Here is a 72089-nt window from a genome sequence, read left to right on the forward strand (position 1 = left end):
AGTACTTCCTAAAGACGTTATGTTATGCTATGTAATGTCCGATGCAGTGTCTTGTCCAGTGTATTTGGATACATGACCTTGCCACTTTTCTTTTTGGTGTACCTCCAAATTCATTTTTAATTCCTGTTCATGACATGCGACCTTGCTGCATCAAGGGTTATGTAAGCCTGTTTTAGGAACTGCACATTTACAAGTTGTAAATGCTAAAACCACAGTACCAAACCACGGTCCTTGCAACCAGGCACGTAAGACGTGTTTGTCATTCTAACATTTGGCTTTACAGCCCCCAGTTAACACTAGTCTTGAGCTACCAAATATTAACTTAGGTAAGGTAGTCCAAAATCAGTGCTAATGTCTGTGACACCTTGGCAGGGTGAAAACCCTACCGGTGCACGTGTGTGTGTGTTTGTGTGGGGAATGGCAGGGAGGGGGGTAAATTTCTCCCTGTCAAAACATGTGGGAATGTGACTGGAGCTGACAAGTGAATAAATGATTAAATGATGAATTAGGCTCCAGCCATGGGTGTATAAAATAGGTGTTCACAGGTGATAATTTAGAATGACTAGAGCTGATGTTGGTGAGAGGTGAAGGTTAGTGTTTGTAATTTTAAATACGGTATTGTTGGGGTTTAGTGGACTTCTGGGCCATGTTTACATGGAAGTGACGGCTTGGCCTGAAACCACACGGTGTTGTAGATAAAGTGTTTGTCTTGTTTTGTTTAAACCTATTGTTTGGCTACCGTGCCTATTTGTCTGTTCCTGTCTTTTGTTTGTTGTTTTGTTATTTGTGTTATTATTAAAAGTGCACATGTGTGCTGAATTGCAGCTTCCTTGTGTTCTGAGTCTCTCTGTCACACAGCCATATAGTTTATTTACAGAAAGGTATAGTCGTGCTTGTGTTTCAGCTTGTAAAGAATGGGCCCATAAATAAGCATGCTATTAAAAAGTGCAGGTACACAGCTAGTTTCAAGGTTTGTGTATAAGATAATGTAAAGTTTTAGCACCACTCCACTGACTGGGGTCATCATTTAAAAAAAAAACAAAAAAAACAAACATTATACACACTAAATTCTTATATTACTGTTGTTGACTATGCTGCACATCTGCTATATTTGTTGCATAAACAAATAACAAAGGGGTAGAAGCTAGAAGACTTGCAATGAACTATGCAATTTTTATATATAGTCATATTCTGTTTGCAGATGTCGTTTGAAAAAAACTACAGCAACCAGAACCAGCTCCAGGTACTCCAGAGCTGGTTGTGCCTGTGACGGGTGGAGTTCCAGCTGTCACAGTTTGTCCAGGAGCCTGTAGATGGGAGGCTGGGTCATCCTGTTTTGGTCACCCAGTCCATGGCAGCCACCTTGGTGCTGATTGTTGGAGTGAGGGATGAGCTGGGTGGTGATAAGGACGGCTGCCTTGAGTGCTGCAGTCCTACATGGGCAGACAAGAGGGACAATGGTGCCCCCGGTTTTGGCCCATAAAGGACTATCTGTTCTGATTGCAAAGGGACTGGGAGTCATGTGTTCCCTTAATTATACAGCCCTGATCCAATCAGCTCAAACACAGATCTACATCAGCTACATCAATATTATCTTTATTTTCACATTTAAATGCATGTACTTTTAATGTAAATGTTTAAAAGTGTTTCAGTTAAATGTGTGTTCTAACCCCAGGAAATAGTTTGTGCCTTGTTTAAAATACTTTATTTCTATACTTTATTTGAGACATGTGGACCTTGATTGGTGGGCCAATGAATCCATTATTCAATTCAGTTTTACTGTGGCCGGTGGGTATTAAAGGCTGTACTTGGCCTGTATGTTTAGTGCTGTGGAGACTGTGGGTGAGGATGAGGGTGAGTGTGCGTGCGAGTGCGAATGGGGTGTGAGTGTGAGTGGGGTGTGAGTGCGGTTCGAGTGTAAGTGGAGTCACAAAAGTATCTAAAAGTGGGACTGTGTATTGATATAATTTGTTTAGAAATAATTTGTTTTGTTTTATTTTGTTACAAATACACACTAGGTACTTACACATTCCTTAGGGACAGACCCACACAGAGAATATGTGCAATTGTATTAAGCTGCAAAGAAAATCAACCAGCCAGATTATCTGAACTTGTAGGGTGGGTGAGGATCCCTCATGTCCTTCGTGTTCATCAGCTGCAACATTAAGGCACATTTTGACAGGATGTAAGGTGGGTCTTAGCCAAGGACGGTTAACTTGGTGCCATGACCAGGTGCTGCGATGTTTGGCCTTCACATTGGAAGACAAGTTTAACCTGACCAATAAGGAAGTTGCTGGCAGATCTTGGTCAATGGCTTATTTTTCCACCTAAGATTGCCACCACTAACCTTCGACCAGACATTGTCTTGTGGTCTGGATCAGCACGCCTTGTTCATCTGGTAGAATTAACAGTGCTATGGGAAGATGCTGTGGATGAGGCTTATGAGAGGAAGAAACTTCTGTATGCTCAACTACCTGCTGAAGCGCGACAGCAAGGATGGAGAGTCCGTGTTTACCCAGTGGAGGTGGGTTGTCGAGGATTTGTGGCATACTCTACAACTTGATTCTCAGAGATGTCAGGTTCAGTGGCCGAGAGTTGCGTCGCACAGTGAAGAACTTATCTGAAGCAGCAGAAAGGAGCAGCAACTGGCTGTAGTTGAAACAGAAAGATTCTGGATGTGGATCTCAAGCACAATAGAAAGAAAGCAACGCTGATGTACGGGTAGGTAAGCTGGGCTGAGCTGAGGGGGGACGGAGGGGGGGGTAATGCTGGGACGCCAGAGTCACTGTTGAGCCCTCTTGAGGTGTTGTGGGCTAGTCGATGAAACACCAAGGACAGAAGGTCCCCACTTGAAGACCCCAGAAATGTACCCTACTTAGCTCAATCCAGACGGTTGTCGTACTGATGCGCTGGGGAGACCACACTGTGGTTGATCCCCGGAGCCAGCATCGCAGCCGTTGTGTGTGCTGATGAGCTGGGGAGGCAAAATAAGCTGATCCCTGGAGCCAGCATTACACTTCAGCCATCAACACCACTCAACAGATGGAAAGAAACACAAATGGATGGAGATGCAGATGGATCACATTAGTTTACTGTAAAGCTAAGTCTTACTTTGTGCTTATCTTGGCGAAAGCCGGATAAGCACCTTAGACCCAGACGGACTTTCAGACCTGGAAGAGCTGGTCCTTCTCCCTCCCTCATAATTACTCTTCTGCGGCTTGAAGACGGTCCCGGGCCAACTGGTGGGCACTGTCCAGTCTGTCCCGCAGGTGGCGGACTTACTCCATTCCTGGCGGCAGTACTTCTGCATCAGTAGGGTGTCTGAACAGTAGTTCGGCCGGGGTTTGAAGCTTCCTCCTTCATCAACAGGGCTGGCGTGCAGCCAGAAACAGCTGAAGGTGGCTATAAGCAATGGCCAGTTGGGCGGAAAGCTCCACCAACCCGCCGCTTTGTGGGTGAAAGGGGGTGGTGCCTGATCCCCAGGCAGAGTGCAGCCCCCTGGGGTGGCCCAAAGCGGGAGTTGAACCCTTCAGTCAGGGCATCTGCGACTGTGCCCACCTCCTGGTTTGCCAGAGCTTACCACTTAGAAAAGTACTCCATCACTACAAGCATGAACCTGTTACTGCTGTCCGACACAGAGAAGAGGATAAGGATATCAGAGCTCTGGATGGTGAGTTGGAGTGTTCGAGGGACCACCAGCAGCCACTGCCCTTCTCTGGATGTCGGCTTCACCCTGCGTCGATGCAGCACCTCCTCCCGGAGTGCCAGTCTGTCCCGTTGTGCCCATAGTCCTTTGGTTTTAGGGGAGCAGTCTGTAATGGTATCACACGGGGCTGTGTACTTTCTGCCAGCCACCAAAAGATAGGCTTTCCACCAACTAAGTGGAAAAGACAAAACATATCCCCCAGTAACAGAACAAAAGCATTCTCACACAGACGCACTGATATACACCAATGATTTACTCAATACACATTTTAATATATATATATATAATATATATTAAAATGCGATGTATATATATATATATATATATATTATATATATATAATATATATATATATATATATATAATAAATACTATGAAGTACTTGTTTGACTACAAGTAAATAATTTATTTTGTGAAAAATTGGTTTCAAACAAATGAAAGTGCTCTTGCTAAAAAACACGCATACTTACTGTTATGACAATAACCTTACCCATATAGATATATATATATATATATATATATATATATATATATATATATATTTCTGTATATATATAAGGACACGATAAAAGGGTCCAACACACCCAAATGTGTACATGAAATAGCCTAACCACACCGGTTATTTGTCAACAAATCCCGTCATTAATGCCCACTATAGCATAGGGTGAAAGCTGATTTGCTGATGATTCTGAATCGTTTTCTTATCTTAAGAATTCAACTTCTCCGACTTTAAACTCTGTTTATGGCCTCTTATACCTTCAACACACATCTTTCTATTTCACAACTTGTGACTAGTACCTAGGTATTTATCCGGAAACAACCCGCTTCCCACACCCCCTTTAAGTATTCTAGTGTTCATCCGCAGTCTTAGTTTCAATTGCCTGTGGACCAGGAACTGTGGCCAGAAGCAAAAAGGAACAGAAAACGACAAGTAAGTGGTTTATTTATTTATTTCAAACATACAATCACGTTTTGGATAAATATCGGTCGTAAAATCTGTGCTATTACCAGCAGAGAAATGCAGATCACTATAGGTAAAAGTGGCTTGCTTGCATTTTGTTTAGGAATCCACAGTAGCAGTTTTTTTTTTTTAAGCTTGTATAGACACTTTCAATTGTAGATTAAGGACTCGTTAATGATAAGTAAAAAAAAAATAAAAATAACGGTTTACAACCAACCAGTATTATTTAGTTTAGTTAGCGTACCCGTCTCATACCTAGCGAGAACTACAGGAAGATGCAACAGAATGTAGGATATTATTGAGTCTCAATATAGAGGTACGTACGTACGTACGTACGCACGCACGCAGATAACACACATGTACACAGTTAAGTAACACTTTCTATACATCTGTATTTTTGTTGCATGGCTGTTTTTTTGTTTTTTTTCAGAGCTTTATATTTGATTAGGAACACAGTAAAACATGGAAGGGTTCATGAAAGACAGTCTACTCTGACACAGGTTTATAGAAAATATCATAATTTAGGAGTGCAGACAGTAAACTGTTGGACTTTACAATAAAGGGATGTAGGTTATTTATAAAAAGACTCTCCATTTACAGCGGTTTATTGCATGTGAGCTGTATTTTTTGTTTATTTATTTATGTGTTTGTTTACAGCATAGAGCAAGGTGAATAGAACCATTGTAATTGTCTATTTTGTAATTTCAGAAATGTCGCATGTAGAAAGTCTCAGTGTTGCCAATACCCAGTTTACCCTGGACCTCTTCAGAAAGATCAATGAAACCAATCCCAGTGGCAACACCTTCTTTTCTCCTTTGAGCATCACAGCAGCTCTAGCAATGGTGTATCTTGGGGCCAAAGGAAACACTGCTGCTCAGATGGCCAAGGTAAGGTAGTGTTGTACTTGGGAATGCTTCATGCTTAATTGATGACCTATATCTTGCTGTCTGTATCTACTTATATGCTGGCAAATATCGCAACATGCTACTGGGATTTTTTGGTAGAAGTTTAAATTGTGACCCAGTCTTATATATTGTTATTGAGAGTTGTTTTGGGATCCCACATAATGCTCACTCTGTGACTTCACTTATCCTAACTACCTTGACTAGGGGGCTTGCTAGCGACTTGCTGCTTAGAGGTATAGGGAGAGAATGAATCACTAAACAAGCAAGACCATCTGAATTGTATCTGAAAACAGCAAGTAAGTCAGAGCAGGGTTTGGCCCTTTACCTGCCACTGTTCACGTAGGTGTCTCCCAGGTACAGATTTAACTAGAGAAGCTGTTGCCGTTCCCCTGGAACACCCAATAAAGACAGGAATATGTTAAAGTAAACATTACATTTTATTGCAGCATTAGTTACTGTTTAACTTCAGATTACCTTTGTGTGCACAGCCTGTGAGAAGGACCAAGTGTGCTTCTATTCCAGTTGTCAGTTGATTTTGTATTAAATAATATTCTGGCACAAAGTACAGGTGCAGTAAATGAGAAGATGTTGGGTAAAGGAAGATTAATTTGTTTGTTTTAGAAAATCTTTAATGGCTCTGTCTTTTGACCACTTGCCCAGTCCCTTTGCTGAAGTCTTTTTTTTTTTTTTTTTTTCTGTGACAGAGCATGACAAGAGGCAGATATCCCTATTTCAACTTTGACCTGTTTTGTGCTTCACAAAAGCTACATACAATTGAAATTCCAGATACTTTGACTGTCAATGCAGTCCAAAGTGGGAATTTAGTTTCTTGCGGCTTTATACATAATTTACTGAGTTTACAGTATGAAAGTTATGACAGGCTAATTAAGTGGTCTGGTCTGAATTGCATGGTCCTTTGGATTTGAGTATTGTAACACTAGAAGCTAAAAAAATTGGGGGAGAGCATTATTTACTTTTTTTTTTTTTTTACAAGATGTGTGCAATATGTCACAGTGGACTCAATACACCATCAATACAATATAAATGCTGTTTCTGTTGCTGTTTCTGTGACTTTACAATAGCGGTGTTTCCTAAAGAAATTTGTAGAAACGTGTTTCATTGTGTATGATGGGCGTTTAGATGTTTTTAGCGGATTTTACTTCTTTTTAAAAGAGAGTATAAACATTTCCCATACTTCCTAGCCATACCTCACACATTTGCTTAGCACACCTTAACGCTTTATCTCCCTGTGTGTTTTACCAACTGTTTATTATTAAGCCTGATTTAGATCTGCTTTGATTCAAATGTTCTTGACAGGCACTCCATTTTGAAAAGACCACGGACGTGCACTCTGGTTTTCAGACACTGAGTGCTGACATCAACAAACCTGGTGCTTCCTATTTGCTGAAACTTGCTAACCGTCTGTACGGAGAGAAGACGTTCAGCTTTCTTAAGGTCAGTTGGATAGATTACACCTGCCACCATATGTCTGTTAATTATAGTTTGAGTAGAGGGGGTATTCATTTTTAATTCCAGTATCTATAACAGGTCATATTTTGTAATTCAGAAGATTGAGAAGATGGGTGGTGCTCTGCAAAACCTTTCCACTCCAGCTTTAACAAATGCAACGAAAGAATAAATTACTTTACGACCCTCTACAGTTAAACATTTTAGAACATGGCTCTAATGTGGTTGGAACAAAGACCTTTGCCCATCCCTACAACAAATTGTGTTATTGTCTGTAGAATTCAGCCATTTTGTTTCAGAAATACTGTCTGCATTCAAAATGTAGGAATTCTTGGAGTCCACTTTGAAATTCTACAGTGCAGACCTAGCAGCTGTGGATTTCATTGGTGCCACAGAGGAAGCGAGGCAGCAGGTCAACCAGTGGGTAGAAAGCCAGACAGAAGGTAGGTCATTATAAAGGAGCTTTTTATACTCAGTAGAATATGTAAAGTGAAAGTCCTCTGCAGTCTGGCATTGTTACCACTTGCGTCTCATTTCCTGATTTCATGTTTGCTTTTACAATGTTCAAAACAAATATACAGGATACCAACATTACTTGCTGGGGTACTTTGTATGTCAGAAGACTTGTTTCAATACAGGTCTTTTCGGTCTGTCAAAATGTTTCCTCTGGCAATCAACTATTGGTCTAACACAGTCGAATCAGGCTTTGTCATTGACTCAGTCACTTGCTGTTCAGACAGACCAGAGAAAAAAGTAAACAGGCATTCCACCATTGTATTTAGTTTTCTAACATCACTATTAAACAAGTATTGAGTGAATCCGAGAAAAAAAATATTCAGGTACCTAAGAAGGATTGTCACTTCAAATGAGCTCATACAAAGATAGCCACTGAAACCAAGACGGATGAATGGGTTGATTGGATTCCTCTTCTGAAAAGGTTGTCCTTGTTTTTGAAGATGTACCCAGAGAAAAGTTTCAAAGGGTGAAACTCTACAAATTTGTAAATAGAGGTGTGGACCGTTATTAAAGTTTACCGGTGGAATAAAACAGCATAGGTACACATTGTAAAGAATAGTGAGATATGGTAAAGCATGTTAATAAACCTGCCAAACCAGGGTAAACTATGGTAAATGCATAGAATAACCACAGGAAAAGCCCGGTGAAATTTGATCAAGAAACAAGTCAAAATTATGTCCCTCTCCAAAGGTAAAATTAAGGACTTACTGAAAGAGGGATCAATCAACAGCCTCACAAGACTGGTACTGGTGAATGCAATCTATTTCAAAGGAAACTGGCTGAACAAATTTGATGAAAAGAATACTAAAGAAATGCCCTTCAAACTGAATAAGGCAAGTAGAGCTTGAAGAATTCTTGACTGAAAGCAACAAACACATCTACTGTTTATCTCTGTATGTATCTATACAATTTCCAGTATCTGTGTTTTAACTTTGAATATTCCCATGATTTATTGACAAGTAATAATAACACTAACCCATGACTTTCCTAAATTTTAATCATTTGTTCCTTCACCATTTCAAATAAGACAGATGTGCATTTACAAATGGTTCTTAACTTCCCATATGCATGGTCCTTATTTTTTTGTTTTGTTTTTTTACTACAGATTTTAATTTTAGGTCTTTGGCAGCAATAGTAATAACTTAATTCTTTATTTTGACATTGAATTTAACATTCAAACAAGCCTTTGTGTGTGTACAGTACCTGACACAATATGGGGCCAATTTAAATACAATTTAGCTGCAGTAAAATACTAATTTGTAAAATAACAGAGCAAATGTATCATTGATGATGTACTAATTGAATAATTGCTCTGTTTATTGCCTAAATTAATATTTTCCTACAAATGCTCTTTCCAAGTATATTGATTGGGTCAACACTACACACATCAGTAATGTTAGATTGTTTTCCAATGGTAATGTTCTTTTTAGAATGAAAGTAAACCAGTCACAATGATGTATCAGAAGGAGAAGTTTCCCTTCAATTATGTTCCTGAACTGAAACTCCAAGTCCTGGAGCTACCATATGCTGAGAAAGAGCTCAGTATGATCGTTCTACTGCCGAGTGAGATGGCAGATAACTCCACTGGATTGCAACAGGTACGAGTGCACTTTTACAGAAGTTGTGTGTGTATGTTGACATACTTCCCTGGAAGTATGTTTTTAGGGTGAGGTTTGCAAGCTTCCCACAGCTCAACTTTGCAGAACTACAAGTTGATCAAATAAAATTTGCTTAACTTCGCTGAACTTCCCATTAACAAGTGAAAGTGGAAGTTGATAGCAGGAAGTTGAAAAATTAAAAGGCCAATAAAACAACATGTGAAAAAGTAACACTGAGGCAAATGTATATCCTAAAACAGCCATATGTACTGAAAACTATTTTAACGATTCATAGTTTTCACTATTTTAATAATCAGTAGCTAATTGCAGTAGCAAAGTATTTCCAGTAATTGATGAGTAGTAACGCTGCAATATTTTATTACATGACTTATGACATTTTAGAAGTATCGCGGTTGCATATTTTCTGTAATATGGTAGCCTACCTGTATGTAGCAGTGTGAGTGGCTAACCTACTTTAACTACAGCACATTTATCTGTGACAGTTACTGATAGCCTATTGTAGGAGTTAGGTCATGGGGAGTACTGTACCAGGGAATCAGGAGTGTGTATTGGTTGTTAAGGGGCGGGACAATGCTGGTGTGGCAGTTAAATCCAAGAGTGTGAGGTAGTTGTTTTTCTGCACCAAAAATTACCTCGGAATATAAATTTGATTTCTGTAAAAACTACAATATATCCTATTCGGATGTTTTTATTCTCACTGTAACTTGATTGTTTGTAATCTCTGTGCAAGAGAAACCGAAACTAAATCTTCTCATAGATAGTAAGCACATTGTTTTAGTTTGTAGGAGATTGAGTACAGGAATTACAATTGAACTAAAAACAAAGCCACCTATAAGAACTTCAGAAGGACTGCTGTTCTCTATGTAGTTTATCTTGAATTTTCTTTCAGAACTGTACTACCATGAAATAAAATGTGCTTAATATGTGTGTGTACATTAGTTTGTAATATACGTGCTAGATTGAGGCTCCCAGCTCTTCGAGGAGTACATGTAGATAGTCAGTGTCGCATGTTTATTTGTTTATTTGTTTTCTGTTTTTTATTTTTTTTTTAGTTGGCGGAGAAATAAATACCTTACTGTTTCTTTATTGATAGCTGCGTTTAATCGAGGGCGGCCTCGATTATAACGCAGATATATGACTGGGTGTGGCGTCAATACAAGGGCGTCGCCAAATTGAAGTAATGCAGTATATATACGGTCACGCAGACATAGTAAGGTTTGAGCAAAGGTCCTGTTTAAAGACAATTTTACAACTAGCTCAAAGGAGGGGTAAAACCCCACCACTTTGGATGAACATTTTTGTGTGGTTGGATTGGCAAGCTCAACAAACCCCGTAGCAATTGTTTGAATATTTTTTTAAATAGAGTGGCATAAAAAACAGCTGTTTTTCTTTTTTTTTTTCTCTTAGAGACGCTTTTTTTATACAACTGTATCTCAAAAAGTATAGAAAATGAAGGAAACATTCCTTGTATGAAAATGAAAGGCCGTATGTGAAACTTAGTATAGCGTAGATGATTCTTGTATTAAAAAATTCGGGGGGGGGGGGGGGGGGGGGGGGGGGGGGGGGGGGGGGGGGGTGGGCAGGGGGTCCAATTTTACAGAAATTGAAACCCAAAGATAACGGTCTGACGTCATTAGTAGGCCGAGTGGCTTATGACCGTTCCATTGCACTGAATAGGGAGACATGGAATATATAGTTCAGTACACATGGGTCACATCTGTGTTTCTGTCTGGATTAAAAGTGGTAATCAGTGGTGATGTTTTTTGTGTTTGTGCTTTCAACACCGGGGAATCTAATAATATTTATTTATTTATTTATTTTTTTAAATTTAATTAATACATTTTCCCACTTTTGTTTTTATGGTACGGTCAGGAGTTTAATGATACCGTTCCATTCCACAAACAAGTCTATGTTGCTGTCGGTATTAAAAAGGTTAACTTCTCTGATTTTAAATAATAAAACGTAAAAAATGAGTGACCCTGTGTATAGTGTTACTTATACCATTAAGATTAAATTAAACTGGTGGGGACACAAGCTCTAGCATGTAGCTAGTACATCATTGCAAGCAGTGACACGGTTACAGTACAGATTTCTTTCTTTTAGAGGTAGGTACTGAGGTCTACATTTAGCAGAGTGAATAACAAAATGTTGGTTGACAACAAGACAAATGATAACATGCTCCTGTTTACAGTTTTTAAAAGAATATTGGAAAATGAAAATTACTTTTAAAGACATGAATGCATTTTATACATTTATTCCTACCAAAAATTACTTATTTGGAATCTCACTTGTGCTGAGTTAAAAAATAAACATACCGCTCCATATCACCAGATTAATATAGCGCCATTTTAAAATTCAAACATGTTATTCATTATCCCCCATATTGTTTGTTACTTTATTAAAATGATATGATATTGCACTTCAGTACATCGTGTGCATGTGTTATTTATGTATATTATTTATTATTTGTATATTATCTATTATGTGTGTTGTAGTATAGCATATTGTACATATCACCAGATTTATATAGCAACATTTTAAAATTCAAACACAGACTTACTTATCCCCCATATTGTTTATTAAAATTATATGATATTGCAATTAGTACAGCACTTGCTAATTTCAAGAATGACAGACTGTGTTTTTGAGTTTATAGGAAAACATTTTAAACTCTGGCAGTTGTGTTTTACAAAGGGAAAACCATCAGCCATGGTCACTATGTTGCCTGGGTGCGAAAAGATGAAAAAATGATATGCAATGCACACACTGCATCAGACTGCCTGAAGACCTGCATGATTCTTACATGAACTTTCTAAAGACAGTGGACACAGCTCTACAGAGAGTTTAGTTTGATTGACTTGCCCCCTAAGTTTTGTACATGCAGCAGAGTGGAGCAGAGTGGTCATGAAATTGTTGACAAAAGAAAGTAAAATAGCAGCAGATGTTTTTTGGAGAAAGTCATTTATAGGTAGAGCATCAAAAACCAGTGAAAAAATCAGGGCAAAAATCTAAAACAGTAACTGTACAGTAAATGTTTTATTTTTAGTTATGCAAACCATAAATCAAATGAATGCCTTGATCAGAGTTGTACAAATGGCTTAACAGAGTTATTTAAATGTTTTTAACTATTGAAATTCAGAGCATGCACAGTAAGTCCAAGATGGACTTCTGGTTAAATACCACTAATGAGCTAATTTTTGCACATTTAAAAGGCTTTTTTTTTTTGACCACCCTGCTGATAGTAGTGTGTTTTTCAGTTTGTCCGACAGTACTCCTCTCTGTACTATCTTTTAGAGTGTGGGCAGACTTCCTCCACGGTGCTCATATTATTTTCCAGGAAGGTTTGACTTCCTCATTCTTTAATTAACATGTTATTAAAAGCTTGAAATTGACTTTAAATGACATTTTGTTACAAATAATTGGTACTCTACAGAGAGTTTAGTTTGATTGACTTGCCCCCTAAGTTTTGTACATGCAGCAGAGTGGAGCAGAGTGGTCATGAAATTGTTGACAAAAGAAAGTAAAATAGCAGCAGATGTTTTTTGGAGAAAGTCATTTATAGGTAGAGCATCAAAAACCAGTGAAAAAATCAGGGCAAAAATCTAAAACAGTAACTGTACAGTAAATGTTTTATTTTTAGTTATGCAAACCATAAATCAAATGAATGCCTTGATCAGAGTTGTACAAATGGCTTATGAAACCATTAAACATGTTTTGTGTGTTTCTAAGCTGGAGAAAGAGCTGACCTGGGAAAAGATCCAGGAGTGGACTAAGAGGGACAACATGGACACTCACACTGATATATATGTCCACCTTCCCAAGTTCAAGCTGGAAGATAGTTATGACCTGAAGACACACCTGGTTGGCTTAGGCATGGCAGATGTTTTCTGCTCCAAAGCTGACCTGTCAGGAATGAATGGAGGACCTGGCCTCTTCTTGTCCCAGGTTGTGCACAAGTCCTTTGTGGAGGTGAATGAAGAAGGCACTGAAGCTGCTGCTGCCACAGCCGGCATAATCGCCTTCTGCATGCTGCGAGAGGAGCATTTTACTGCAGACCACCCATTCCTGTTCTTCATTCGGCACAACAAAACCAACAGCAATATTTGTCATGAGTCTGCAGGCTCCATTAATACTGTGTTTTCATAAATATAAGCTCATGTGTCTGTATTCAAGACTGCGTATGCATAAACATACAGTAGTTACATGTGCTGGAGAGCTAAAACAAAACACAATATGTATAAGCATTCAAACAACACAATAACATTAGTGACTTACTATACAGTAGATTATTTTGGGAACATCAACATTTCCAGTCATAATTCAAATTTTCCTTGTGCATATGCACAAATACAAGCATGTGTGTCAACAAAAAACAAGCAGAAAAGTATTGCTGCACATAGACGCATGCACTTATATTCACAATAATACAGTGTCTCACACAGCAGCCTAGGCAGGGAAAGTTCTTTAAAAGCTGGCAGGCAACAAAGCTAACTATGTGCAGCTACAATAAGCCAGTAAACACATTGAAGACCTAAAGCTGGAAGAAAATACATCAGTGTGATATTACAACAATAATAAAGTTAATATTAAGTGCATACATATGGTTGTTACATTAACAAAATAATGTTCATTGAAAGAATCCTTGAGGCTTGCACTAGTGAGGCATATAATGTACTGTTTTAGGGAGGAACAGACTCTACACCCAGCTGTTACAGTTACATTGATTACAGAGCAATTTAAAAACTAGAAGGTACCAAAATAAGCTTATGTGTAGTTTAGTATTCTAAGAAAAACAAATAAATACATACACTTAGACTAGTCAAAATACCTGCTGGAGAAAATTGATTAAATGTTACAATATATCAGAATTAATTTTGGTTTTCAATTATCCACAAAACCTGAAGTTTATACTTGCCAGAAAATATTGTGGTAGAGTAGAAGCGTCGATTGCAACTCATCACGTCCATACTTTATCAACTCTAAACGTCACAGATACAGAGCAATTAATGTTGTCTGCTTTATTTAATAGTATATCTGGCACCATTTATTTAGATACAAGTCTGGATTAGAGAGTCAGGGACAAGAGAATTATGTACCGCCACCAAGCAGCAAAATACCCTAAACTTCTATAAGGGAGGTGGAAGATATATACAGTATACAAATCTCAGCTATACCCTAGAAATAATACCCTATATGACATGTGATTAACACTAATGAATTACCTCACAAATCGAAGACTATGAAAGCAGTCAAAAGTTATCTAATAAAACACAAATTAAACTCATGTTTAAAAACAATACTACAATTGCACACACATTTGAACAAACAATAATAAACCTAGGGATAAAGTGAAGCACCCAAACTGGACAATTTTAAATACACCAACAACAATAAAAACAAAACACTGGCACATTACAAGAAGAGAAGTTAGGAGCAAGTCGGGCAAAAAAGAATTGCAGGCAAAAGACCATTTTACAGCACAGGTAAATTACAGGCAAGTTTAAGTATAGCAGGACATTATCGTTAGCTATTAGAACATGGGGATTGGGAGTTGTCCAGTTCTGACTGATTTAGCAAGCGTCTACACTGTATATTTATATATCCACTCCTGAATTATCCCTCACGCACAGATTTACATCATGGTCAACAGTGTTTTTTCAGCACAAATCATTGCCACACATGTAATTAAGCAGATGGCTTACAATTCTTCCAGGAGTAAGTGTAATCATTCTTAGTGATCGTATATTAAACAGCTTGAAAAATGGCTTAAACAAACGGCATGTTTTGTCTGCTAGTTGGATGACATCAGCAAAGTAATGGGGCAGGGATGCTGTGATTCCACCCGAAAAGACACCAAAGTAACTATACATTTTATAGAGGGAGAAATCATAGACAGTGTTATAGTAAATGAATTTGTATGTTCCCCGATGGAGATGCATACACATTGGCGTCATTGCGAATTGGTAGACGTGATCATGTGACCTGCGATCTGTATAAGCTGTACGGGTGCTAGATTCCATTAGAAATATCAACACTAAGAAAAGCGTAGAGTCTTTTCTGTGTAATACTAATAGTTGATTGAACATACTGTATGTCGTTGCACATGTGAAGGCTTGCACTACAGCGGACAGATTTAGGGTGTCCACTTTAAACCAGTCACTCGTAGATTTGCTCTTGAATTTGTTTCCAAGCTATTTTTAAAATGTCCGCTAGTGCACTGATAGCGTAGGGGTTATTGCCCACATTGATAAACAGGAACGCAGCAGAAACGACCCTTGATGTGTTACGGATCAGAAAAGCCAGAGCTGCCAGGTCCGCTGTTTCCCCTCGGAATTGGGCTACTTGAAAAACACAGCCGCGGGAAATATTAAGGAGTCGCAGGTTGATAATGCAATTAGATTGTTCGTATAACTTTAAAAGCTTGAACTGTTTTCATCTTTGCAATATTGTTTGGAATACAGTACCAGCATTAGTATTTCAATAAAGGGATCACGGTTAATTCTGCTGCTGGTCTGGTATGAATGTTGATTTGTCCCTTCAGAGCTGCCGTACGAATTTGGTGATAGTGACGTGTAGATGCGCCCTACTGGGGCTTGTAGTTTTTATCAAATTTATACCAGTATATTTTCTTACGAAAGCGTTTGATTGTTTTTTTATGCACAGGCCTGTGTGTTAAGAATAAGCTTGCTTTCAGTTTAAAAAATAATTGGACTATTTTTGAAGTGACTTTGGGCTATAAACTCTGCAGAAATCTGGCAACCCTGAGAAAAGCCAGATCACTTGTTATGTTTTTTCGTTGTCAGGATGTTAACAATGAAAATAATAAAACAAATACAGGAACATTATTTAAACAGTTATAGCAACACGTGGGGACGTATAACGCTATTGTGGGGCTTAATGTTTTGTGTTCATCGTGCACCTTTATTTTTCAGGCTCAGACAGCCATTACCGTTAAAATTTTGAACTGTCCAAATTAGTTTGTTATAAGACATCGAATAGAAGACGATATGCACTATATCCCTTATCCCGTTTGAGCTGGGTTTAAACACTGCGCATTACGTACTGATGTACATTCATATTACCTATTTTTAAACAGTATTGTATAAATTAACAAAACAGAATTCTATAAAATAAAACTATACGAAAGCAAGACAAGTAGACAAACTTTTCAGTTTTTACCTTAGTATTGTAAAATACCAAGTTTTTTTTTTTTTTTTTTTTTTTTTAATATCACCTGGTCAAATCGAAAAAAACAAAAACAAAACTTTGTTTTCTCTGTTCCAGACACAATGGACAGAATTTTGCTGCAGCTGATTAAGAACAGAGGGGTTGTACCTCCTGAAGAAAACACTGCCAAATAAAGTGGTGGTTTTGTGATGTGGACTACTGTGCACTGTGACCTTAGTTTGGAGTATTTTACAATACTGTGGCTACACCCTAGATGTCATCTGAATACACCTATCTGGGGTTCTGCCTAAAAAGTAGCTGTGGAAATTCTCAGAAAAAGAATTTTGATTCTTTCTTGGAATTCCAGAGCTTGTAAGCAGCAGCTGGGAAGAAGTCTTTTGGATGCAGTGTTGGCCTACTTGTGAGACTTACAAAGGGGCCTACACCTGGATGTGTTCAAAGTGGGCAGCATCATGGACGCCATAGTCAAGCAGGGGTTGAGCTGTGGTAAAATCTTGAAAAAAGCAGACCACTTGCTTTACATAGAGGAACAGCTGAGGAATACTGAACAGTTGTAATGGAGTTAATTGTTTAAAAAGGCAGGTTTAATATGTGCATGTAATGTACTATACTGGAAAAAAGAGGATTGGATAGTGGTAGTGTTCAAAAATGTTAGAATTTATTTTTATTTTTCATTAAGAAACAAAACATACATAATGTGCATATATAATTTTAAACATTACACTTTACAAAATAAAGCTTTCACTTTTTTCTTCAACAAAGATTATCGATCACTGAATACAGTTCTTTTAATGAATCAATGTTCAGAATACTGTACAGAACAGAAATTAGTTTCATGCTGCATTGTTTGATTAAGCAAGTTTTTAATGAGCTGGTAGAAAGTAAACATATATACATTAAAATGTGTCTGTGCTTTGTAAATAGTTTCTGAGTGCAGCAGGATTAACCAAGGGATGCCAACGGCAAAGCCGAGTCTGTTTAAAAACAGGATACTGCCTGATCTCAGTCCAGCGGCTGCAGAGACTGTTATGCCACCTCAAGGTGACCTTTGCATCTGAAGATGTCTTTTTCATCGCGCATGAAAAGCACGTGGAACACACTTCCCATATTTGGCATGGCTTCATCTTATAACCAGAGCCAAGACCCTGTCGGGCATGAAATCATGATTTCAAAACTTGTTGCATCAACTCTACAGTTGCAGGTTAATTTTCAAATATCTGTCTAACATAAAATTTTATTATATTCAATAAAAGGCTGATTGCAGTTAGCATATAAGTAGAAACTTACGTTTACACAAAATATTAAGTATTGCAATATGTTAAGTACACACTTGTGTTCAGTTATTTGCTGCATACGTAAAGAAATGTATTCCCTTCAACTCTTCTGGCAGGTAATCCTGTTCCACAGGTTCACTGAAGGCTGGGTTGTACTTGTAGCCTTTCGCATAGCCAAGGTCCTTCATGAGTTTGGTGGGGGCGTTCCTTAGGTGCAGAGGGACAGAAGGCAGTGGTCCTTTGTGAGTCCTTAAGCACGCCTTTACATTATCATAAGCTTTGTAAACATCAACTGACTTAGGGGCTCTGGCTAGGTAAACAACACATTGTGCCAAAATCACCTGAGGAGGAAAACAAACAAAAATAATTTAAAACAAGTTCATCAATATCGGGTACTTCAAAGATCGGGTATTTCACTTACTTAGATCCAAACTGCCACTCTTCTGAGAGATACACATGTACATAGGTGCCTAACTTTGTTGAAATGTGGGTGGGCAAATTGAAGGACTAACTGCCAAGCGTACCGAGTGCTTAAGAAACCAAGCAAATCTTGCTTGGTATCACTGCGAGAAACGGAGTCTTTGTGCTTGTTTCTAAATAGGGCCACTGAGTTAGGGTTATTTTGTTATGGGCAAACTGTATTTAAAACCATAATGTAACTGCTGCCCCTGCAAACAAGTAATTTCTTGCTATTTTATATATTTTTTACTTGAAATATTGGGCAAGGCATTTTTAACAAGGGCTGACAGTGCGCAGAAAGACAGGGAGGGTAATGTAAAATAATTTAAATATTTTGCTTACAATTTCAGGCACATGCCTTTAAAGTAAAATGACACTGGCTGCAAAAGGACTGCAAACTTTTTTTTTTCTTTTAATATACATGACGCAAGCAAATTCCTTCCATGTACTTGATTTGATTGAATGAGTAGAACACAAAAAGTGTCATTATGAAAGCTGAACATTAATTTCAGTAAGAACACGTTTTTAATGGAAAAGATATTGTAGCCTGATTCACTGAAGTAAGAGAGGCTTCTGTTATTTAGAAATACCACTGCTTCAGATTACTACTACTGGTTAATATCACAGTAACACATTTTAAATTTTTTTATTTATTTAGGGTTGGTGTTAAACCCGTTCATGGCACCACAGGAACAACGTTAACTGCCTTTAAAAAACAATTAAAAAAAAAAATTCTCGCTTTATTTTCTAACTATATAATTGAATAAATAGAGAACAAAAACAAAATAAACTGCCTAGCCTATATTTAACCAGTACTTTTTTGCAGTCTTCACTATCCACCATCTAAAGCTGCTAACATTAACTACTGTAATACCATACATATAATAATAGTGTGTAAACACTGAGCGGGGGAAAAATTATATTTTATATATATATATATATACACACACAGTGCCTTGCAAAAGTATTCAGATCCCTGACCAATTCTCTCTTATTACCGAATTACAAACGGTACATTGAAATTTCGTTCTGTTTGATATTTTATTTTTAAACACTGAAACTCAGAATCAATTATTGCAAGGTGACATTGGTTTTATGTTGGGAAATATTTTTAATAAAAATAAAAAACTGAAATATCTTGTTTGCATAAGTATTCAACCTCTGTGCTGTGGAAGCTCCCAGTTTGCACCGATGAAAGAAATTGCCCTAACGAGGACACAATTACCTTACCATTGGCCTCCACCTCTGAACCATTAAAGTTGCTGTCACATTTTCTGGATAAAAACCCCACTGTTGAAGGATCATTGGTAAGGCTGTGAATCTGAAGGAAAATTAAGACCAAAGAGCATTCTACAGAAGTTACAGATAAAGTAATACAAATGCATAGATTAGGGAAAGGGTACAAAATAATATCCAAGTATTTGGATATCCCAGTGAGCACAGTTGGATCAATAATCAGGAAGTGGAAGCTGCATCACACCACCCAGGCACTGCCAAGAAAAGGCCGTCCCTCAAAACTCAGCGCTCAAACAAGAAGGAGACTTGTGAGAGAAGCCACAGAAAGGCCAACAATCACTTTGAAGGAGCTACAGAGTTCAGTGGCTGGGAGTGGAGTAATGGTGCACCAGTCAACCATATCAAGAGCTCTGCATAACACTGGCCTGTATGGGAGGGTGGCAAGAATGAAGCCGTTACTCAAAAAGTACTATCTGAAAGCACACCTGGAGTTTGCCAGAAAGCATGAGAGTGACCCAGCTGCGATGTGGGAAAAGGTTTTGTGGTCAGATGAGACCAAGATAGAGCTTTTTTGGCCAAAACTCAAAGCGCTATGTGTGGCGCAAACCTAACACTGCCCATGCCTCAAGACACACCATCCCTACAGTGAAGTATGGTGGTGGCAGCATCATGCTGTGGGGATGCTTCTCATCAGCAGGGACTGGGCATCTTGTTACAATTGAAGGAAGAATGGATGGAGCAAAATACAGGAAAATACTGCAAGAGAATCTGCTTCAGTCTGCTAAAAAACTGAAACTTGGGAGGAAATTCACCTTTCAGCAGGACAATGATCCTAAGCACAAGGCCAAAGCAACATTGGAGTGGCTCAAGAACAAAAAGGTGAATGTCCTACAGTGGCCCAGTCAAAGTCCTGATCTCAATCCCATTGAGAATCTGTGGCACTATTTGAAAATGGTGGTCCACAAGCGTCGTCCAACCAACCTGAACAACCTGGAGCAAATCTGCCAAGAAGAATGGGCCAAAATCACTCCGACACTGTGTGCAAAGCTGGTACATACTTACCCCAAAAGACTTAAAGCTGTTATTACAGCGAAGGGTGGCTCTACCAAATATTAATGTGTGGGGGTTGAATACTTATGCAAGCAAGATACTTCAGTTTTTTATTTTTCTTAAAAATATTTCCCAACATAAAACCAATATCACCTTACAATAATTGATTCTGAGTTTCAGTGTTTAAAAATAAAATATCAAACAGAACGAAATTTCAATGTACCATTTGTAAGTCGGTAATATGAGAGAATTGGTCAGGGGTCTGAATACTTTTGCAAGCCGCTGTGTATAGTGTACACTGTGTAAAAGAAACACAACACTCAGGTCTAATGGATTTAATCAAATATTTAACATATCAAAACAAAATCAGAGAATCTGAACAAAAATACAGATTAAAGAATCACGGGGGGATCGCAATTAAACATACATCTTTTTATTTTTTTACTTTAATTGTCCTGTAGGGTTATATGCATGAGCTGACATTGTGCACATGATGTACTGTATTTTACTGGTTAATTTCTTAGGATCTGTAATTTTTTTTTTTTTTTTAATAAAATAAAAAACTGCAAATAAACATACCTCACACTCCGGCATCCCTATAAAATGACTGGCTTGAAAAGCAGAAACCGCCTGGGTTAAGGCCATTGGATCTGCCATTCCTGTAAAAGAAGCATTATACTTTATAAATAGTGTCAGGGAAGAGCTTATAACCACAATGGACAGATGAACAAAAGAAAAACCATTGAGCGTGTCACACTGTAGTGCATTAACCCACCCTGTATACATATAGAATTTAAATCCCAGGACAACTAAATATGAACTGTTACATCCTTTATAATGCTCCCTTACCTACATCTTCACTTGCAAACCTCACAAGTCTTCTAGCAACATACAGGGGGTCTTCGCCACCTTCAAGCATGCGCCCCAACCAGTAGAGGGAAGCATTCTCATCAGAGCCCCGCATGGACTTGTGTAGTGCAGAGATGCAGTTGTAATGTTCTTCACCTGATAAATATATGAATATGAATGCAGACTGAATTACTGTTTGCCAAGTACTGTATTTCTAAACAGACTCTATGGTACTATAAAAACAATGTATTAGTCATGCTTACTGTACAAGTTCACTCTGAGCAGACCACTTAATGACTGTTTCACTGACAGGGAATTTCAGAATGTACAGTATTCATCCAATGTAAGTTAGTCATGGCTTAATTAGATGCTGTTCGTGACTCAGTTATATCACAGTCCTCAGCATTACATCATTTTTATTGTTACTGAAATAGAATACACCATAAGCTGTTCATTTTAGAAATTAGAATGTCTCTCCTGGTATCAAGGGCTGTGGTCGCCATCATTAAATTAATACAAATTCAAGTTTCTTGTTTCCTCTCCACTCCCTGTAAAAAAAACAAAAAACCCTGGGACTTACTTTTTAATAATAAAATCATACACTGATGTTATATAGGAACTGAGGAGGGTGTGCATTAAATAAGAAAGTATGACAACATTGGCGGCTGTTTTTAAATTGTTCAGAATGGATATTTGTAGAGATAGCACAGTAAACAGATTTGAAGAATTGTAAATAAATAACCTGTGTATTTACTCAAACGGGCTAATTAGGGCAAATGCACAACTGTATAAAATTCATGTTAATACTTTTATCACACACAACAAGTGCTTTTAACCACATGGTCTCTTTTAAAGGAAATGCATTATCGTTGCTGTCTCTGTGACTGGTTTCAAATAACCTCGTACAAAATATAATCCCCTATATTGTTACATTAGTTATTTAAGTGCCTTTCTCATGTGGTTAATATTTCAAATGCTTTCCCAGTCCCATTCTCATACCACTATGCACTGCTGCAATATCTTAAGTATGCAGGTTGTTGACATTGCTATTTTTGATAGGCTCTCCTCAGAGAACCCTCTGAATGGCTCTGTTTTTCAGTCCAACATAAACAATGGGTCTGTACTTTGTAGCTTCAGGGAGGGTTTCAAGTTGAGCCGAGCTGAGCTGAGCACCTGTCACGTCCCTTACAGAGGCGTCATCTGGTCTCTAACAGAGAGGGAATGAAGGCATCACTTATTGTAAGAGTTGCTCTGGTGCTTCCTGTAGCATGTAAACCGTGGTGTAAAGACAGGAAAGAAAGCGAGCAGAACAGGGTAGCAAAGGACATGCTAAGGCTTAACCCTGCTCCCTGGGGGTGGAAATTACCATTACAAAAAAGAAAAAAAGTGTCTCTCCACTTTAAAACCTGGTAACTTTGCAAGGCACATAAACCTTTCTTGAACCACACAAGTATCTGAATATCCATTTCAATAATTTAAGGCCAGGCAAAAGACTGTCAAATGCCACTTGCAACTATATTGCTGTGCACAGAAACCATTATATGTTAATGAGAAATACAACAGAACCTGGCACATACAATTTAAGAGGTTCCAGGACTTCATCGGATATGTGAAAATATTGTATCTCTGAGGGAGTTGTTATACTATACTGTAATTGCTTTATATCAGGACAACAAAAACACTTAAGTACAGTACTGCATACATACTATACACAGAAAATCTGGAAAAATGACATGAATGAAAAACAAAGCACTGTAATCCAGTATTTGGGAACTTACAAAACATTCCAAAAAGAGTTTTTACTATACTTCAGTCCAGGCCAAAGTAATCAGACAGTTTATTTTATTTTTTGCAGAAGAATTAGCGTGCACTTACACAGCTGTGACATTGTAATGGTACAGTAATTATATAAATCCCTCATATTCTTGTCCTGTTTTACGTGAACTTAAGTGACCACCAGCATGTAAAAGGTGAAATTGCAGTCTTTTGGACCACCTTTGAGTCTGTAGCAATACCGCTCTTGTCTTTTCTAGCAGCTGGTTCTTATATGCAACTCAAATCTATGATGTGCTGCTAAGAGATGCATTTACTGTTTTAGACACATAATACAATGTGCATTGATCTGTTTCCATCTGTACCAGTCAAATGAGTACCAGCAATTATTATTGTCACATGCTAGATATCGTATTTTACAAGATCTGATATGATAGGTTCTATTGTACAAAATAGAAATAAAAACAACAGCGATTATGGTGAAAGACATAGGCTACAGCAAATACTACCTCTGCAATCACACCTTTTCTGAAACGCATACCGTAACTTACAAGAATCCCAGACAAACAGCATGCTAGAGCTTACCAGCCTTGTCATACAGTATGTGTGATCTCTGCAACCCTTCTTTGACATGATCTTCCTCAATTAGAATGGTCTGAGAGGTCTTCTCAAGCTTCAAGTGGCCTAGTTTTGCTGCATTTATTCTCGTTTGGACAGCAAGCTGTAATCCGTTTAGCCCAGTTCTTGCATCTCCGTCACACAGGTGTGCAATGGTGCGGACAGCTTTCTGCTCAATGTAAACCTGTGGTCTATAAAACAAGCAAATAAAATTGGTTTGACCTAATTGCGCATCTTAAACCCCCAGCCCCCACCCCCATAAACACATATTTCACCCCGCTGGGTTTAGGCATTGAATAAACACATGATACATGACTCCCACTGAAGTACCTGTAGCCTATACCTCCGTAAACACCCAGTATGAACAGTAACCATTTAGCAAAGCATAGCAAAAGCAGCAAGAGCTGATCACTTTGCAAATTGGTGGCAAGCATTGCTATTATTTATAGAGAAAGGTTCTTGCTAGGTCTGTGTGATGGAAGTTTACAACTCAAACTCCTGTAAGACAGAGACTCAGTAGAACAAACAATATTGAGTAAATAAGTTTAATAGTTTGCAAACCCGAGCAACACACTCAACACAAGCAGGTGTTAGAAGGAATCGAGCTGTGTTCTGCCTACGTAGAGCCAGTAAGCATAATATATACCTTGTAACCTACAGTTATTGCTAGCCAATCACAGAAGCTTAACTCAATATTAGCGGATGCAACAACTTGGAAGATTAAGATAAGACCAATCATAACAACTTATTTAAAATTGCAAGCACCCTAAAATAAAAGTAAGTCGGTGACATTTCTGTGAAGTGCCAAGGAAGCAGCTTGCGCTTGCTAAAGAAATAGAACTTCCTCTGTCTTGCTAGTAGTCAGTACCTTTCCATCCCTTATAAGGGCCACCTGTCTTTCAGAAAGAAAGAGGAAGTACGTTCACAAACAACTACCGATAATAACACATTATTAATATATTATACCTAAATCTTATAACCCGTAATAGCATTTAAACCTGAGCATGGAAACCCTAAATAATCATAGCAGTAGCAATAGTAAAGTGGCCTATCAAATTATACAATAACAACACATCACATAACTAATATCATAACTACTTATAATTAACTTATTATAGCTTTAGCGAGCATGTCTTGATCCTCCTGGCACCATGACAATCTCTGTCTTGTCACGTAGGCTTTCTTGCAGTTACTTTAAAGCATGACTATATATGAGTATTTTCAATCTACCTTAAACCCTCTTCACTTAGCAATAACATGATGTGTGATGAAGGCTGAAAGAGGAAGAGAAATGTCCAGACTATAAAAGTGTATTTCTTAATTCTAAACATTATAAAAAATAAACTTCAAACTTCTTATTACATTGGTATGATCCCTTTTTAAATCACACAGGCTAAGCAAACACATGAACAAACAGCTCAAAGGTTAGTACATAAATTGCATGAGATGTAATTTTCCCACCACAGTCTGCTATTCATAGGACTCTTCTCTAACACAATGGATTATGTATATTCCTTCCGCAGTACACTCAATATTTTCCAAAGTAAAGCTGTAAGAAACTGGCAGAAAAATAGCTTTGTTTTGGAACTCAAGCATCAAAAATGCTATGGATACCCGAGGACTGTGGTGATGCATCAGGAGTCACTTGAGATTTATAAAATGCATGGATCCACACACCTTTTCCAATTCACAGTTAAAAGCCACACTAGTATCATAACTGAATGTGGGGAGAGGGTTATTGAACTTGTTTCATATTGTACCTATTATTCAGAAAAAAAACTTCAGGTGGTAGTATAGTTATATTGCACCTAAATTATGGAACAAATTGCCCATCACAATTAGAGAAGCCCCTTCAATCAATGTCTTCAAGTATAGACTAAAAAACAATTTCTATAGCCAGGCATTTTCATTCAGATCAGCTGATATCCTCTTGCCCCCATATTGTTTCCACTGTTTTTTATTTTTTTTTATATTTCTTTAGATTAAAATCTGATTTTTTATACTACAGCTTATTCATATTATGTTTTGTTTTTATTATGTGTTCTTTTTTTTTAAATGCTTACTGTAGTTCAGTAATATGTATTGTTTTTGCCTTTGTAAAGCGCTTTGTTGTGACCTGTTGCAAAAGGCGTTATATAAAAATAAAACTGAACTGAATATTGGATGAAACAAATGTTTTTCCAAAGTTTCACATTCATTGCCAAGAGGACTAAGCAAATGCAAGTTTCTTGAACAGTGTGCTCGTGGTTAAAGTCCAGGGCTTGCAAAAATTTTGAAAAATGCGCTTGCGAGAACTGCGATTCAAGCACTGTTGATTTTAGTTTTCAGAAGTGTTTTTCTGTTGCATTTTGTGTAAACATTAATGCAATTTCTACATTGTTGTATTTTTTCTTTCGTTAATATTTTTCCAATTCTGTTAACTGTTGCTTGATTAAAATAAATACAAAACAACAATAAATAATGTACTGGCATTTACTTGAACAACGTAGCTTATAACTAAAAGCCCAGTACATAAATATCAAGTAATACAGCACCGTGAAAAAGTATTTGCCCTGTCTGACTTTCTGCATTTTTTCATGTTTTTGACATTTACTGTTATCAGATCTTCAACCAAAATCTAATATTAGATAAAAGGTACCCTGAGTGAACAAATAATAATTTTTTTATACTTATTTCATTTATTTATTAAAGAAAGTTATGCAACACCCAATGCCCCCGTGTGAAAAAGTTATTGCCCCCTTAGACTCAATAACTGGTTACGCCGCCTTTAGCAGCAATAACTGCAACCAAACGCTTCCTTTTGTTATTGATCAGTCTCCCACAGCGCCGAACTGCTTCAACTCGGTGACATTTGTGGGTTTTCGGGCATAAACTGCTCGTTTCAGGTCCTGCCACAACATCTCAATGGAATTTAGGTCTGGACTTTTACTAAGCCATTCCAAAACTTTAAATTTCTTGTTCTTCAACCATTCTGATGTAGACTTGCTTGTGTGTTTCGGATCATTGTCTTGTTGCATGACCCAGCTGCGCTTGAGCTTCAGCTCACGGACGGATGGCCTGACATTCTCTGGTAGAATTCTGATACAGAGCAGAATTCATGGTTCCTTCAATGAAGCAAAGCATCCCCAAATCATGACACTACCACCACCATGCTTGACCTTTGGTATGATGTTCTTACTGTGGAATGCAGCATTTGGTTTTTGCCAGACATAACGGGGCCCATGTTGGCCAAAAAGTTCCACTTTTGACTCATCTGTCCATAGAACATTGTTTCAGAACTCTTGAGGATCAGCCAGGTGCTTTTTGGCAAAATTGAGATGAGCATTCATGTTCTTCTTAATGAGCAGTGGTTTTCCGCCTTGCTACTCCGCCATGAATTCCATTTTTGCCCAGTATCTTTCTGATGATGGAGTCATGAACACTGACCTTAGCCAAGGCGAGAGAGGCCTGCAGATCCCTGGATGTTGTTCTAGGGCTCTTTGTGACTTCCTGGACAATTTTACACCTTTCTCTTTGATAGATTTTGGCAGGACGGCCACTCGAGAAAATTCACTAGTCCCAAACTTTCTCCATTTGGACAATATGGCTTTGACTGTGGTTTGGTGGAGCCTCAGAGCCTTAGAAATGGCTTTGGAACCCTTTCCAGACAGATTGGCATCAACAACTGTTTTCTGGAGGTCTTCAGGAATATCTTTTGCTCATGGCATTATGTGCCTCTAGAACCTGTGTGCTGACAACTTCACTCTGATAGTAAGGGCCAAAGTTAGTCAGATTTATATTGGGCAGGGCTGGCCCAAATCAGGCCTGATTGTTAACCAAAGTATTCAAACAGCTGACCCTAATTATCAATTTAACTTGGTTGAGTTAACTAGGGAGGCCAATAACTTTTTCACACCTGAAGATTGCATGTTTGATTACCCTGCATACCAAACAAACGAAAGAAGCATCAAGCTTTGGTGTTATTTTTTTCTCTCAGACTCCCTCTATATACTACAACAACCCACAAAAAGATCTGACCAAATTTAATGTGAAAAATGTGCAAAAATGCAGAAAATCAGACAGGGGGCAAATACTTTTTTCACGGTACTGTAGGTATATGAAATGGAAAAACATGGACATTACTTATCAAATGGAAAAGGTCTACAAATTACATTTTATACACACAGATGGTTTTGGATATTTTTTCTTCATTTTTCATACAGATTAGCACAAACCGACATACCATTTCCTTAGGAGATATAGGATGAGCTACTATAGGAAATATGGAGAAGCTTCCCTTTAAGGCTGGTGCTTGCAGTCTGCCACAAAACACTGCAATACACATTAATGTTTATGTAGTAGCCTGAACAAAGGTAAAAGTTATTAACGTAGATTATATACACTCTATTTATGACTTTCAATGTAATACTGTTGTAGCTCAATTTTACCAGAACTTGTCATCACGAGAAACTCAGATTGATGAGCCAGCTATACAGCTGGCGAGTGCGTAGGAGTAAAAAAGTGAAAGCAAACACAGAGTTAACCCATTCATTAATGCCTACATTTTTATACTGTGTATTTGTTTGTACCATGCCTTTTAGCACCTAAAGCCTGGACACACCAGTGCTTCCTGTCGCTTTTTTTTTTTTTTTTTTTTTTGACACGCAGTAGAACGTGCCACACCAGCGCATTATTACTATTATTATTATTTTCTTGGCAGTTATCTCAGTACAAAGTATCACATTATAAAATATCACATTACAGAATATCATAACACAGACAAGAAAGTACAGTAAAATCAAGTAAAAGCAAAATAAAGCATACAGTAACTTATAAGTAAGAGCAAATTTGAGTAAGTGTAGTTAAACCTTATAGTAACTATTTGCTTAGGAGTAAAGTCCAGTAAGAACATGTAGTAAGTACGATAAATGGATGAGAATGACTTCAAATAACAGCAGTTACAGAAAACGTGAGTAGTTAAAGGTAAGAGCAGTAGTAGAGTACGGCAGTTCAGTGCAAGTACAAGCTGGTGCAAGTACTGGTACAAGTAGGTGCCATATAGTCAGCATGGTCGAGAGTTGTAGTGTTTACAGATGCTGTCTGACCAGGTGTGTCTTGAGAAGTCCTGATATCTGATGGTAGGTCATTCCACCAGAGGGGCAAGGGTGGAGCGGGCTCTGGAGGCAGGGGAGCAAAGGGGGGTACAGCTAGTCTGCCGGAGGTGGAGGAGCAGAGAGGGCGAGAGGGGGTGTCGGGAGAAATGATAGTCTGGAGATAAGGGGGAGCAGACTGGTCAAGACAGTGATAGGGAGTACAAGAGTTTTGAATTGGATGCAAACAGGGATAGGGAGCCAGTGCAGAGAACAGAGCACTGGTGTAGCATGGGAGAAACGGGGAAGGGAGAAGAAAAGAGACAATCAGCAGAGTTTTGGATGAGTTGGAGTGGACAGGTAGCAGATCCGCATATGTTGCTGAGGAAGAAGCGACAGGAGCGTGCCAGAGATGTGCTGAGAGTAGTAGAGAGGGGTCAAGGGTGACAAGGTTTTTGGTGGATGAGTAGGGAGAGAGGGTTGTGGAGTCAAGAGGAATAGAGAGATAAGCAGTGGGGGGGGGGGGGGGGGGGGGGGGGGGGGGGGTGGAGATCTGATTGAACTTGCGAGTGCATCCAGGAGATAGCCGAGAGACAGGTAAAGATACAGGATAAAATGTCAGAGACACAAGGTGGGAAAGGACAGGAAGATCTGGGCATCATCAGCATAGAAGTGACATGAGAAGCCATGGGAGGAGATGAGGGGACCCAGGGAGCGGATGTAGAGAAAAAACAGGAGGGGTCCCAAGACTGAGCCTTGGGAGACACCAGTTGAAAGGGGGCAAGAGGCATCCGGTACCTGCGATCGGAGAGGTAAGAGAACCAGGTAAGAGCAGTGCTGGAACGTGTCAGGTCAGCAAGGGAGGACAGGAGAATAGAGTGGTCAACCGTCTCAAAAGCAGTAGAGAGGTCAAGAGAATTTGGACAGAGGAGAGGGAGGCAGCATGAGCAGAGAGTAGAGAGTTTATGATGGAGAGAAAAGCAATTTCAGTGGAGTCTGCTGGACGAAAACTAGATTTGAAGGAGTCAAGCAGAGAATGTGTTGACAGGAAAGCAGAGAGCTGGCAATGAACTGCTCGCTCAAGGGTTTTAGAGAGGAACAGGAGGAGGGATACAGGACAGTAGTTCTGGAGGGATGAGGGATCCAGGAGGGTTTTTTATTTTTTTAGGATGGGGGTGATGCAGGTTTGTTTGAAGGCAGAGGGGAAACAGTCAAAGAGGTACTGAGGAGAGAAGAAATAAAAGGGAGTTGGCAGGGGCGGCAGCCTGACAGAGGTGAGTGGGGAGGGGGTCCAGAGCACACATGGGTTTATGGCTCTGGAGCAGTGAGCACAGATCAGAATCCAATAGGGGCACGAAGGAGGAGAAGGAGGGTAGAATAGTAGGGGTCGCAGATTGCCTTTTCTGGGTAAAAAAAAAAAAAACTTTATAGCATTCCATTTAGCACAAAAATAATCTCCCTCCTCCCACTATTGCTCTTACCTTATATAGAAAGAGAATATGGGAAGACATGGAAAGCGTGACATCAACAGAAGAGGAGGAAGAAGAGATTTGTACTGTACATACGTTTGAAAATAATTTTCAATTTGACTTGAACTTCTTAAATCTTTAATAATCTTTAGTACCGTACCTATTTAAAACAAATAGATATATAGATAGATAGATAAGCACATTATGAGTATTTATACGTGCGTGTTTGTGTGTGTGTGTGAGTGCACTTGTTATCTGTATATACATGATGTGTGTAAGTCAATAATATTACTAGACCACAGTTTTACAGCAACTGATTATGCAGCAAAAGATCTCACTGGTACATCTTGTAGCTCATATGATGATATTTTTTGTTTAATAAACACAAAAATCAGCAAAACAAAGCACATAAAAATAAAATAATCAACAGTCATATTAACTAATTGTGCAACCAGGGGCGCTGGAAGTAGGGATGCTGGGGCTGCGGCAGCACCTCCAGGATTGAAGTGCTGTGCCCCTGCTTCCATCATATACAGGGGTTACAGTTTTGTTCAATGGCTTTCAGTACCCCCACTATACAAATTGTTCCAGCACCACTGTGTACAATGCGAATACCGTTTCCTGAATTAATTCTATAAGCTAGGTTTCATTTTAAAATGCTACAACATATACTCACTGGATTTTGTAAGCTTCGAGTGAAAAAGACGATCTTACATAGAAAACGTAGATTGATTATTTAAAAAAAAAAAAAAAAAAAAAAAACCCTCTGCTGTACAGATACTAACTCAGGTATATGACTGTACAGTTCGGCCTTCATCACCAACATCGTTTGTAACGTCAAAACTGATTGGTCCATCGCGATCCACTGTGTCCATGGAAAAAAAGTCAGTGCAACGTTACGTATTTGACTGTGAGAGTATTTGCATGTTATGGCGATTTAAATTTAATTAACAGAAAATAAGTAGCAACATTAACTTATTAGTGGCTGCAAGTAAGCAAGCAATAATAACCATAATAATAATAATAAACATATAGTGGCTCTCAAAAGTATTCAACCCCCTTGGATTTTTCCACATTTTATTGTGTTACAACATGGAATGAAAATGGATTTAATTAGGAGTTTTTGCCACTGATCAACACAAAAAAAGTCCATAACGTCAAAGTGAAAAATAAAATCTACAAATTGTTCTAATTACAAATACAAAACAGAAAATAAATGATTACATAACTATTCACCCCCTTGAGTCAATATTTGGTAGAGGCACCTTTGACAGTAATTACAGCCGTGAGTCTATTTGGATAAGTCTCTACCAGCTTTGCACATCTGGACACTGCAATTTTTGCCCATTCTTCTTTGCAAAATTGCTCAAGCTCCGTCAAGTTGGATGGGGACCTTTGGTGAACAGCAATTTTCAACTCTTTCCACATATTCTCAATTGGACTGAGGTCTGAGTTTTGACTGGGCCACTCCAGGACATTGACCTTTTTTGTTTTTAAGCCACTCCAGTGGCTTTGACTGTATGTTTGGGGTCACTGTCCTGCTGGAAGATGAATCTTTTCCCAAGACCCAGGTCTCTTGCAGACTCAGCAGGTTTTCCTCCAGGATTTCTCTGTACTTTGCTGCATCCATTTTGCTCTCGATCTTCACAAGCTTTCCAGGCCCTGACACTTCACGGAAGGGACGGTGTTCTCAGGATGATGTGCTTGCGCCAAACAGCGCTTAGCGTTGAGGCCAAAAAGCTCTATTTGGTCTCATCAGACCATAAAATCTTCTTCCACTTGGTCTCAGAGTCTCCCACATGCCTTCTGGCAAACTCTAGCTGAGATTTGATGTGATTTTTTTTCAACAATGGCTTTCTTTTTGCCACTCTCCCATAAAGGCCGGTTTTGTGATGTACACGGGCTATTGTTGCCGTATGCACAGTGTCTCCCAGCTCAGCCGTGGAAGACTAACTCCTTTAGAGTTGCCATAGGCCTCTTAGTGGCCTCCTTGACTAGTGCCCTTCTCGTCTGGATACGCAGTTTGAGGATCGCCTGTTCTAGAGTTGTGCTATATTCTCACCATTTCTTAATAATGGACTTTACTGTGCTCCAGGGGATATTCAATGCCTTGGAAATGGTCTTGTATCCTACCCCTGATTGGTGCTTTTTAAGAACCTTATTCTGGATTTGCTTTTAATGTTCCTTTGTCTTCATGATGTAGTTTTTGTTAGGAAATGTACTAACCAACTGTGGGACCTCCCAGAGACAGGTTTATTTAACCTGAAATCATGTGAAACACCTTTATTGCACACAGGTGGACTCCATTCAATTAATTATGTGACTTCTAAAGACAATTGGTTGCACCAGAGCTTACTTACTCATAGCAAAGGAGGTGAATACTTATGCAATTAATTATTTTCTGTTTTATATTTGTAATTAATTTAGAACAATTTGTAGACTCTATTTTCACTTTGACATTATGCGCTTTTTTTGTGTTGATTGTAACACAATAAAATTTGGAGGGGGTGAATACTTTTGAAAGCCACTGTATTCATTATTTTTAGTGGCAAAAACTCCTAATTAAATCCATTCTGATTCCATGTTGTAACACAATAAAAAAACTTTCAGCTCAAGCGAAACACTAAAATAAGGTGCAGCATTTCAATGACTGAATACTTTTGAAAGCCAAAAAAAAAAAAAAAAAAAAAAACCTGTTTTATTCATTTCCAGTATTGTGATATCAAATCCTGCGACGAAACTGGAAGCTGGGGTGGAAAAATTTGTATGGTGGGAAACATTGTATAGGACACCGGGCAAGCCGCCCGGCTGAAAAGGCCTGGGGAAAACATTGCTATTTGCAAGATATAAATGGTAAAACAAACCAAAATATAGAAATACACTTTTTTATTGCCATAAATGAACTGCTAGCTGGGATTAACTGTATACAAGAACAGCATTCAGAATTGCCGACCTGCAGACAAAGGGGGCGTGTCGCTCGCATTCCTCTGGCCACAGTCGTTATTTTTTCCTGCTGGAGGTTCAAAACAGTTTGGAATCGGCCCTCAAACAACTTATTCTTCCTCCCACAATTTCTTTCATTACACACCACATTCCCGCTGTCCTTATTGTAATACAAACTATTCCAAACGTTGGAGAAATGTGTAATGATCGCTTTCACCGTCTGAAGCCGTGTATTTCTCAGCTGTTCCTGTTATGTGTCACGCCAACTTCGTGCATCTCCCGTGTGTTGTCGGTATTTTCCAGAATTATTGATAGTTTTATGTCTCTCAGTGCTCTAAAATTGATTATGGAAATTTAATTTCTTGCTCACTGTGAAAGTAAACCAAGTACGACCCCAAAGCTAAAAAATGATTTTCTATGTGAGATATGGACTTTAAATACATGCTGCACTGATCCACTTGGAACTATAGGCAAGCCAAAATCCTTTTGTCTTAATTTATCTTGCTTGGCTGGCAGTTATAAAATCGGATCGTTTCCAAGTGCAGCCATAACTTGGTAGGAAGGAAAGCATTCAAAAACTCAGCAACTGTATAAACAAAACACGCACACACATTACAGCTCACAGGTTTGATGATCTAGGTCCCAATACATTGTCTCGAGTTGAACCGACTTCTCCAAACTGTATGACCCCCTTTAAATCTTCTACTAACATAGCTATACTTACTCTGTACTTAAAAGGAAAAGAAAAGGATCATGTGGCATGGCAACCTTGAAAAGAAAATGTTCTTTATTTCCAGTTTGATCTTTTACAAGTTTCACTATAAGCTTTCAGAGTAAAGATGATCTTGTTAATTTATAAAAAAATAAAAATAAATAATCCTTTTCATTCCTGCTGAAATTGCATAGATTCAAAAGATTGTATTTGAATATGCAATGTGAAATGTAAAACCTTGTGTAGGTTGCCAGCCTCTAGTCTTTTGTTTCAGCCATCTCTTGACTGGCTTAGAGTCACATATCTTTACTGTAGCAACAGGTTCCCGATGCAGCCTTAGCTTTCATATATTACATATTCTGTGTTGTGTTATTTTATTAGTTCGTTGTGTATTTTATTTTAAATGTTTATAAGTCTTAAATTTGCTTTTATATGTGTCAGTGTCTTTTCATCTGCCGTTTCTCTGTGTCCTTATTTTTCTATTTTATTTTTCCTTCTTATAAGAAACATTTAAATTAAATTGAGTATTTCTGCATTTTGTTTAATTTATGTTTGGTCGTGTTAGATGAAACTGTCTGCTAACCAATAATAATAAACAACAATACTAAATAATAATACTAAACAATCATAATAAACAACAACTGCCAGGCAGTTTTACGGCTTCCAAGCTCAGTATCAGTTGGAAATTTTGGCAAGCTGTAGCATTGCAGCACAAGTGTCAGCAACAGATCAGTTTTCTGCAACAGTTTCAATTCAAAATACTTAACACCATAGTAACCATGACCCTATCTACACACTGTAAGGAGTTACAAGCTAATTTGGTATTTAACCTTAGAGAGGTCAAATGCAAGGTGATTTTTGGATTGAGCATATATGGGTTCCTATCTGTGTTTTACAGTAAACATTAACCTATATACACTCTGTAAGGAGTTATAAGCTAGTTTTACATTTTACCTTGAGAGGTCAAAGGTTGCAGGCAAGGTCTTTTTTGGATAGAGCACATATGGTTTCCTATATGTGTTCTATAGTAAACATTAACACTATCTGTATAAACAAAAATAAGGACAAGTACACTACTGGCGCGTCTCATTTCTGATTGTAAGGAGACCACATTTCTAAAGAAAACACATCTCTTTGTCACCCATGTACTATACTATACACAACTGGCTTAGTTAAATTGCTGATTTTAAGAACTATTTTTGAAGCTGCTGTATTTAGGGAAGCAAGCTGGTTCTGAACTGAACAGGGACTCTACTTAACAGTATATTGTGTATAACAATCTAGAGTTTTAATGAAATCTAGAGTCACCCTCCTATTTTAATTGTACAGTACACTTAAGACAGGATATTTCCAACTTGCTAAAATAACAGTACCAAAAAAAAAAAAAAAGCCTATTGCTCGAAACAGTTTTGGATCTACATATTGTCATGGTTTAAACCATTAACATTAGACCCATAACTTAGTTTGGCATAGCAGACACAAAAAAAAGGACTCGTATCAACATTGTAAACCACCATTTGGAATTTTCTTTTCTTCTTGAAACACATTTTCACACTGTAGTAAAAGAGATGACAAGTGTCAATCTTAAATAAATAAATAAATAAATGTGGTTAACTGCAGCAGTCACACTTACTAACAATGCAACGTACATCCTCAGCCATGGCTGTAAACTCAAAATTACAGCTATCAATATAATGGAAATGTTAATGGGTTGTGAATTATATCCTATAAAAGCATTACAATAATAACCAAAGTAAAAGAGAAATGAGTATAGAAATCTACTCCTGGTTACCCAGTTCATCTACAAATTAGCTGCCGAATCAGAATTCAGGTCAAAAAAGCTTCCATTTCTGACCTATCTGTGCTCAGGCATTCCTCAGCATAGTTTCCCCTCTTGTCTTCCCTGGTGCTGACGCATGGCCCCTGAATTCCAAACATTCAGTATGATAACAAGCTGCATTCTGCAGGCACTTACTCAGAGCTGCTACTGCTATCCAAAGAGCCGACCACGTCTTCCTCCTCTCCCAGCACTCGGATACCGAGAGAGTGGACTGCCCGGATCAGAATAGTCTCCATCGCCTCAACGGAGAGCTTCTCCAGGACAATGACAGAACAGCGGCTCAGCAGGGCTGCGTTCACCTGAAACGAAGGGTTTTCCGTCGTTGCCCCGATCAGGGTAATCGTGCCGCATTCAACGTGAGGTAGGAAGGTGTCCTGACAATGAAAAGAGTGTCTTCATTGTTAAGGATGTTCTTATATACTCAGCCAGTTGATTTTTTTATTTATTTTTTTAAATTACGTTCAATGTTTTAAGGTTTAAAGCCAATTCATAAAGAAAGTATGGGCCACCTTCTTTACATACAAAACGCACATGACATGCTTACTAAAGATATTTATAGACAGGTATCCTTTATGAATTCAAAAGTTAACCATTCTATTTATTTTTTGCCAATTGGGAAATTGGTACAGCTACTTTTTCTGTAAGACAACATACTGTAGTGATGTATCACTTGTCAGAGCTATTTAAATCTACACAAGTGCAAACCATCCCCATGGAGTATTGTAGCTTTGCATGTGTTGACAAAAAAAGCTTCTTAAAACATGTATGCATCTGTTCTATATACAGTATATTGCATTTATTTATTTTCAGTCAAGTTTTGTACACTTATGAACTACATTTAAACAATATGAATACTTACAAAAGACTGAGCTAAAACTGACAAACTAAATAATGAGTTCATCAATACCATATTAAAACAAAAAAGCATTGATACTGTATAAAACTCAATGTACAGTACTATTTGATCATTAAATAACAACACATTTGTTTAATCAATAAATTATACATTGTATATTACAAGTACAAAATATAAAACGTCAATACTGTACAACTTTAAACAGCAACATACTTAACATTGATTTTTAGGGTTACTATGCGAGTAGACACTTGCATGACTCAAATTTGAATTGTATTAAATGGAAATGTAATAATAAATCATGTTGCTAATATTAGAAGCTTTCTATCTGGCGATAAAAGGAGGCCAGCACAGGTTATATTAAAGTGGTTTAACTTTGGCACTGAATAGTCACACCAACCATTTGCTGAATTCGAAAGATTAATTTATTTATAATGATCTCAATCATGTTTGCAAAACAAGAGGATTTTAAAGAAAGGTAAACATGGAGGGGTTTTGAGAGTATCACTTAAAACATGAAACTAGGAATCTGACTAATAAATACTATACTGCACCTGCTGTGACTTGTTAAAGCGGTGAATTTCGTCGATGAACAGGATGGTTTTTCTCTTGAAGAGCCGCAGCTCATTCTGGGATTGCTTGATTACCTCCCGCACATCACTGGTTGATGCACTGGTGGCTGAGAGAGCCACAAACCTGCTGTTGCTGCTATTTTTACTGTTGCTGGCGATAATGTGAGCCAGGGTTGTCTGAAAGAAAGCACAAAACACAAAAAGGTGAACTAAAACTCATTCTAATTAACTGTTTCTCTTCCATGTGGGAATTCATATAAATTTGATTAACTTTGGGGGCTCAGAGTTTTAATTAATTATATACAACACATCTGTTATGGAAATGTCAAGGACAACTGACATAATTTTCTGAATTTCTGAATAATTAAATTACCACTGAAGTGAAGTCAATGTAAGTCAGCTTTGTTTTTTTTACCCTTTAAATTTGCAGGTGTACTGTAATGTTCAAAAAACTTGCTTTGCAGTCTTCAGCACTGTACGTGGACCTCATTCCTCAATGAATCCCTGAAGTCAGATATATTTAGGTTTATGACCGAGTTGAACAAATGTAAAATGTTTTAAACTCAATCTTGAAATTATAAGCAGCATATGAACCTATATTGTTTATTACAGAGGAGGCCAAACTTCCAGACCTTACGAGGCGCATACCAAAATTTCCATATGGTCGAGAGCCGCAATACACATGTTGTAAAATATGAAGCGTTTGCGTGCAAGACATTTTAAATACTAGCATTGTTTTAAACATTTTTTAAAATTCTCTTCAACATTAAAACGAAATCTTCCACTTACTCTAGGCAGTAGTTATTTCTTGGCAGCAAAATACACAAGAACAAGGGAAAGAATATTGCAGAGCCTACACAGTTTCTGTGTACTTTTTATTGTACTGAGAACTACAGTTTATTAAACTTTAAATGTATTAATGGCGTATTTCCATTACAGTCAGTGCCTGCCTTATCGGGAAACTGATAATCAGGATGTTTGCTTAAATAAGACATAACTCTGGGAGTCCATTCTTCCCAATGCTACTTATGTCTTTTAATTGAGATGTCACTTTGTTTATTTGGGATACAGTATTCTCAAATGATGAAAGGAGATCGTTTTTCAAAGCAAGAAAGGTCGCGTAGCGCAGTGCAGTGATTACGCTGTGACTTGCGTAAATTTCATAAACCATGCTGAACTCTTGAAGGAGCTGTGGCAAAGTCTTGTTAGAAGATGTGATTTAATTCGTTTTCATTTAATTTAGAAATAAAAAAAGCAATTCATTTTGTTAAGGAATAAAAAAAACAATTAACTCATTTTAAATTATGTATTTTAAAATGTTTTCATAATGTGATTTTACTCATTTCTTTTCCATTTGAAATTAAAAAAAAAAGTAAAAAATACTTCTCTCGCACATGATGTAAACTATGACTATAACCTTGTACACACACAGCCCAAATGCGGTTGCAAGTTCACCTTTTGCTCTTAACCCGGTTTAAGTACACACACAGTTTGGTTATAAAAAGGCAGTAACAACCACACTAGTTAATCCTGTTCGGAAGAAGTAGCAAGTTCAGTTATAAATTCAGTTTGGTTAGTTAATGCACAACAACTGCGTGCTCTGGCTTCCACCATTATAGCCCCCTGTCGGTAACAATAGTCTTCCCTCAGGTCAATAATTTTCTATTATAGCCCCCCTCTCCAGTCCACATTATATATATATATATATATATATATATATATATATATATATATATATATATATATATATATATATATATATATATATATATACATATATGTGGAAGGGTGGTGGGTAATTCACTGACACAGGAGACAGACAGGTGGACTTGACAACACCGCACAGGTGCCCAGTTTTATTTCATGGGTGCTTTTGTTTCTTTAGCCCGCAGAGGGCGCTGTTGGTCCATGGTCTGCTTACCAACTATGGTAAACAGAACCATGGGAATACCAAGCGATGGTAAACAGTCCAGGCGCACTCGCAGGTGCTTCAAAACAATAATTCAAAAATAGAAGGCACAAAGAAACAGGGAAAATAAAACAGTAACAAAACTACAAAGAAAAGGTACTGCACTTGGCAGCGATATCCCAGGCGCCGCTACCCGCACGACCCGGATCACCGACCTACGCTGCAGGCTGACTAGCCTGCTCGGATACAGTATTCCGGGGTCTGCCCAAGGGTTCCCCACCCTCACTGTCTCGCTGTGAAATACTTAGTGTCATTTTTATCCCGACTGGTTCTCGGTCCTGGACCAGCGCTTCCGCACTCTTGGCGCGTCTAAAAGGGCAGACCTGAGGAAACAGCAGAGCATTATCTTATAGGGCTAACAATCTCCCCAAGACCTGCCTCCCAGCCATTCAGAGAGAGGGAAAGTCCACACACCCACTTTCCCACCTCCCCGTGTCACTGCCATGACTTGTAGGCGGTTGTTGGACGACTGCTGCCCTCTTCCTGCAGCACTGTGAACACGCCAGCAGAGTCAGCACAGATCTTCCCCGCTACAATATATATAATACACACACACACACATTAGTGTCGTTAATCGAATCCTGGCGTTGACATTATCATGCAAATTCTAACGATGATTATAATTATCGATCATTATCGAGTTAAAATGCTTACAAAAAAAACCAAAAAAAAAACTTCCCTCACAGAAACAGTTTAAATTGAACAATAAGTCCTCTTAATATACAGCATGGTATAAAAAACTAATTCAAACAAATCCTGGCATTTAAATACAATTTTCACATTCCTGCTGTCATTAGCCTTTGCCTTGTTTTGTCTAAAATCTGACAAATTTCCAATGCAAATATAATGGTAAAGAAAAAAAATAGAAATCAACTCCACTGTCCATGATCCAGCTTCTGCTGGCAAAAGCAGCAGTGCCTTCCAGTGTGCCATGGCTGCAGAGATACATTTCCTTGGGCTTTCCTCATTGATTGGTAGATATGGGCATCTGCGGTGGGTTTAGTATCTTAAGAGAGCTCAACTGATACTGTTAAGCAAGCGAACAGTTTAGGTGTCCAAAATGAATTTTAAAAAATCAACAATAAATGCAGCAGATTCTTTACAATAAATTTTGCATTCTACTGGTGGCAAACTATTTTGTACAACCTGCAATGTCTCATCTTGAATATTGTGTGCAGTTCTGGTCACCTCGCTATAAAAAAGATATTGCTGCTCTAGAAAGAGTGCAAAGAAGAGCGACCAGAATTATTCTGGGCTTAAAAGGCATGTCATATGCAGACAGGCTAAAAGAATTGAATCTGTTCAGTCTTGAACAAAGAAGACTACGTGGCGACCTAATTCAAGCATTCTAAATTCTAAAAGGTATTGACAGTGTTGACCCAAGGGACTTTTTCAGCCTGAAAAAAGAAACAAGGACCAGGGGTCACAAATGGAGTTTAGACAAAGGGGCATTCAGAACAGAAAATAGGAGGCACTTTTTTACACAGAGAATTGTGAGGGTCTGGAATCAACTCCCCAGTAATGTTGTTGAAGCTGACACCCTGGGATCCTTCAAGAAGCTGCTTGATGAGATTTTGGGATCAATAAGCTACTAACAACCAAACGAGCAAGATGGGCCGAATGGCCTCCTCTCGTTTGTAAACTTTCTTATGTTCTTATGTTCTTATATAAATCGAGCTACAATCCAGCGGCATTTAGACTCAGCAATCAAACAAAAAAGGTTGCGGACAGTGCATTGCTGCAAAACAAAAAGGTAAAATAAATAAATAAATAAATTCTGAAACAGCGGCACGTGACAACGTAGTAATGTTAAATATTAGTTTCGCTCAAGACGGCTACAGTTGGGACGGATTTAAAACAAAATAAAATGTACAAAATACATTAAAGCAGGTTAATCTTGATCTCTGCATCATCACCCTGTATTTATTCACATATGCATATTCTCAGTAACTTTTAGAAGCAACCCCACAGATTACATTCTTGACAGCAAGTTCAAACGGCACACAATAATTCAGAAAAAGTATAATGTAATTAACTTATAGATACTATTAAGATCAATAATGTACAAAAAGAAAAAAAGACTTATCTTTGCCACTGAATATAGTTATATTTCTAACGATATCAAAAGTATAGTTTTGAAACATTGGGTTATTTGTTTCATTAAATTAAAATACACAAGAACTGCACGCTTGCCTGTTTGTAGAATCTGGAATTACTTAAATGATTAGAGAACTTGTTGTTTGGTGGTTCAAGTATAATTAATTATTAACATTGAAGTTGTTGATTGATGTTTTAGATTTAAATTGTTTTAGAGGCAATGATTATTCAATTCAACTTTTATTTTTTAAATGAATTATTTAATTGAAACAGACATAAGATATGTAACTAATTCATATAATTGGTATAAATGTAACGCCTACTTTCAATTCACAATTGTTTTTCTAGTCATGTTTTAACTAATAAAGAGATTAAGCAAATAAACGAGCAGGAGTTATGTAATTGATCCGTTTGAAGTAAAATAACGAGAGTGCGACCATAGATGGCTTTATGGAAACTATTTTGGTAAGCCATATATACAGTGCCTTGCAAAGGTATTCAGACCCCTGGCCAATTCTCTCATATTACTGAATTACAAATGGTATATTGAAATTTCGTTCTGTTCGATATTTTATTTTAAAACACTGAAACTCAAAATCAATTATTGTAAGGTGACATTGGTTTTATGTTGGGAAATATTTTTAAGAAAAATAAACTGAAATATTTTGCTTGCATAAGTATTCAACCCCCACACATTAATATTTGATAGAGCCACCTTTCACTGCAATAACAGCTTTAAATCTTTTGGGGTAAGTATGTACCAGCTTTGCACACAGTGTCAGAGTGATTTTGGCCCATTCTTCTGTGCAGATTTGCTCCAGGTTGTTCAGGTTGGTTGGACAATGCTTGTGGACCGCAATTTTCAAATAGTGCCACAGAGTCTCAATGGGATTGAGATCAGGCCTTTGACTGGGCCACTGTAGGACAGCCACCTTTTTGTTCTTGAGCCACTCCAATGTTGCTTTGGCCTTGTGCGTGGGATCATTGTCCTGATGAAAGGTGAACTTCCTCCCAAGCTTCAGTTTTTTAGCGGACTGAAGCAGATTCTCTTGCAGTATTTTCCTGTATTTTGCTCCATCCATTCTTCCTTCAATTGTAACAAGATGCCCAGTCCCTGCTGATGAGAAGCATCCCCACAGCATGATGCTGCCACCACCATACTTCACTGTAGGGATGGTGTGTCTTGAGGCATGGGCAGTGTTAGGTTTGTGCCACACATAGTGCTTTGAGTTTTGGACAAAAACCTTTATCTTAGTCTCATCTGACCACAAAACCTTTTCCCACAATGCAGCTGGGTCACACTCATGCTTTCTAATGGTACTTTTTGAGTAATGGCTTCTTGCTTGCCACCCTCCCATACAGACCAGTGTTATGCAGAGCTCTTGATATGGTTGACTGGTGCACCATTACTCCACTCCCAGCCACTGAACCCTGTAGCTCCTTCAAAGTGATTGTTGGCCTCTGTGGCTTCTCTCATAAGACTCCTTCTTGTTTGAGTGCTGAGTTTTGAGGGACGGCCTTTTCTTGGCAGTGCCTGGGTGGTGTGATGCAGCTTCCACTTCCTGATTATTGATCTAACTGTGCTCACTGGGATATCCAAACACTTGGATATTATTTTGTACCCTTTCCCTAATCTATACATTTGTATTACTTTATCTCTAGCTTCTGTAGAATGCTCTTTGGTCTTCATTTTCCTTCAGATTCACAGCCTTACCAATGATCCTTCATCAGTGGGGTTTTTATCCAGAAAATGTGACAGCAACTTTAATGGTTCACAGGTGGAGGCCAATGGTAAGGTAATTGTGTCCTCGTTTGGGCAATTTCTTTCATCGGTGCAAACTGGGAGCTTCCACAGCACAGGGGCTGAATACTTATGCAAGCAAGATATTTTAGTTTTTTTTTTTTTCTTAAAAATATTTTCCAACATAGAACCAATGTCACCTTACAATAATTGATTCTGAGTTTCTGAGTTTTAAAATAAAATATCAAACGGAACGAAATTTCAACGTACCATTTGTAATTCAGTAATATGATAGAATTGGTCAGGGGTCTGAATACTTTTGCAAGGCACTGTGTATATATATATATATATATATATATATAAGACATGTTTTTAATGTCATGGAATATTCCTTTTCATTTAAATATTATCGATTTGTTATCGTGGAAATAATTAGATTATCGTTAAGACAATTTTTTACATACAGTGGTTTGCAGAATCATCATAATGCATCAATAATGTCACATTTTGTGGAATTACAAAATAAAAGAAGCAGTTTTTCAAATTAACTTTTTTTTATTCAAAGCTGCAGTGGTTAAACTGAACACTGTTATGAGGAGGTTAAATGTCAACAAAACTTTGCAAAGAAAATTTAGAAAATTAAATTTACTGGTTGCAGAAGTATTCAGCCCCTTAAGTCAGTACTTGGTAGAAGCAACTTTTGCAGCAATAACTGCTATGAGTCTTTTTGGATAGGTCTCTACTAGCTTTGCCCAGTAGGATGGTGACATTTTTGCCCATTCTTCATGGGAAAGTTGCTCCCGTTCTGATAAGTTTGTTGGGGATCGTCGATGGACTGCAATTTTCAAGTCTCACCATAAATTTTCAATTGGATTCAAGTCAGGACTTTGACTGGGCCACTCAAGAACATTAATTCTCTTCTTGTTCAACCACTCCAGTGTGGCTTTAGCTTTATGCTTCGGGTCATTGTTCTGCTGAAATGTGAATCTCCTCCCTAGTTTCAGTCTAGGCTGACTCAAACAGGTTTTCCTCAAGGATTCGCTTGTACTTTGCACCATCCATTCTCCCCTCTAACCTGATAAGCTGAAGAGAAGAATCTCCATAATATGATGCTGCCACCACCATGCTTGAGAGTTGGGATGTTGTTGACTGGGTGATGTGCAGCGTTGAGCTTGTGCCAGACGTAAAGCTTGGAATTTAGACCGAAAAGTTACATTTTTATCTCACCTGACCACAAAACCTTTTTCCACATCTATAGGTATCATCTACATGCTTTTTTGCAAACTCCATACGTGCTTTAAGAGGAGGCTTTTTGAGTAATGGCTTCTTTCTTGCCACCCGTCCATACAGGCCAGCTTTGTGTAGGGACCAGCTTACTGTTGATGGGTGGACACTGACTCCCATCTCAGACACACAACTTTGCAGATCTCTCAAAGTCATTGTTGGCTTCAGAGTGACATCCCGAACCAGTTTCCTGCTTACCCGGCTGCTCAGTTTGGGAGGGCAACCTGATCTGGGTAGTGTCTGGGTGGTATGATGCATCTTCCACTTTTTAATGATGGACTGAGTTATGCTGAGAGGGATAATCCGCGCCTTTCAATTTTTCTTGTACTCTTCTCCTTCTCTGTGCCTCTACCACTTTATCCCTGACTTGTTTCGAAAGCTCCTTGGTCTTCATGGTTGCTTTGTTGGATCACTAAGAGTTGCAGCTTGAAAGTCTTTATATACCCAAGGGAAATTAACTACAAGTTAAACCACTTTGAGTACACGCAGGCTGAAACCATTTCACTAATTTTGTGACCTTTCAAAATAATTATTTGTACCTGAGCTGATTTAGGGCTGCAGTAGCAATGGGGTTGAATACTTACGGAACTGAGATGAATACGTTTTTCTCTTTAAATCTTATGTATTTATATTCTAGATGCATTTTTTAACTATCAGTGTGGAGTAGTTTGTGTAGATTCCTCATGTAAAGTCGAAATTGAAAGCGTCGTGGAGTAGCTCTGGTGCCAACAAAATGTGAAGACTTTGCAGGGGGGTGAATAATTCTGCAAACCACTGTGTGTAATACAACACACTAATTTATATGTATAATTGCCAAAAAGAGTGGATTAAGAAACCAGGAAACTGGCTCTGTGAGGGACAGGCCTCGTCCTAGAAGGCAGAGGGTCACTAAACCGGCCCAGGACCTTCCAATCCGACTGATCCACCTGCATAATCCTTTTCAGACTGCAGTGGCTACAGCAAGAGAAATTCTAGGAAGAAATACCCCCCACATCAGCAGAATGACTGTAGCTCACTGTCTGCATGAAAATGATTTGCATGCTCAGAGGTTGTTCAGGAGTAACATGTGGACAGCAAAGAGATGAAATCGACATCGTCTGTGGGACAGAGAACATCTGAGGTGGTGGCAGAGAGAGTGGTGGAGTGTTGTATTCACAGAGGAATGTCGTTGTGCCCTTGACAAACCTAGCAGAAGATAACGTGTGGAGACATAAAAATAATGATGTTCAGATAGGCTCCTTGTCTAATCTGTTGCTGCAAATACCCACGAACTGCGAAAACAGCAGAGGTGTGGAAAATGGCAGATATGGAGGCAAGTCCATATTATATTAAAGCAGCGGGTCTCAAACTATGAGGTGTCTTTTCTTTCGAGGTTGGATGATTTAAAAAAAAAAAAAAAAAAAACTAATTATATATTTTAAATGTATTATATTTAAAAATAACAATTAAAATAACACAAAAAACTTTTGTTTAACGTGCTAATGTTCCTTAGCAACAGTGAAACGTCACACGTACATTGCGTGGTTCCCCCCTCTCCACCACCCCAATATCAGCAGCACGCTTACAGTGAGAAACTGCTTTAAAATGAGAAATGGGTCGTTTTGTGACAAAGGAAGAAAAACGTGCAACACAAGCCAAAGTGAGGGCAGCAGCGGTGGTTCCAGCAAAATGCAGAAGCCGAAAATATGACAAAGCATATTTAAAACTGGCCTTTACATGGATGCGGCAAAATACTGGCAAACCACAGTATACGGCCTTGCAAGCTACGCCAACATCTCCAAACAAGACACCCTACCTTAGTATCTAAACCCGTAATGTTTTCAGAGGAAGCTCAATGAGTTTATTTCTTTATTTATTTATTGCATTTATACAAAGTATTGCAAAGCACTAGTACACAGCAGAAAAACGGCAAACCACAATACATTTGTTTAGCAAGTCACACATACAACTGCAACAATAAGACCATTTAAATAACAGATTTAAGCATTAGTATACACATAATAATACAAAAGCAGCAATTTTAAAATTACATTAAAACCCACTAAGATAAGAAAGTTAACAGGACAAAAGAAGCACGCATATTTTAGTTGCTTACATTTGTACTCTTTTTTAATTAATACTTCTGAAATTCATAGTGCTCTATATTGAACAAATCCCTTCTACTTTTTTATTCAATTTTTTTTGCAACATTTTCAGTTTGTTATACTGTTTTAGTAAACTGGAGAAGCACAGTTATTATTTTTTTCAGGGAGACTCACTGTGACAAAGTTTGAGGACCACTGTATTAGAGATATTAAAATAGCCCATGGCGTGCCCAGATTAGTATATTTTTTGAGCGCAGACTGAAATGGGTAAGTATGGGATTTCTCATAACTGTCCTACACGGGATTACAAAAGATTTGGTTTGAGAGTAATAAATTCTTCGAATAAACAAGCACCTCTGAGACACTCAGATTGTAGTTGTGACAAATGTAAGCGAAGACAGGGCCCATTTAAAAAAAAGTGTTTGTACAGTATGTTTCCCTGGAAGATGTGTTTATACTGAGGTCAGCTCAGGAGAGCCAGTTCTCAATTTCAAGGGAAAGGAAATATTAAACATGTAAACAATGTGTAAACAGCCAGTAAACTGGGGAGCAATGGGAAGGATGGTATGCTTGCAGTGTAGGGAGCTTACTGAGGGAGTTGCAGTACATTACAGGTGCCAACCAGAGAGAGATCATCATATCTGTGATGAAGGATACTGAATGCCTGGGACCAGCCTTGCTGAACAGAAAAAGATGGGGTCCCTCTTGACATGAAGAAAAGAGCTTGCTTGCTTGCAGTTAAATATTTTTTCTTATTAAGTATAGATGCGCACTAAATTATCTATAATTAAGAACAAACCTATGCTTCTAGTTATCAGTTTCTCTGAAATGTGAACCACAGCTGTCTTGTAACACCTTTTCAGTGAAACAGCAACACCTCATTTTTATAAGCTAGGCAATAGCTAGGGACTTTTCCTAACTAACCACTTTCTCTGAAAAATGAGTTTATACCCCATAATGGCCCTCTAGACAGTGCATTCTTATCAATCAAAAGGTCACTGTGTTGTTTGGTCTTGCAGTGTCGCTCACTAGAAGCAGGTTTCTGAAGAAATAGGTTGGGCGTCTATTTTTAGCGAAGGTGTTAAGACAGGTTGTATAATTAAAATGCTAAAATTTACTAAATTGAATGTAATAAGCTTAGGATTTATATAGACTAAAACTAATGCATTATAATTACATTTACTTAGCGTAGTATGTGCATTTTTGCTTGCACGTTGCTAAATATTTTGTAGTATGAACTTACACATTTAGGTAAGTTTGGTAGCTGGCAGACACTTTGTAACCACATAATGCATGAGCAGGGGGGTTGTGATGTCATGAAAGGTGGGTAGGCAGCTGAAAAATTGGACATAAAAACTTTAATCAAACAATACCAAAGCTTTCTCTTTCAACCTCCAACCCTCAACGGAGCTCGTGAGAATTTGAACCCAGCCTCTGCAGTCCTGATTTGAGACTCTGCCTCAAAAGCCTTTACCTACGACAAGACATCACCTGCCCTCTCAATCAATTACACCTCAAAGAGGGTAGACATATATTCATTGCCTGAAATATACAGTAGATGTCTTTAAAAAGGAGTAGAATTAGCACATGCATTGTATAGAGTGGTTTAGTTCAATTAATGCCTGACTGAAAGCAGTAACTGGTTTGAATTATTTCTCGTTCGATTGTTCTTTAACACTTGTATGACATTTTCAAATGTGATAGAACATTGTTAGAAACCTAAGTCTTCCAATATTGTTGTAGTAATATACCTAATTAGAAACAGTTTCAGATAAAGCAGTGTTAAAAATGTTGTAATATTGTCACTGTTTAATCAAGAACAACATAGTCTCTCTGAAGGAGACTGTTATCCTAATACAAGTATCATGTCTGGTTTAAGTTTAGTGGGTTCAATGTGCTCATTTCCTTCTGGCTCAGTGCATGAGTATAACCACTAGGAGTACTGTTGCCTCCTTTGTTTTACCTTTGTAAGACTCCAACGTGACATGCTGTTCAAGCCAACCAGTGGGGCGGTGGAAGTGTGATGATGTGGGGAGGAATCTCCTTTAACACAAGAAAGCCTTTGGTGCAGTGTGGCAATGTTGCCCCGCACCTGTGTGTATTTCTGTGTTGTATGTTGCGTGTAGTGTGTTAATGTTGGTGTATAGTCACTGGTACACAGGATATAATATGGGTTACGAGCACAAGTGTTTAAAATGCACATTTGTATTTAAGCATGAGGATTGCACATCACTTCACGTGCAGGTAAAATGTAATAATATGTGAGCACGGGGAATTGCACTTAATTCACGTCCAGTTGTACCAAGACTCCAACTGAATGATTGATTAGCAATCGAGTTTCGGTACAGCTGCATAAAAGCAGCATGTTTTCACTCACTCGGGGCTGTGTGTTCGGTGAGTGGAGAACGGGATTGGAGACGGAGGTAACAGTATATTATAATAGTAAGCATAATAGCAGCTCACCGTGTTTGTCTGTGTGGTCCATTTTTTGTTTGTCTCTTTGTTTTGGCTACCAGTGCCGTGTCCTGTGTTTTGTTTGTCTTTCAAACCTTTTATTTTCTGTCTGTTTAATTATTAAATGCCGAGCGCAACCAAGCGCTCAGCTTCACCAAACTCCACGTCTGTCTGTTTTGTGTTGGTCAATGTTTCTGGTCTGACGTCACCCACTACAGCCGTCTTTGTGACATGCATATTGAGTGCAACCTTACTGCTCAGCGATACACTGACAAAGTCCTTGAGGCAACAATTTTTCCATTACTGCAAGCCAATCCGGAAGTGTCGATTTTCCAGCAGGACGATACAAGACCACACAGTGCTAGGATTACAATTATACGACTTCAAGAAAACAATGTCAAGGTCTTGCCGTAGCCAGCTTTTTCACCTGGCCTGAATCCAATAGAACATCTGTGGGACTAAGTCGCCAGTGTCAACCACAGGAGACAACTGCGACCAGCCAACCTTCGCCAGCTGGCTGCAGCTGCACAGGAAGAGTGGTGGAACATCCCACAACAGTCTATCCAGAGGCTGATCAGGTCTACGCATCAACACTGCCAGGATTGTGTTAATGCTCAGGGAGGTCATACCCAATACTAACATTATAATGTTTTCATTCTGACAGTGTGTCACATTCAAATCTGTAACCTTATTGTTCACATTTTCTGTGATTTGTTTGATATCTAGGTTTAAAATACTGAGTAAATATATTATACCAGAGTTGTTTTTTGTGCATTAGTGTACATATATATATTTTCAGCTTTTGAAGTGCAGTCATTATATTAATCCCTTGCCGTCTGGTTTTATCTTGTTGAGCAGATTAAACTGGGATGTTTGGTTTACGTCAAGTGACAGCATGTAAAAAGTGAAACTGAATTACCAAATCCACCATCTTTTAATTTAATTTAATTAAATTTTTTATTTTTTTATGTGCAACTGAATCCATTTAGTCCTGCTAAGAGCTGAATTTAATGTTAAGACCCATAATAAAATGTCCATTGATCAGTTTGTATCTGCACCATTCAGCTGGTAGCTGCACCTGTGAATGACACGTGCCAAGAGGTCGATTGGTTAGTATAGAGTATTGTATCTTACACGTTCGGATGACTAGTACTACTTAGTTTGTGGGACCCTGGTGGTTCCATGGTTGCAAAGCCTATGTAAATGAAAATAGGGGGTATGAGCAGGTACTGGGGTCCTAATACACCACAGGAACAGATTCTAAAGTGTGGTTGTAGGATAAATTGAAGATCATTTCTAGACAACTTTAGCAAAATAAGACTTGAGAATATCATGCTTATATAAAAATGTAAAAAAGGTTTCAGATATTTGGCTATTATGCCTTTCATGTGACAACTGTGTTTTTTGGAAGAGATGCTTGGTAAGTTACTTCTAAATTGTAAATCCAACAGACAGCCTCATAAATTATAAAAATAAATCCAATGAAACTAAATCTTCCTTGCAAGGGCAGCATGTCATGTTTTGACGGCATATGCGTCTATCAACACGGAGCACTTTTAGAACGACTAACACCTGCTGGTTTTAGAAGTCCAGTGTAGTAAGAGATCTATCACATTCCTGGCTACAATTCCTTGAGTGTCATAGCTATCCAAAGTGAAATTTCATGGAGATTTCGAAGGAGTAGAAAATACATGTGCAGTCTATAGATGCAGCCTGTCATGACCAGGCAGTTTTATTTATTATTCATTCATTACTTTAAACACTCAACCAACTGAAAATAAATTGTTGCCTACATTTTTATATGCATTTATATTTTTAAAAGTTTGCAACTGAATGCGAAAAATTTGACATTTTCTATCCAAAATAGTGTAGTACTAGTGTGGTCTATTAGGTTAATGTGTAAAAGTAGAGTGCCAGTTTTTTCACTGTTTGTGTCCATAATAAAAGCATGCAGAATTGTGGTCCCACAGCAGTATGCTGCCATAGACAAAATAAAAAATTAAATCTGAATGACCCTTTTGCACATACCTAGAATTAAGCAGAAGTAAAGTAAGTTATGTTTCAATTCTGTTTGTATTTAAATGGCTTGCCCCCTGTACAGGAATCCAGAAAAGCTCTTGGCTAATAGCTACAAGTGGAAGAATATTCTTCACTGCAGCAGCTGTCAACTCTTGCTTCTGTTTCAAGAGTGCCCTGGCTAGACCGGAGCTGGGTTACATTAAATGAGTCTACTTGTCCCTCTCACTGGGCAGTTTCTTTTTCATGAGAAAAAAGGAACCCAAAAGATTGTTAGACACTCAAAAACATGTCTTTAAACATCCACCTCAGTTTTAAAACCACAAAACTTCTAACAGGTACATCAACACTCACACAGTAAGGTTATGTGAAATGAGCACTAGACACACTGCAGACGAGCAGCACTACTGTGAGGGTGCAAGCTGTATAGAATTGGAAGTTTTGATACATTGCCTTTTGGTAGAACAAAATACACTGAAGTTAATTTACTGTAGTTTTACTGCTGGTGTTAACACTTTCAACAAGTCAATGAATTCCACAGCTAGCACAATGTTTTTTCTGTGTAGCAGGTGTAGGTCAAAGGCAAAGGCTTAGTGTCTACTACGCAGGCTAACATTTAGAAGTAGGATTATTCCTCATTCATCCACATCTTATTTATTTTCTATTAAAAAAAAACCTATTTCCCATTCACAAGTACACGAAAAACAGTAATTCTGCAAACGAGAGACTGGGCTTGACTCGGTACCTAGCAATGTCAACTGCTTGCGAGAAAAAAAAAGACCTTTATGTACAGTGGTTATCAAGCTTAGAGTAATTCCGGGATTCCAAACAATATAGCGTTCTACGTCCCCACATGTTCCTACAACTGTTTAAATAACGTACCTGTAATTTTTCTTTTCGTTGTTAACATCCTGACAACTTTTAAGCATATAACATTCTTTTCAAAATGTCTGCTCTAATGCACTAGTGTTTGAGATCTGTCCTCTAAATCTTGGATCTTTATTGCTGTGTTACCTGTTTGACAATGTGGGCAATAATTCTTAAATTATCAGTGCACTAGAGCAGTCATTTTGAAAAGAGCTTTGAAAAAGACTTTAAAGTTGTAAGTGTAAAAAGTGGTCAGGATGTTACTGGAAAAAATAATAAATAAAAACCATTTCCAGGGAAGTGTAATGCTACATATCTTTCAGAACCCTGCTACTTACTATTTAAGAGAGTAGAATTGTATTTGTGGGACAGACTGCTAATTTAAACATGTAGAATATATTTGAAGATGTGACTAATTTTTTTTAGGGATACCAGTGTATTTAGTTTAGCAAGTGTTGTAAACCAAGCAATACCATCCCACCACAAATGTTAAACCCTGGAAATGCTTACAGTACTGTATTGCTTTGTACAGGATGTATTTGTTACTGCATTTCTCTCATAATGTCTAACCAAAAGATAAATGGACTATTATACACCGTAAACAAAACCTAACTTTCCATGCTGGTTGGCTGGCTGGCTGATGGAAGATAGTGGGGATCAACTGTAGTTTAGCCAACTAGGCAGATTATTAACAGGCTGTGTTGTTTCTGTAAAGAGATTCGCTGCAGGCTCCAAAGAACTGTGCATTGGAATCCTATTGGTTGGTTGGTTTCCCACATGAAAATACAGAAAGGACTTGCCAAGTTCTTTATAATGGTTAACAAGGCTGTAAAATAAATTAAAAATAAATCTGCCCGCAGTTGCATTTAAATACACTTACACTTGATTCAACCAAAACTGGCAATCATTATAACTTATCATTCACTTACCTTGCCACATCCAGGTGGCCCCCACAGTAATAATGATGGAATGTCATGTGTTTCCACAAGGGACCTGAGCATGGTATTCTCTCCCAAAACTTTATTTTGTCCAAAGTAATACTCTAAAGTATTTGGCCTCATTTTTTCTGCTAAAGGTTTGCTGTCAAACAATTTGTCTAGAGTGCCTGTCTGCGTAGGCTGGGCCAGGTTAGGGGTACCATTAGCAGACCCTGGGTTAGGAGAATAGATTAATGTCATCTTATCGTTTGGGGTGCTTCTCTTCATGCCTTTATTATTCATAACTGATTCTGTCCCAGTTGTTGTTTTCCCCAAGTTCCCAGGTTTGCTTGAGAAAAATATTTTCGAGTCACTTTCACGAGAGCTTGTCGGTTTGCTTTTCTGAAAAAGTGGAAACACGGTGGAGGAGTGAGGGTCACCACCGCGACTCTCCTTCGCCTCTGGGGCACAGGTTTCTAGTGCCAACTTCTTACTGTTCGCATTATTTAATTCAAAGGCACTACCAGCTTCAGTCGATGAAATGCGCGTTTTCTTGCAGGGTGGTGCGGTGTCATCAATATTTCGATCGGTTTCTTGTATTTGGTCATTTAGTTCTGACTGCTGTAAACAACTGTCCAAGTGAGAATTGATAATCGTAGCTTCAAAATCCCATAAACATACAGGACACTTCACAATATCAGTGTTTCTTTCTTGCGCCATGTTCTTCCTGCGTCAGAAACCGCCTTATTATGTAAATATGCAACGTCAGAAGAATAAAAAGCATACTCGTATTAAAACGTCACTTATTTTATTGATATAATGTGGACCTGTAAGAAACTAGATATACAAATTCGTGTCCAAAACTCTCGTGTAAAAAAAAAAAAAAAAAAAAAAAAAAAAAAAATCGCTCTGAAGTTAAAAATATAGAACTGCATTTACGATGATATATTGGGAGTCTTGGGAAATGTAGTTCACGCAGCATTTGTATAGCACGCACCTGCAGTGCATACTGTTTCCCAATGTTTTTTTTTTTTTTTTTTTTTATCTTTTCAGAAATAATTGGCAGTGATGACAAGCAAATGTTCTTTTGTTTGATATAGTGTAAATCACAGAACTCTTACACCTGATCTAGTGCTTGTTTCTGAAAAGCTTTAGGAAGATTGTAATCAGAGAACATGTTTATTTTCACCGTAGCATTTGTAATTTCAGCTGTCAAATTAATAATCTTTCTAATATGCCTGCTAAAATGTTAAAACGATGTTTACTATTGCTTATCTATCTTTAAAACAGACATGCCATTGATGAGTGTCACAAAAATGTAACATTTGACTTCTCACTTGGAATTGAAGCTTTTCTTTCAGCCGCCAGAGTACACAGATGACTGTTTTCTCATCTTTTTAGTGGAGTTGTCACTGTCACACCAGATTGTTTTTGTCACCATGTAGCATTAATGTTTTCCACCATTAACCCAACGGCAGAGGTGAAAAAAATAAACAGTTGAACACTATTGAAACATTTCTGAATACCAAGGATGTGTGTGTGTGTGTGTGTGTGTGTGTGTGTGTGAGAGAGAGAGAGAGAGAGAGAGAGAGAGAGAGAGAGAGAGAGAGAGAGAGAGAGAGAGAGAGAGAGAGAGAGAGAGAGAGAGAATAATTCATTAGGTAGTGTGTGATATGAGAATGTAATGCCCACCTGAGGGATGGGATGCTACATAAACCCTGAGGGTGAAACCTTTGTTCAAGCACGCTAGTGAGGACAGCAACCATGCGAGGACTGTTGGAATTCATTTCAGTTTGACAGCTCGAACATGCTGTGGTCGCTCTCTGTTGCTGGTGTTAATGAGATCGTGTTTCCTTTATTAACAGGTGGGTTAATACAGGAAATATCAACTGGATGAGTCCATTGAAAAAATGTGCTCACCAGTTATTATATATTGACATCCTATGCTTATTATGCCATAATTCAAAGTAACACATAAAGGACAAACATTTCAAACATTTAGTAAAATGTAACCACTTTTTAACAAAGAAAAGAGCATTTTGCAATTTCTAGTAATTTAAGAAATAATATTGATCAAAAAATACATGTAATTAATTTAAAGTATTTATTGGTTTAGTATTGCACATGTCCTTTTATTACGCCTTTCACACATTTATGATAATTCTTAAACAGTATTCTACATCTTGTTGGTGAAATCTGGTCCCATTCTGTCTTGCATATTACCTTCAACTCAGGCAGATTGGATACACAGTGCTTGGCTACAGACCTTGTCAGTCCAAAGCATTTCTATTGGATTGAGATCTGGTGATTGAGAAGGCCATTAGTTTCCTTAAAGAGTTGACAGCCGCTTGCTTTGTGTCATTGATGTGTTGGAAGATAAATTGTCTGCCAATCAGCCTACAAGTTCACAGTGTCATTGTACTTTGTAGAATGTTTTGATGCATGGTTGTATTCATTCAACCTTCAATCACACAAATGTCTCCAGTCCCTTGACTGCTAAAACACCCCCACATCAGAATTGAACCACCTCCATGTTTAACTGATGGTACCTTTTTTTTCTCCAAACGTACTATTGTCCATTTTCAGGCAAAAAAGTTATATTTTAGTCTCATTTGACCAGAGAATTTTTCTGAAGAATGCTTCACATTCCTGTTCATATATTTTGGAAAATTTTAGATGGTTTGTTTTATGAATTTTCTTTAAAAGTGGTTTGCAGCGAGGTCAACATGCACACAATTCTTCTGTGTTCAGGTGCCTCTGTACACTGCTTTCGTGCACGATTATGCCTGGTGCTTCTAAATCTTTCTTTAATGATTCAGTAGCGTGGGTTCCGAAAAATGTAATACATTCCCACGTTAACATTGTTAATATCCTGACAAATTTTTACACTTATTACTTTAAAGTCTGTTTCAAAGCACTTTTCAAAATGGCCGTTCTAGTGCACTGAGGTTTTGAGATCTGTCCTCTAAATCACTGTAGGAAGAACTATAAAAAAAAATTTAAAAAACATAACAAAAGGTGCTCTGGTATTTTTGTTCTGTACCACATCATGGATCATTATTGCTGTGTTACCTGTTTGACAATGTGGGCAATAATCCTTCCTCAGTGCACTAGAGCGGCTTTTTTGAAAAGAGCTTTGAAACATACTTTGAAAGTTATAAGTGTAAAGATTTGTCCAGATGTTACAATGAAAAGAAAAATTACAGGCACGTTATTTAAACAGTTGTAGCAACACATAGGGACGTGTAACGTTGTATTTTCCAGAACCCTGCTACTTACTCTTTAAGTCCTTGGTTGTTAATCTTGGATTCCCTTTCAATTCGAAGATGACCACTAATGACATTACATATGGGATATGCCTTCCCATTGGGTAGGTATTGCTGAGCTCTTTATACCAGAGCCCCCTGATAGGCCCCTTCCTGGGATGATGCACTCGGTCCCGCCCCCCGAGGGGATAAAACTATCATTCAAAGGAAGCTATTTCTCTTTTTCCTTCTTGTTAAGACCTTTGTGTTGAGCTGAGTGTGTTGATAGAAAATAACTTCTTGAGTCGAATCAAGTCGATTCTATTCCCCTTGCATTTGTGCTGAAAGCTGGCTCACCGCGTACCCGGAATCAAGACTTTGAAAAAGACAGAGCCTTTTTGCCTTTTTGCCTTTTTGTCTTTCAGCGGCCTCCTTGCTTGCGTGGTAGGCTGCTCTTTGTATCTGTCTGTCGTGTGTGAGGGACTGCCAGTACAGTCATCCGCGAGTGGTTGTCTATTCTTTCTGAGAGTACAAAGTTCCTCCACGGGGCTAGGTCTTGTCGTATCCTGCTGTCACGTGACTCTTCCAGCCACTCTCTCCTCCGCGGTGCTAGGCCTTGCTGCATCCCTGCTGTCGAGTAGACACTGCCGACTGCGTAGGCCTGCCCACCTCTGTGAGTGGGGCCTTGTAAACACACAGTGTGCTCTCCCCTATACTGTCTTTCTACCGTGTTTTTGCTGTCTGCTACAACTCACCCACCACGGCTTTGGCCTTGTGTTCCCCTGGTACACACTATGTGCTGAGCAGGTCTGTGTGACCGCGCGGTTAGGGTAGGCACAGTTGCATAGCACCCCCACCCCCAGTGCTTCAGTACCGCACCGCATGCATAGCCCTTGATTTAGGTATCTCGGTTCAGTGCTCAGTGCATATGGCACATGGTGCCCAGTGCCTCAGCGTCAGTGCACAGTCACAGCACTGCATGGTATGTGGTGCAGAATGTGCCCACGGTACTCAGTGCATGGTGCACGGAGTTAGATATCCTTTGCTACAGCCCCAATTGCCATACCCCCCCTCCCCCAGGGGAGTTCAGGGTGGATGGGAAGAGGCATCAAGAGGACACGCCCTCCATAGCGGCCTGTAGTGATCGTGGCTTGTAGACAGCTGTGGTTGTCACAAACCAGAGTTCCTGATGCTGATAAGGCCACACTGCTTGGCGTGCCTATATCCCCAGGACATACCTTTAGGTCAGCCGTGGATGAGATCTTACAGAGATCCCACCACGAAAGCGAGGAGTCCCAGCAGGTGGCGTCCCCGTGGGGCAAGCTCCTCAGACATGGAGAACAGTTCCAGTCCCCCCTCTTACAGGGCACACCAGCAGCAAACAACCGGGCCCAACCGAGGCAGAGGGAATGCAGGAGGTGGCCAGTCCACACACCAGCATCACAGGAGGCTTTTTCAGGGCCAGCACCCTACACAGCCACCCCAAACTGTCCCGCCTCAACCTCAGCAGCCCAAGTAGGGCCCCTGAAGGCTGACGACTTCAGGCTCCCTTTTCGGCACAACAGCTGCAGTACTACCGTGCTTGCACCTCAGACCTCAGACTGTTTTGTACAGTGGGTGCTCGCCACTGTACAAAACAGTTACGTGCTTCAGTTCCACTTGGGACCTCCTCCCTTATGAGGCATCATGAATATTTTCATGACAGACCCTCTCCAGGCCTCGGTTCTTCAGAAAGAAGTAGCTGCCTTGCTGTACAAGTGAGCCATTCGTCTCATAGACCCCACCTCCCACAGAGAGGGTTTCTGCTCGAGGTATTTTCTGGTACCCAAAAAGGATGGCGGCTTTAGGCCCATGTTAGACCTGAGGCTTCTCAACAGGTTCTTTACAGAAAGGAGGTTCCAAATACTGACGCACCATCACATCATCCAGTCCATCCGGCAGGGCAACTAGTTCACCACTGTGGACTTACGGGACATGTACTTTCACGTTCCCATTCGTCTAGCACTAAGAAAGTATCTCCGCTTCTTTTTTCAAGGAAGTAACAAGTTTGGTGTGCTGCCATTCGGCCTCTCCCTAGCTCCTTGTACGTTTTCAAAGTGCGTGGACGCTATCCTGTAGGTGCAGGGGATCAGAGTAATAAACTGTCTTGATGACTGCTTGATGTGTTCCCAGTCACGAGAGGGAGCAGTGACCAACACCGCGGTAGTGACAGAGCTGGGCCTCACCATCAACGATGCAAAGAGTCGGCTTACACTGGTGCAGTGCACAACGTACTTGGGGCTCCAGCTGGACTCCAGTGCGATGTGCGGATACCTGTCACACGACAGAGTTGCAGCTATCCAGGGTTGCCTCTCCCTGTTTCAACAGGCATTGCAGGTCACCCTCCTATTGTGCCAGAAACTATTGGTTCTGATGGCCTCAGCCATATCAACCAATCAGCTGGGTCTGCTTCGCATGCACCCGCTACAAAAGTGTCTCAATGCGTTCTACCTCAGTGCCATACATGACAGATACTGTCGGCTGACTGTGTCTTATGCATGCTCTACAGCCCTACACTGGTGGAGGATGACATCTCACCTGTGTGAAGGTGTGCGATTGGGAGTAGTGTTGAATTGCCAAGTGGTGATGACAGACACCTCCAACTTGGATTGGGGGGCTGTCTGAGAAGGCAGCGGAGTACACAGAGCCTGGCTAGACCGCTGGACAGCCCTGCACATAAATATGCTGGAGTCGCAAGTGGAATCCCTTGCTCTCCACTACTTTCTCCCAGTACTGAGCGGTACACATGTGTTGGTCCAGACGGACAACACGACAGTGGTGGCGTATGTCAACCACCAGGATGGAATGTGGTTCCTGGGGTTGCATCGCATGGCTTTCAGGCTATTGACATGGGCTAAGAGGAACTTGCTGTCCCTATGGGTGACTCATATTCCCAGAGCAGTGAACTGAGCAGCGAACCTCCTCTCCAGGAATGGTCCGCATCTGTGTGAGTAATGACTCCACCCTTAAATAGTGGAGCGCATTTGGGAACGGTTCGGGAAGGCACAGGTCGATCTCTTTGCCTCGGCAGAGACATGGTATGGTATGGTACTCCCTCCACCGCTTTGGCGGTCCACTCGGCATTGACGCCCTAGTGCACGAATGGTCCAAAGCGTTTTCGTACACTTTCCCTCCTATACCACTGCTCCTGGCTTTTCTCAAAAAGGTCCGGTTAGAGAAAGCGTCAGTGCCCAAGAGAGGTTTTCGGCCCTGTGCTAGCTGTTGCACGACCAGATCAGGGAGATTCCACTTCGAATGCATCTCCTCAGTAAGGCAAAAGGCTCTCTTTGTTACCGGCCAGGTTCCGGCTATGGGTCTGGCCCCAGAAAGGGACCGCTGCTTAGCCCTAGGTCTATGAGATGCAGTTGTGGGTACATTGCAGAGTGCTAGGGCAGACTCCACCAGGTCCTTGTACACCTATAAGTGGAGATATTTCCAGTCTTGGTATCTGGCTAGAAGCCATGACCCCATATCTTTCCCTATGTCAGTCATCTTACAGTTTCTGCAAGAACTGCTTGATGCTGGTAGGTCTATCTCTGCTTGCCATGCCCCCGTAGATTCAATGTCTCCAGGCACACATTTTTTGGCTTCTCATTTTCTTAAAGGCGCTTGCCAATTACGCCCTCCCCGGAGGATTGTTGTCTTCGAATGGAGCCTTAATATTGTACTGGAGGCTCTCATGAAGGACCTGTTTGAGCCCTTACAGTCCATAGCGCTGAAATACCTGTCTATGAAGACAGCCTTCCTCTTGGCTATCATCTCCGCTAAGCGGGTCAGTGAGCTGCAGGTGCTGTTTGTGTACAGCTCCTGCATGCATATTGAGAGGATGGCGGCAGGGTGTCTCTGTGCACCAAACCTGCTTTCCACCCCAAGGTGATCACAGCCTTCCACGTTAATCAGTCTGTGGAATTGAAGTCCTTTCATCCACCTCTCTTTGCTTCAATGGAGGATGAGAGATTAAATTTCCTCTGCCCAGTGCGGATATTGCGGTGCTATGTGTTAGGACGAACTATGCATCAATCTGACCAGCTCTTCGTCTGTCAAGGGACATGGACTCTAGGACAGCCCCTCTCTAAGGAGCATCTGTCACATTGGATTGTGGGTACAGTCTCAACTATGTATAATGGTGCTGGCTCGCCCCCACCTGGTAGGGTAGCCGCACACTCCACTAGAGGGTTGGCTACATCTTGGGCCCTCTTCAGAAGTGACTTGATGTCTGACATTTATACTACGGCTAGCTGGGCTACGCCGCATACTTTCTCCAGGTTCTACCGTCTTAATGTGGTAGACCGTGCCTTGCCTTCTGAGGCACAAGGGTCCTTGAGGGTGTAACTTCACATCGCTAACCTCTAGGTTAGACAGTTCTTGTGTGTCCCTCATATGCTGACGTTCCTTTTCCCTCGCGACGGATCTGGCATACATTATGTTATTGGTGGTCGTCTTTGAATTGAAAGGGAACATTAGGTTACTTACCGTAACCCTGGTTCCCTGAAAGACAAGACGACCACCAACCATGAGGTCGCATCGGTCGCCCTCACGGGTGAAGATGGAAAAAGAGAATGGCTTCCTTTGGATGATAGTTTTATCCCCTCGGTTCCCATCCCAGGAAGGGGCCTATCAGGGGGCTCTGGTATAGAGAGCTCAGCAATACCTACCCAATGGGAAGGCATATCCCATATGTAATGTCATCAGTGGTTGTCTTCTCTTTCAGGGAACCATGGTTACGGTAAGTAACCTAACGTTTTCTTTAGCTGCTCGGATGATTCTCCTACCTGCTGTACCCGTAATTGTCTTTGGACGTCCACTTCTTTCAAGCGTTTCAGCTGAATTTGTTCTATGGTACTTCTTGATTGTTACTTTGACTGGGGATTTTGCTATTCCATATTTCTTTGATCCTGTTCTGTAGTCATTTCCTTTGTTGTAGTTTCCTACGAGTGCTTTTCTCAAATGTGAATCCAACTCTTTGGTCTTGACCATCTGCAGTTTTGCCACAATGTTCTTCTTCACAGATGTTAGAAATAATTACCTATTTTTCTGGTTCTTGAATTATAATGCAGTTTGGTTACTGTATAATAGTTTCAATCGATGAATATATTTTAAAATGAGTTTTATTAAATTTGTACAGATATTTAATGTAAATGCTCCAATACGTTTCTCCTAAACAAATATTTGAAATTGCTTAAGTGCTTTTTTTTTTAAGTTTGTTAAACTACAAGAAATTGTGTATTTTGGTATTTGTCATTTTAATTAGTGGTTAATGTTCACTAAATGCTTGTATTTAACATGTTTACTTAAATTATCTTTTATTAAGTGTAGCGTGCCAAAATTTTTGTCTGCGACCTGAATTTTAAAAAAAAATGGCTGCAGTTAATAGTGACATAAATGTAATTTATTGTACTGCAATACTGGCAATAAAAAATTCAGTTTTTAATATTAAGAAAAAACTGAACACATTATCAAAATGAGTTACCGTGTACCAAATGAATAGTCATCTGCTACATTCTAATTTGTTAGAGTAACTGCTTTTAGTAAGATCAGTAAAATAGCACTTACATTAAAGCAAATTACTAGTCCTCCAGAATGACTTTCCATTTCCATTACTTGTTGTATTCCATTACCTTCACTTAATAGGCTGCTAAAATAGTTATGTGAAGATTTAACATAAAGATCAGTGATTAATTTTTTCCATGCACAGGGGGTGGGGGAGGGGTCAGCATAATATGATATCTGAGCTACTCCAACTACAGCTGTTATTCTTTCATAATCCCTGTTCCAGATAATGTCTTGTTTCCAGGGATTGTAAATTAAATTGAGGGAGACACCGGCTGGAATATCTAAGTAAACGCAGCAGGTGCAGGGCACTAATTGATGCTCACGTCTAGTATTACTGGACCCAAATTAATTTTAACGGAATCATGGCACTCTGCCACAATGTGGCTGTGTAAGATCACTGTGCTTCTGTTCACATGAGAATAAGACCGTTGATGAAACATGACTAAAAATTAATTATTGTTATTACAGTATTTATGTACATCTTCATCAGATATATTAACACCAGCAGAAAACATGAACCCCAGTGTCTTGCAACAGTTGTGATGGTGACCAAACATGTGAGTACTGTTGTGTAAAAAAGGAACTTAAAATGGACAGTTGTTTAGGAAATGTAGAACAAGAACAGCAACAAATAAAAATACACTTAAGGTTTGTGTCTTGCACACGTGCCATGAAAACTTATCGTAATTAATGAAGGGCTGTAATGCAGAAAAAAGAGGAAGAATTAAACAAACAAGTATGTGAAAAGATTACCGTACCAAGCTGAAAAAAGTTCTCTTTGTGAACTCCAAGAAACCAATGTTATCTTTCGCAAGTCAAATCGTAGAGTGCCTAAATAAAGTTTTGAGTCAACACGAATAGATTTCTTTTCATCTCTTGCGTCCTGCATCCTCGTAGATTTTGTTACATTGTTTACTGTCAGGAGTTTAAGTGATTTAATTGCACAAGATTCCATGGTTAGATGATAAGCTGATAATATCTCATCAGTCACAGTAATTTAAAAGCAACGTTACCAGTATGTAACGTTAGCTTTGTACTAAAGCAGGGCTAGCTGTTGAACAAAGTTTATTTCTCAAACTCACCATTTAAAAAATGTGAAAACAGAACACACAGAAATGTGTGCTGTCAGCTGACTTACATTCCCTTCCCTTCTCCACTGCTACGGCCATGATGTACAACGACCTTATAACTTGATTGTTTCAAACTAAAGCCACAAATACGCGTGCATTAGTTCATAGTGCTTTAGGGGCAAAAACAGTGTAATTAACCCTTTCCAGGAATTGGGTAACCCAGTTCCTAGAACCAACTCAGAATTTTACTATCAGATGTCATGCTTAATCTTTAGTAACCCTTCTGTTAGCTTACTGGAAAGATGGTATATTCTCATTGAAGGTGTGCAAAACTAAGGTTTTTAAATTCATGTTTAATGATACAAGTTTATAATGCTTCCATTTTCAGAGCTATTGAAGACGTGTGGTTCCCTTTCAATTCAAAGACCACCACCACTACATTAGATATAAGATATTTCTACCCTTCGGGTAGGTATTGCTGAGCTCTCTATACCAGAGCTGCCGAAAGGCCCCTTCCAGGGATGACGCACTCGGTCCCGCCTACCGAGGGATTAAAACCGTTACTCACAGGAGGATCCTCCTCTTTTTCCCTCTCAAGACGGTACGATAAGACCTCTATGTTGATCTGAGCATGTTGATAGAAAAGAGCTTCTCGAGTCGATTCGTGTCGGTTGTATTTCCCTTGCATTCATGTTGAAAGTCGGCTTGCCGCCTTCCTGGAATCAACGACTTATTTGCCTTTCTGCCTTTCAGTGGCCTCCCAGCTTGTGTGGTAGGCCACTATTTATATCTGTCTGTCATATGTGAGTGACTGCCTGTGCAGTCATCCACGAATGATTGTCTATTCTTCCTGAGAGTAAACATGTCCTCCTCAGGGCTAGTCTTTGCTGTATCCCCACTGTCAAGCGACCCTCCCAACTGCGCTTTCCTCCACGGAGATGGGTCTTACCGCATCCCCGCTGTTGAGTAGACCCTGCTGGCTCTCGCCCTTTACTATCTTTCTACCATGTTTTATTGTCTGCTTAAACTCGCCCACCGTGGCTTTGGGCCTGCGCCCCCCCCCCCCCCGGTACAAGCTACATGTTAATCAGGTGCATGTGCTGACCACGCGGTTAGGGTAGGCACATTGCGTAGTGGCCTCCCCGGTGCCGCGGTACCGCGCCACTTGCATAGCCCTTGATATATATTATCTCCGGGCACAGGTACTTGTACAAGTGGCACATGATGCCCAGTTCCCTCAGTGGTAGTGCACAACAGCACTGCATGGTAGGTGGTGCACTTAGTGCCCTCAGTACTCTGTGTGTGTTGTGCTCGGTACACACAGTGCACGTGTGCAAATGTGCTGATACCTCTACCACTCTAGTGCAGTAACGCACAGTGCTGCATGGTATGCAGTGCATGGTACCTGGTGCGCACAGCACTTGGGACGCACGGTGCAAACAGTGCAAGCCCGGCGTGCCTAAACCCTCAACGCAGGGTAACGGAGACACATTTAAAGCGAACCTATGCAGCAGAAGTGCAGGCAACTCTCTTGACTAAAACAACAAGTGTGCTGACCATTTATTTGGATAGTGTACTGCGTGAGACCTCGCTCTCTGAGCCTGTGGCCACGGAGCTGCGTCTCCTGTCCAGCACGCTGCTGCAGATCTCCGGTCTCCATGGGCAAACCCTTGGCTGAATCTAGCTAGCTTGGTTGTGGCTCGTAGACAGCTGTGGCTGATACAAGCCAGAATCCCTGATGCGGATAAGGCAGTGCTACTTGATGCGCCCATATCCCCAGGTCATACTTTTGGGCCAGCTGTGGAGGAGATACTGCAAAGATCCCATCAGGAATGCAAGGCGTTCCATCAGGTGGCCGCATTGCTCCCTCCCCGTGCCTCTGCATGGGGTAGGTCGAGCTGCTCCCCAGACTCAAACTGTCTCCACAACAGTCCAGTCCAGTCCAGTCCAGTCCAGTCCAGTCCAGTCCAGTCCCCACAGCTCTGCTGGGTGACCAAAGGCATTGCCTACATGGCACGTCAGCAGGTAACCAAGCCCAACCAGCAGGCAGAGGGAACACAGGTTGTGGTACATTCTGGTACCCAAGAAAGATGCCGGCTTTCGCCACATCTTAGACGTGAAGCTCCTAAATGGGTTCTTAAAAGAAAGGAGGTTCCGAATGCTGATGTACCATCACATCCTCCAGTTTGTCCGGCCGGGTGACTGGTTTATCACCGTGGACTTATGGGATGCATACTTTCATGTTCCAATTTGTCTAGAGCAGAGAAAGTATCTGCGCTTTTCCTTTCAAGGAAGCACGTACGAGTTTGCTGTGCTGCCATTCGGCCTCTCCCAAGCTCTGCGTATGTTTTCAAAGTGCGTGAACGATATCCCGGCTCCCCCCTGCGATCTGTTCCCAGTCACGAGAGGGAGCATTGTCCCACATGGAAGTTGTGATGGAGCATCTGGTCAGGCTTGGTCTCACCATAAACGATGCAAAGAGTTAGCTTACACCAGTGCAGTGCACCACGTACCTAGGGCTCCAGCTGGGCTCCAGTACGATGCGAGTATACCTATCGGACTACAGAGTTGCATCTATCCAGGGGTGCCTCTCCTTGTTTCGACAGGGATTGCAGGTCACCCTCAGATTGTGCCAAAAACTACTGGGTCTGATGGCCAGGGCTATCTCGGTCATTCAGCTGGGTCTGCTTTGCATGCTCCCGCTGGAGGCATGGCTCAATGCATTTCACCTCAATGCCAAACGCGACAGACACTGTTGACTGACTGTGTCTTACGCATGCTCAGTTCCCTCTCACCTGTGCAAAGGTGTGCAAATGGGAGTAGTACTGAACCGCCAAGTGGTGACGACTGACACGTCCAACCTGGGTTGGGGAGCGGTCAGGGAAGGCAGAGGAGTACGCAGAACCTGGTTGGACCTCTGGACATCCCTACACATAAACGTGCTGGAGTTGCAAGCAGTATCCCTTCTCTTCACCATTTCCTCCCAGTGCTGAGCGGTACACATGTGCTGATCCAGATGGACAGTACAACAGTGGTGGCGTATGTCAACCACCAGGGAGGCCTACGGTTCCTGGGGTTGCATCTCATAGCTTTCAAGCTGTTGATATGGGCTCAGAGGAACTTGCTGTCCCTGTAGGTGACGCACATTCCCAGAGCTGTGAACTGGGCAGTGGATCGCCTCTCCAGGAGTAGCCCGCATCCATCAGAGTGATGATTCCACCCTCAGATGGTGGAGTGCATTTGGGAACGGTTCGGGAAGGCGCAGGTCGATCTTTTTGCTGAGACGGCAGAGACGGCACATTGCCCCCTGTGGTACTCCCTCCACTGCTTAGATGCTCAACTCTGCATAGATGCCCTAGCACACGAATGGCCCAAAGTGTTTTTGTACGCTTTCCCGTCTATACCGCTGCTCCCAGTTTTATTCGAGAAAGTCCGGTTAGAGAAAGCATCAGTTCTCCTAGTGGCTCCCAAGTGGCCCAGAAGAATATTGTTTTTGACCCTGTGCCCGCTGTTGCATGGCCAACCCAGGGAGATTCCCCTTCGTTTGGATCTCCTCAGTCAGACGAAAGGCTCTCTTTGGCACCTGGAACCAGGCAGGTTCCAACTATGGGTCTGGCCCCTGAAAGGGGCTGCTGGCTAGCACTAGGGCTATCAGACGCAGTTGTGGGTATGCTACAGAGCACTAGGGCGGACTCCACTAGGTCTTTGTATACCTATAAGTGGCAGTATTTTCAAGCTCGGTGTCTGGTTGGGAACCATGACCCCATCACTTGCCCTAGGCAGTCATTTTGCTGTTTCTGCAAGAACTGCTCAATGCTGGAAGGTCACCTTCCACCTTGAAGGTATATTTAACAGCTGTCTCTCCTTGCCATGCCCACGTAGATTATGCACTCCTGTTATGTATTTTTTGGCTACCCATTTCCTTAAAGGCGCACAGCAATTACACCATCCTAGGAGGACTGTTCTCCCCGAATGGAGCCTTAATATTGTACTAGAGGTTCTCACGAAGGCCCCGTTTGAGCCCTTACACTCCACAGAGCTGAAGTACCTGTCTATGAAGACAGACAGTCTTAGCTATCACCTCCGCTAAGCGGATTAGTGAGCTGTCTGTGCACAGCTCCTGCATGCGTATTTGGGAGGATGGCAGCAGGGTGTCGCTGCGTACCAACCCCGCTTCTCTCCCCAAGGTGATTACAACCTTCCACATTAACCAGTCTGTGCAACTGGTCTTTTCATCCACCTCTGTTTGCTTCAACGGAGGTTGAGAGATTGAATTTCCTCTGCCCAGTGCAGGCATTGAGATGCTACGTCCATAAGACAAGAGCTCTGCCTCAATCTGACCAGCTAATTGTTTGTCACGGGAGACAGACCCTAGGACAGTCCCTCTCTAAGCTGCGTCTGTCACACTAGCTTGTGGACACAGTCTCAACTGCACATAATGGTGCTGGCTTGCCTCCACCTGTAGGGTAGCTGTACACTCCACTAGATGGTTGGCTACAATGGGCCCTTTTCAAAGGTGCCTTGATGTCTAACATATGTACTGCGGCTAGCTGGGCTACGCCGCATACTTTCACCACATTCTGCCATATTAATGTGGTAGACCCTGCCTTGCTTTCTGTAGGCACAAGGGTCCTTGAGGGTGTAAATTCACACCGCTAACCTCTAGGTTAGACAGTCCTTGTGCGTCTCTCATATGCTGCCGTTCCTTCTCCCTCGCGACAGCTCTGGGATACATTATCCCATACTTAATGTAGTGGTGGTCGTCTTCTAATTGAAAGGGAACGTTAAGTTACTTACCGTAATCCTCGTTCCCTGAAAGAGAAGACTTAGGTCACCCTCACAGGTTCAATGGAAAAAGAGGAAGATCTTCCTGTGAGTGACAGTTTTATTCCCTCGGTAGGTAGGACCGAGTGAGTCATCCCAGGAAGGGGCCTTTCGGCAGCCCTGGTATAGAGAGCTCAGCAATACCTACCCGAAGGACAGGAAATCCCATACCTAATGTAGTGGTGATCGTCTTCTCTTTCAGGGAACCAGGGTTACAGTAAGTAACGTAACATTCTTTTGCTTGTATTCTGTACTTCAATTTGAAATATATTTCAAATACAACTCTACGGGCTTGGTCATCCTCCTCACTTGGGCTGCTGGACATTTTACATTTCTTTGCGATTTTGTCTCCTTCCTTCTTTTTTTGCGCATACACAGGTGCTCTAAAAGGGAACGTTGAATCCTTATTGGTTGTAACCTTACTTCCCCCACTGTGCTTTGATTGGCTGGGTGATTTGTTATTTGATGTAAGTTAGCCCACCCATGAGGCCCGACTTCTAAATCACGTATTCATGTGCTATCTCAGCGGTTCACCGTCTTTTTTGCCTCAGCAAAATTTAATGTATGTGTTTAATTTACAATGTTGTTTCTCCGTATGTACAGGCTACAAAAGAAGAAGTCTCCAGGTAGCACACAAGAAGTAATTCCAGATAAGAAGCTGGAGAAAGGGTTCGAGCAGAGAGCGCACTCAGAGCCCTGTAACAAAAGAGGTCAAGTAGTTGAAGGATGGGCAAACTGGCCTTCTTCCATTATCTTGAAAGGGTGGAAACCATGAGGAACTTCTGGGAGGAAAAGTCAAATGAGCTGGAACATGGACCGCCAGTCACAGAGGTAGGCTCTCTGTTGATTTTTTTTGTTATATTTAATTAACCCTTTCAAGACCAGACCCTTTCTTTTATTATTTTTTTAAAAACGCATTAATAAGTCTTATCGTCAATATAAAGGGCTGAACATATTGGAAAGCTGAAGACCTCACAAACAAAGAAGCATTTTAAAATATCCAAGCCCCTCAAGTAAGGCTGTAAATGTGTACTTGAGAAATTAAGTTTTAAACCTTCTGTGTAAACGATTGTGTACATTTTCAAAGAAGCCAACATGATTTTGTATTTACAGAAATCTTCATTTTTTGCATTGTATATTGTTTTTTAAATTTTTCATTGATGTTCACATACAGTACAGTGGTTTACATTGAATCAAGATTGTATAAAAATGTATTAAATGAAAAAAATCAATCAATGCAGTTTTCCAGTTAAACATATTGTTAAATACCATGCTGTTTAGGATTTATAGGATATGCAACATAGTTATCACCTTCATTCCCACACCCTCTTCCTAAGGGGGGTAAATCTAACAAAATTGTACTCTGTCAGTGCCAGCAGTTTGCAATTTTTATGGTCACTGTGGCAGGCTGGTGAGTGGATAGAGGCCCAGAGACAGTCTGCAGTTCAAAAAAATACTAATTTTATTATAAATAACACAAAATAAAAGTGCACAAGGGCAAAATAAAGGGATTTAAACACAAAAAGAAAGACAAAAAGCAAAATGTACAAAATAAAGGTTTCCAGGCTGGGCAATGCCTTCACTGGATTCACAAATCTCAAAAATACACAAACCAAAAACTACCAACCTGCTTCATCAACTCCTTCAGCCCATTTGAGAAGCAGTGGCCTCCTTTTATGTCAGGTGGCTGGGCGCTGATTGATCGTTAATTAACCTAATCAACTAATCAACCCCAGCCACCTGACCATAATAAACCCGGGCAGGTAGGGGAAATTAACCCCATCCCTGCCAATTTAAAAAGGGCAGAGCTTTGCTTTAGTTTTTGGTTTGTGCTCTGCCACAGTCACTCTTAATTTCATATCTCTGAGAATAATATATTACTTCATGACAGTAAGGAATTAAAGGCTTTCTGTTCAGCTCTGTCAGCTTACTCTGAACAATTTTTAAAGTAGCACTCTAAACAAAGATGTTTTTATATTTGTTTTGGTGTTCAAATAAGTTCCTAAATAAGATTATTCATTGTTCCTAAATAAGATTATTCATTATCAGTTTAGATATTTGGTGATATAATTAAGCGAGAAGCTTCAATTATGTTTTTTTTTTTTTTTTTTACTTTTCTCTTGCCTTTTTTCAATCTGGCTGCTCACACATTCCCTTATTATAACCACAAAACAGAAGATCACACTTGCTTTGCACTGTGCTTTATGCACAGGATGACATCTGTACACAGGATATAAAGATGAACAGAAATGTTGGCTAATCGCTCATATCTGTAACTCCACTATTTTCTGTTGCTGTGTGTGTATGGTGGATGCTCTTTCATCAAGAAATGAACATACCTCATAACTGAATCAACCAGAGAATTAAAACAGCAGTCAAACTATATGGATAGTTTACCTGTTTCAGGTGGTGAAAGCCTTCTCTCTGAGAGATTTACAACTCCAGTGGAAAACAGTGAGCGGTGAAATACCCTTTTATACATTTTCAGAACAAGCAAAAAACTTCCTATCACACAAACTGTATGAATGAAATCAAAGTAGAAGCTTAAAACTAAACTTGTACACATGTATACAATTGTAAAATGTTGCAGTAAAGTATAGCTCAGTTCACAATGAGGCTTAACAAATAGAATTTATGGGCGTCCGCAGGGGAGGGCACTTGTGCATAATACGATAGTAGCATAATACATGAAATACTACATTAAATACAGTGGAAGTGCATCCAGGAGACTATGTGGTCCAGTGGTTAAAGAAACAGTCTTATAACCAGTAGATACCTGGTTCAAATCCCAGTTCAGTCACTGAATCATTGTGTGACCTTGAGCAAGTCATTTCACCTACCTGTGCTCTGTATTTTGGGTGAGACGTTGTTGTAAGTTACTCTGCATCTAATGCATAGTTCACACACCCTAGTCTTGTATCTTGTAAAGCACTTTGTGATGGAGGTCCACTATGAAAGGTGCTATATAAAGATTATTATTATTATAATACATGAAATAGTACATTAAATACAATGGTAAGTGCACAATACATGATAGTAACATAATACGTGAGCTAGTAGCAGCAACACAGCAGCTAATAACAAATATCAGACTTAAAGCATGGAAAGCAAAAGAGAACAGGTGGGTCTTGAGAGTTGATTTAAAGCGAGCGACGGTGGGAGCATCACGCACCAAAGCTGGGAGAGAGTTCCAAAGAGTTGAAGCTAAACAAGCGTTCTCCAAGTGTGGTGCACTTTGGGGATAACAAGCAGGCTGGAGTTGGAGGACCTCAGCTTGCGGGCAGGGACATAGCGGGTCAGAAGGTTGAGGAGGTACTTGGGACCTTTATGATGAAGGGCATTGTAGGTGAGCAGGAGAGTTTTGAAAATAGTCCTGAACTGTACAGGTAACCAGTGCAGCTGGGAAAGATGGGGGGTGATCTGATCAAGTTTTTTACATCTGGTAAAGATCCTGGCAGCGGCATTCTGGACTAGCAGCAGTTGGTTTATGGTGCATGCTGGGAGACCCATATAGAGAGTTGCAGTAGTCGAGTTGAGAGGAGACAAATGCATGGCAAAGTATCCCCGCATCTGGGAGGAAAAGGTAGGGATGGATTTTGGAGATGTTTCAAAGATGGTAGAAGGAAGATTTGACCACTGGGGAGATTTAGGCATTAAAGGAGAGTTTGTTGTCAAGAAGTACACCAAGCCTTCGTACTGTGGGGGAAGGCAGCAGCAGACATTTTCCGAGGTTCAGGGCAGCTATATTTAGATTCTTAAGTTGAGTTTTAGATCCTACTAGAAGGAGTTCAGATTTGCTAGTGTTCATCTGAAGAAAATTGACAGACATCCAGGCCTCGATGTCTTGAATGCAAGCCGAGAGCCGGACCATGGCAGAGGGACTACCAGGGTCGAGATTTAAGTAGAGTTAGGTGTCGTCAGCATAGGAGTGAAACATGAGGCTGTGTTGGCGGATGAGGTGACCCAAGGGAAGCATGTAGATATTGAAGAGAAGGGGCCCAAGAACAGATCCTTGGGGGACAAGTGACTGGGTTTGCAACACCACTGCATCCAGCATAGAAAACAGATTGCATGCATCCGGATAGGTAAGAGGACATCCAGGAAAGACAGGTTCCAGAGATCCCAGCATACTTCTGAAGGCGGTCAAGAAGAATGTTATGATCTGTGGTGTCAAAATCAGCTGTTAGGTCAAGGAGGACAAGCACAGAGGGAGCACTAGAATTAGCAGTAAGCAGGAGATCATTCCCAATCCGGAGGAGTGCAGTTTCAGTAATGTGATGCGGCCGGAAATCAGACTGTAGAGATTGAAGCAGATTGCTGTCCATGAGATGTTTTATTAGCTGACTAGCTACAGTCCTTTCGAAAGTTTTTGAGCGAAAAGGAAGATTGGAGATGGGTCGGTGTACCGGTTTTTCGGTTTACCGCGGTTTAGGTACATTACGGTATTAATACCGTTCCTTTTATTCTACACCACAATTATCATAATTCCTTTATACACCGGTTAACACATTTTTCAACTGCAAACACGCTTCTAAATCAAGCGATGGTACTTGCAGCCTTAGCAAAGTGTCTGAGGAAGATATTTTTGTGAACTTACTGTATTTTGAAAATGGTTTTGAAGGAAACTGTTAACGACACAGAATACACGTTTCAATTGCTGCGTTCTGTTACCCAGAGCTTGCTGCTCTGGCTGCTCTTGGCTGCTGCTTTCTGACGTCACATGCAGCTTTTAGAGAAATGCCTTCTCCAAAACCTGCAGCAGAGCACATATTTCCAACGTGCTATATTTACATTTATCTGGATTATCAACAATCAGTTTAATGTAATTGATTAACATTAACTATTGT

At 39.9% G+C, this 72089-nt stretch overlaps 2 protein-coding genes across 2 annotated transcripts; one reads left to right on the forward strand and one right to left on the reverse strand.

Annotated features, from left to right (window-relative positions):
* The first annotated feature begins 4382 nt into the window (after positions 1–4382).
* Positions 4383–13320, forward strand: LOC121308996 (leukocyte elastase inhibitor-like). The gene is made up of 7 exons (XM_041241786.1): positions 4383–4637; positions 5376–5554; positions 6890–7027; positions 7365–7482; positions 8246–8388; positions 8986–9153; positions 12904–13320. The coding sequence occupies exons 2-7, from the start codon at positions 5378–5380 to the stop codon at positions 13318–13320; spliced, it is 1161 nt and encodes a 386-aa protein (XP_041097720.1). The 5' UTR covers positions 4383–4637; positions 5376–5377.
* Positions 13321–17040: 3720 nt separating this feature from the next.
* wrnip1 (WRN helicase interacting protein 1) lies at positions 17041–53278 on the reverse strand. The gene is made up of 7 exons (XM_041245276.1): positions 52524–53278; positions 37065–37259; positions 35790–36028; positions 23589–23812; positions 21231–21386; positions 20961–21040; positions 17041–17977 (listed from the first exon to the last, which is right to left on the reverse strand). The coding sequence occupies exons 1-7, from the start codon at positions 53229–53231 to the stop codon at positions 17699–17701; spliced, it is 1881 nt and encodes a 626-aa protein (XP_041101210.1). The 5' UTR covers positions 53232–53278; the 3' UTR covers positions 17041–17698.
* Between the last annotated feature and the right edge of the window lie 18811 nt (positions 53279–72089).

Source organism: Polyodon spathula, chromosome 3, assembly GCF_017654505.1.
Source record: "Polyodon spathula isolate WHYD16114869_AA chromosome 3, ASM1765450v1, whole genome shotgun sequence".
Lineage (NCBI taxonomy): Eukaryota > Metazoa > Chordata > Actinopteri > Acipenseriformes > Polyodontidae > Polyodon > Polyodon spathula.

Bases quoted from the DNA above. Each gene is read 5' to 3' on its own strand.
- LOC121308996 (XM_041241786.1), top strand. From the start codon at position 5,378: ATGTCGCATGTAGAAAGTCTCAGTGTTGCCAATACCCAGTTTACCCTG. The intron at 5,555-6,889 runs GTAAGGTAGTGT...TGTTCTTGACAG, and splicing joins CTGCTGCTCAGATGGCCAAG to GCACTCCATTTTGAAAAGAC. The intron at 7,483-8,245 runs GTAGGTCATTAT...CCCTCTCCAAAG, and splicing joins GGTAGAAAGCCAGACAGAAG to GTAAAATTAAGGACTTACTG.
- wrnip1 (XM_041245276.1), bottom strand. From the start codon at position 53,231: ATGGCGCAAGAAAGAAACACTGATATTGTGAAGTGTCCTGTATGTTTA. The intron at 37,260-52,523 runs GTAAGTGAATGA...GCTTTCTTTCAG, and splicing joins GGCCACCTGGATGTGGCAAG to ACAACCCTGGCTCACATTAT. The intron at 21,387-23,588 runs GTAAGCTCTAGC...TATATTTATCAG, and splicing joins CATACTGTATGACAAGGCTG to GTGAAGAACATTACAACTGC.